Genomic DNA, 72,089 nt, shown 5'->3' on the forward strand with positions numbered 1-72,089 from the left:
CTCCGGTTAGGAACCTGCACGGCAAGCGGAGCTTGCTCTGAAATAGGCAGAATATACAACTGCATGGGTTGATATACACGCGAGTGTAAATAAACCTCCCGTTCATTGGTGCACCAGAAAGAACTTTCCTGTTTGATGCACCTGAGCTTTTTAGGTGCGAAGCTCCTTAAGGCGTGGGTTGTGCGTCCCCTGTATGTAGCCACCTCTCGTATAGTTCTTGCAGTGTTCACTAGATGGCAGTACCGTCCCCTGTATGTAGCCAGCCACTTCTCGTTTAGTTCTAGCAGTATTCACTAGATGGCGGTACTTGTAGCTGATGATGAAAAGATGCAAGATGGTATAAACTAGACGGCGGTACTTGTACTTGATGATTAAAGTTGCGAGATGTTATAAAATAGGAATGAAGTCACATATGGCGCGTGTCATTGGTGGAAGGCAATCGTTCGATTTAGTGCAGCGACGTACGCTAGGGGGAGCGTTGTAATAAAATCGAGTGGGCAAAATGTACGGAGGATTCATGGTTTACCAGGTTTACCTCCGGAGCTTCGCCCACTCATCATCATTCACTTCGTGGGTATGGCGACACTTTTTCAACAAACTGTTAGTCGACTACTAGGAGCTCATCGATGCTTCTTCTCCATATTTGTTGTTAAATTGATTGGGCCTCCTGGAGCTCTCCCCAACTCACTTTTCTTGGGAGACCTAAAAGCTTTTGCTCGGGAAACATCCACTTTATAAACGAGGCATAATGATCTCTGCTAATTTACAGCAAATGTGGACAGTGTGTTTTTGATGGTGCGCGCGGGCTGCGTATAAGAGAACGTACAGTCGCTGACAACCTAAGAATAAATTTAAGTTCCACACACGAAGCTGCATTGCCCTTATTTTCCATGCCTCCGCGCTACAAAAGAAGTAGTCTCCAAACTAGGGCAATAATTTTTTCACATACAACCGTTATCTTACCATTCTTCATTAACATTGAGATAAAGGAGCCAAAGCTCGATAAGAAAACTTGTTGGAGCACGAAGTTCAACTTCAGCTTGGGATCGGCCGCTAGGGGGCCACGGTGTGCGGACGCGCGTCGCATCGGCTCCGCAGATTTTCTATGGTTTTTCGGCGATTTCTGGTTGTTTGAAGTGCATCGGATTCGTGAAAGTACAGCGAACAGTGAACGTCGAATTTCAGCGGTGAGTGGCTGTTTTTCGGTTTTCTGCAAGCTGAAAACTTCGAGGCAGCGACCGTCGCGCCCGGCCAGACGCACCGCCGCATAGCGGCTTCTGCGTCGTGGTCGCGTCTCAAGCGTCGGCGGATGGACGCTCTTCAGGAAACACCGAGGTCTCCTCAGGAGCAGCCACTGATTCACACAGATGAGGAGTCTGCTACAGAAACCACTCAAATGGACGTTCAGACCTGGTCACCGCAGGGTTCGTCCGAAGAAGTCGACAATGTGTCTGCAGGGGAACGCCACGATGGTGCCGCATGGACGGAGGATGGCTGGCACACGGTTTTGACACGCCGGCAAAAGAAGAACCAGAAGAAAAACCAGAAAAACGCGTCAGAAGCTGTGGAGTGCAACGCCTCGTCAAGCAGCCCACCGAAGCAGGGAAGTCAGGTGAAGCGCCGACGTCGTACGAGAAGTCGCCGTCCGCTCCCGCCCCTGCCAAAGGACGACATAAAGATCATCCTTAGGCCTCACAAAGGCCTCGCCGTAAAAGACATACTCGGCTACGAACTTTCCACCGCTGTAATAGACGCTTGCCACCGACACTTCGACGGTGGTAGCTTCATGCTGCGCGTCCACCCGGGCTCGAATATTATCATCGTATCGACGCCCCACGAGCATGTAGCCAAAGAGCTGCGAGAGATCACGCATCTGAATATCAGGGGACGAGTGCACTCATTCAACTCGTATGTGGCGGATCCTGAGGACGTCCTACGAGGCATAGTCCATGGTATTCCGTCGGGGACTTCTCAAGCAGAACTCATGGCGAATCTCCGTGTGAGAACACAGGGGGTCAAGATTGAGCGGGCACGCATGCTCGGATCTACGAAGACCGCCATCATTACCTTCACGGGCAGCACACTGCCTAGGTGCGTCTATTTCATGGGAGCGGAAGCCATCTGTTATCCCCACAAGCCTACGAGGCAGGCTTGCAAGGTATGCCACTCCACAGGGCATCGAACTGACGTGTGCCCAACGCCCGACGCCAATGTATGCTCCACGTGTGGAACACGTGAACCCGCACAAGGACACGCGTGTACCCCTAAGTGCGTGATATGTGGTGAGGACCATATGACAGGTGACAAAATGTGCAAGAAGAAGCTTAAACACGTTCCGCCTAGGAGGTCCCGAGTGGATCAGCCAAAACGGAGGCACCATCCACGCTGGTTCAGCTCCGAGCGGGACTCGTCAGTGGAATCACGCTCACGTTCAAGATCCAAGTCACGGGCTTCCTCAAAGGGTCGAGCCCAGTCTGCGTCCAGAAAACGACTCAACAAACAGCCGCAGCACCAACAGCAGCAACAGCAGCAGCAACAACAACAGCAGCAGCAGCAGCAACAGCAGCAACAGCAACAGCAACAGCAGCAGCAGCAACAGCAGCAGCATCAGCAGCAGAAGAAGACAGCGCTGGTACAAATCTTGACGCCGCCCAAAGAGGGGACGGAGGCAGCCGCCTGCCAGCCAGCAAACACGGTGAGCTGGGCGAGGATTGTGTCTCCATCTGCTCCCTTAATTGAGAATCCCGAATATCAGAAAATGGTTGCCGAGAATAAGCAGCTTGCTTTAGAAAACGAGAAACTTCGATGCCAGATTAAGGAGGAACGCCGGGAGTTCCACAAAATCATATCATCTTTAGAAACCAAACTTGAAGCCAGGCTTAACGCCTTAGAGGCGAACAACAACGCCACTCATGCTATCTCCAGGGCAACCGTAGCCCACTCTTTGGAGGGAGGAACGGCGAAAGTAGACATACCTCAGAGGTTTAGCGAGGAGGCCCACGTTAGCCAGTTACAGATGGGGGAACAGTTGCAGAGCTTGCGGAACTTAATGCGAGAACTCCAATCACAACAGCAACGAGCAGCGTCTGAACTCCGAGAGCAGATGATGCAGCAAATGCATCAAATGTTTTCGGAGTACAGGAAAGAGTTTGCAGCAGAAACGGAACAACAAAGACGATACGTTAATGACTCAGTTGTAGGCATTCAGCGTGCCATCAACAAGCGGGTCAGTGTTACCTCCGCGAGCAGTCCACTACCGAAGGACCGTCGAATCACGGAGAAAGCAGACACCCCCCAATAAAGGCAGTAGTCACCATGGCGCGAACTAATTCCACGCAAAACTCCGACCACCTAGAAATCTGGCAGTGGAATTGTCGCACGTTCCACAAACGAGCGGCGGCATTGCAGAATTACATCCATTCGGCACTAATCCCACCTGATGTAATATGCCTGCAAGAAGTTGGGAACCGTCCCGTCAAATTGCAGGGATATTACACATTATACGATCCAAAATACCCCCGCGTTGCAGCGCTGGTGAGTAACTTCATGACAGTCGCGCTAGACCATTACGATCAGACTGACATTAATCACCAAATTATCGATGTCTTCCCACAAAAACGAGGAAAAGTACGAACGAAAATTTTAAACATATACAGTCCTCCCAAAAACCGGAAAGACGACTTCGGCCCACTCCTAAACGAGGCAGTTCGAGCCGTTGGCACCAGAGATCAATTAGTGGTGGTGGGCGACTTTAATGCTCCGAGCACCGCTTGGGGCTACGTCCGGGATTCACCCAAGGGAGTGTTATTAGAGAACACCACGTCTAAATTAGGTTTTACCCTTATCACTCTGCCAACAGCACCCACCAGGCTTGGTAATAGCATTAGCAGGGACACGTACCCTGATTTGACCTTCACCTTCAACATTAAAAATGCCACGTGGTCAAACCTCGATGAAAACCTTGGTAGTGACCATTATATTCTTAGCACCTCTATAGCATCACCAAAAGTTCGTCGTGTCGCTGGTGACGTTGTGATGACAGACTGGGTGACCTTTCGAAAGCGCCCTCTGCCGGAGCAAACGCCCTGTGATGTCAGTGGGTGGGTTGCTTTCATTCGAGAAACGCATGATGCCACCTCTAAGAAAATAGCGCGCACAGTTGAGGCGCCTGCGATAGACCGGCACCTATTGCACATGTGGGATAGTAGGCGACGCCTGATCAAGAGATGGAAAAAACAACGCCTCAACCGCTGCCTCTACAGGCGAATCGCTGCTCTGTCGGAGGAAGCGAATGAATACGCAACGAAACTTGCCACCGATGGTTGGGTGCAGTTTTGCGGTTCTCTCCGCGGTACACTAGGGACTAGCCAGACGTGGGCGATACTGAGGTCCATGCTGGAGCCGGACAAATCTAAGTCCTCCATGAACCGCATTCTTCAAAGAATAGTACACAGCTACCCCGGCACCGACGGAGAGTTGATCCAGGCGCTTAAAGACCGTTATATCGGTACTGATGTGGTTCCGCCATGTACATTAGAGTACATCGGCAGCGAGAATGCCACATTAGACGCCGCAATCACGAAAGAAGAGGTTTTCGCGGCAGCCCAGGCAGCCAATCGGAACTCTGCGCCGGGGTCGGATGGTATAACAAACGCTATGATAAGAAACCTCAGCACTGAGGTTCTCGAGCAGATAACGCAATTTCTTAACGACCACTGCTGGTCCCAAGGTCACGTTCCTCCGGAGTGGAAGGAAGCCAAAATAATAACTATACCAAAGCCCGGTAAAGCACCATCGCTCGGAGCCCTGCGGCCCATTTCGCTTACTTCGTGCATGGGCAAGCTCTACGAGCGAGTAGTACAGACACGGCTTCAAAATTACATTGAAAAAGAAAATCTGTTTCCCGCTACCATGATTGGTTTTCGCTCCGGACTCTCAACCCAGGATGCCTTCCTCCTTTTAAAAGAAGAGGTCATGAGTTGCGTACCCAGGGGAGGCGAACATTTGGTCTTGGCCCTCGACCTCAAAGGGGCCTTTGATAATGTTTCGCACGAGGCCATTCTCTCTGAACTCAACACAATCGGCTGCGGAAAGCGTACATTTAACTACATTAAATCCTTCCTCTCTGGGCGGACGGCAACTATTGGGATAGGCGACACGAGGTCGGTGCCGTTCTCGATGCCAAATAAAGGCACACCGCAAGGGGCAGTCATCTCCCCCTTGCTCTTTAACATAGCTATGCGCAGACTTGCTCACGAGCTCGAAGCAATCCCGCACCTTGGATATACATTGTATGCGGACGACATCACACTCTGGGCTACGAAGGGTTCACTGGCGCTGAAAGAGCAGACCCTCCAGGCTGCTGCGACAGCTGTGGCAGAGTTCGCAAGAAAAAGTGGGCTGAGCTGTGCGCCTGAAAAATCTGAACTCATAAGAATACACAGTAAGTATTACAAAAGTAACGGTGACATAAACTTACAGGTAGACGGCCATGCCATAGCCGAGGTTACTCAGGCCCGTATACTTGGCTTCTGGGTCCAAAGCAATGGCAAAGCCAGTCACACGATAACCACCTTAAAGACTACGGTTAAACAGATAGCTAGAATGATCCGTCGCATCACTTATCATAAAAAAGGCATGAAAGAAAAGGATACTCTCCGGCTTGTCCAGGCCTTAGTTTTGAGCAGAGTGACGTATGGCCTACCGTACCACTCACTCGACAGAAGTGAGGAGAGCCAGGTGGATGTGCTCATTAGAAGCGCTTTTAAGGCAGCACTTGGTCTACCCACCAGCACACCGACCGAGCGGCTCCTAGCTCTCGGTATACATAACACTTATGCTGAGCTCAGTGCCGCAGTCCTCATGTCTCAGAGGAATCGTCTAAGTGAAACTTCAGCAGGCAGGGCGATACTCACTAGAATAGGAATTTCGCCCCACCCACAGCACATTGATGAGGAGCTGGTCGACGTAGCCCAAGAGGTCCGCAGGCGAATCTCAATCGCACCGGTGCCCAAAAATATGCATCACGACTTTCACGCTGAGCGACGTACTGCGAGGGTAAACTGGCTTCGAAAGCAATTCGGCTCAGCTTCAAATGTCGCGTACGTCGATGCGGCCAGTTTCGATTGGCAGAGACACATAATTACTGTTGTCGACAACAACATGACGCTGCTAACGAGTGCCTCCGTACGCACGACCTCGGCTACAAAGGCGGAGACGATGGCCATAGCCTTAGCCTTAAGGTTTCAGGAGCGTAGAGGGGAGCCATCAGTTATTTTATCCGACTCCCAGGAAGCCTGCCGGCTCTTTTTAAGGGGCCGCCTTCCAGCAATGGGGCTGAGGCTGCTAGGATCCAAACTCACTCACCACCATCGCTTGATCTGGTGCCCGGGACACGCAGGTCTCGAAGGCAATGAAAGGGCGGACGCTCTAGCTCGTGCGTTTTGTAACCGAGCGGAGAATCCATCTCTTTCATTGACCATGCCAATTTTACCTAGGGAGATTCTAGCTCACCAGCGCTTCACGCGTCAAAAATGTGGAACACCTCACAGATCCCTTAATGGGGAAGAGGCCACTGACCTTAGAAAAATTCAAACGGATGTATTTCCGCACCTACTGAAGTTACACGCGATACATCCAACTCTTTACCCGGCTGTATGTCCGTGGTGCGGCGGAAGACCGACTCTCTACCACATATCGTGGGGGTGCGATCGTAAACCAAGCGACATAACCAATTTTCTCGGCGAACCTTTAACACCTAGTATGGAGCAGTGGGAGGCACACCTCGCTAGCTCGGACCCAGGAGTGCAGCTCGCACTACTGGATCAAGTCCGGCGGGCGGCTAAGGCCAGTGGAGCCCTGGACGTAGGGCCCCAACCATAAAGGCTCTAAAACGCCCCTCTCCCTTTCCCCTTCAATAAAGTTTTACTCTCTCTCTCCTGTCTTTCATTTCCTATTAGCAGCCATCGGCATGTACATTGAGCACTGTCTGACAGGAAAAGGTTGCTACGTTATACTCGCTGGGCGTAACCTCCTTGGTTTTTGGAAAGGTTTAGCGAGCGTTGGGCTGCAGTGTCATGAATACAGTGAACTAGTATGTACCATGAACTCGAGGTGGTCAAAGGTGGGAAGTAGACCCGAAGCGCAAGCCGCAAGAAAGTGTGTGTGTGCCACCTCTCGTTTAGTCCTTGGAATGTCCGCTGGATGGCGGTGCTTCTATATGTGGAATATATGATGAAAAGATGCGAGATGGTGGTACTTGGAGTGTTGAATAGATGGACGAACGAACACACAAAGAGATGCATGAATGGACGCATGAACGGACGAAGGGGTGGATGCACATGAACGGACGCACGAACAGACGCACACACGTACAAGCGGATGGAAACACAGACGGTCGCACAGACGCACGCATGGACGGACGGAAGCAAGAACGAATGGACGGCGATTGCTTCGCCCACTCTCCATCATTCACTCCGTGGATATGCTGCCATTTTTTTTGTTGTAGACCACTGTTGCTTTGAAGATATACGCCGTGCGCGTCATTTGTAGGAAGTACGCCGTTGCTGCGTTGGTCCATGGTTAACCTACAACTGCTTCTGCGCGTGGTTTCGAACGATGCGTGTTTGTCGAATTTTCCCAAGGAAATGAAAAGTCACCTGCATGGCGTGGGGAGAGGACGTGAGATGCGTGAGCGATGCGCTGCACGCAAATTGCGTAGTTGCAAGTACCACGTCGCAGTGAAGCAATTCTAAGTCCCACTCACTGGCAGATCCCAGCACAGAGGCGCACGTGCTTACAGGGGTAAGAAGATGCATATGGCGTGCCAGTCCACACCATATGCTGCAGCGGGTTAGAGACTGTTATGCCAGCGAGTCCTCGTCAAACGACCGTGCCTCTGAAAAAGGCAATCTGGGTCAAGGCCAGCCCGCCGTCTGCCCGACGCTAACATCTCAACGGCGTGAACATGCGCGGCGCCTCTCTCGCCCACGTGCATTGAGTCATCGGCGCACGTGACAGCGAGCCGGCGTTCTCGTGCCGGGTGGTCTGACGCATGGCGCGGCGACCCCCATTGGCGGAATCTGCCCGGACGACCCGCGGCGCTTCTGATTGGACACTTTGGTTGGACCCGGTGTAAATAAAAGAAGCCCTGCGGCGTGTCGCGATCGGCGGTCCTATGTGAGAGGCGTCCCCGTGTCGGAGTGCCGACATGTGTGTGAGTCAGCGGTTTTAGGCGAAAGGCTGACCGATGTGTTAGAGAGAGGAGCTCGGCTCTTCGAGTCTCTGCCGGCCCCAGTGCCGAAATTGTAACGCCTCTGTATATATGCTGTACATAAACCTTGTTTAACTCACCGTCGTCTCGTCCGCTCGTCTCCTCAGCTCTGCGCAGAAGCAGTCGCGAGCTGAGAAACATACGCTACCAAACGGCTGGTGACCTTCCCGGCGGGGTCGAAAGCAGTGGCGCCTCCGGGGCCGTGTTGGCGTCGCCGTCTTTCGCAACAGTGGTGGCTTCGGCGGGATCGGTCCGTCGTTCTCAACAGTGGAGGTCAGCGGCGGGATAGGCCCGGCGCTACGCAACAGTGGTGGCTTCGGCGGGATCGGTCCGTCGTTCGCAACAGTGGTTGGCAGCTGCGGGATCGGCCGGCGTCAGCGACATCGATGCGGTGAGTGCCTGATGTTTTCCCCTCAGTTCACCAGACTACTCTAGCTCAGGTTGTAGTAGTTTAGAGAAGGGCTGTGTGAAGCATTAGAGTGAGCTTTGATCGTTTCAAGCAAAGTCGAAGTGCTTTGAAACCAAAGTTAATGCGGAGGGGGTAAACAGGGGAGAGTGAAAAATTGCTTGCGCGTCTTGCTAGTTGACTTATAGTGGGTACGGCAAGTTAATTGTTAACAGGGGCAAACAGCAAGAGGCTAGTGTGAACGATGGAGAACCTTAAAGTGAAGGAACTCATCGAAATTTGTGAGGAACTCGGCATTACTTTGGGCCGTGCGAAACGAAAGCAAGCGATCCTTGAGATCATGAAGGATGAGGGAGTGTCGGCTGAGGAAGTCGATGAGGCCTGGGTGGATATTAAAGCACGCCGTGAGGAGGCTGAAAGGCGAGAAGTAGAAGCTCGCGAAGAGGCTGAAAGGCGCGAAGCTCGCGAACGTGAAGAAGCTGAAAGGCGCGAACGTCGCGAGGAGGCCGAGAGACAAGAGCGCCTAGAGTTGAAACGACTAGAATTGGCAATCCTACAGTGTTCGCAGGCGCCTAGCGTAGCTTCTCCGACGAGTCAGGTCAGCGGTCAGAGAATTTGTGGCCAACTGCCACCGTTCGTAGTAGGCGAGGACATGGCGAAGTATCTCGTCAAGTTTGAACACGTCTGTGAGCGAAACGCTTTGGAGCGGTCTCTTTGGGCGCAGAACCTGTTAGCTCTTCTTCCCGGCGAAGTGTCCGACGCATTAACTTGCTTGTCTAGGGAAGCGTTTGAGAGCTATGACGAGGTTAAGGAAGTGCTCTTGAGACGTTATAAGTTGTCACCCGAGGCTTTCAGGCAAAGGTTCCGGTATGCTAAAAAGGGGAATGAGTCACACGTTGACTTCGCGTTTCGTCTTAAAGCCGATTTGATTGAATGGCTCAAGGGCGAAGGTGTTTATGACGACCGCGATAAAGTGGTGGAATGCGTTGCACTGGAGCAATTCTACCGCTGCATCGAGGAGGATGTCAAACTTTGGCTGCAGGACAAACTTGGTGAAGTACAGCTAAACAAGGCAGCAGAGTTAGCTGAGGAGTATTATACTCGCCGAAAGTTGCACAGCAAGGCAGTGCGCATTGAAAAGTATGAGAGAAAAGAAGGCTTTTCAAAGAAACCTGATCAACGGAAACCCGTTCCGCACCGTAATTTCAAAAAGGACCCGTCTCTTACGAAGGACAGTGTAGGGGAAGGGCAAACAGAAGCGGAGAGATCGAGTGAGGTTTCTACCACACAGGCATTAGAACCGGAAAACAAACGGAAGCCGCTAATCTGCTACAACTGTAAAAAGGAAGGGCACATCGCGAGAAACTGTCAGGAAAAGTTTGCTTTCGCAACGATCCGAGAAACAGAAAAAAACATGCGGTTGTTGGAGCCGTATCTCCAAGAAATTAGGGTCAATGAGAAAACGTGCCGAGCACTTAGAGACTCAGCGGCAACCATGGACGTTGTCCATCCTTCATTGGTGTCTCCGGATGACTTCACAGGAGAATGCGCGTGGATCAGGCAAGTCGCCGAGGTGCAGAGTGTTCGCTTACCAATCGCCACCGTTGTCATTGAAGGCCCGTTCGGTAAGCTTTGCACCGAAGCGGCTGTGTCTGCCGCGCTGAATGGTCGTTTTTCTTATCTTTTCTCCAACAACTCGGAGCAGCTTCTCAAAGAGCAGGGCAAATCGTTCTTCCCCAACTTAGCGTGTATGGCTCTCACGCGATCGCAAGCGCGAAAGCTTGACTTGGTTCCATGCGGTGAACTCTCAAGTGACCTTGTCGGCGGGTCGACGGAACCCCAGAAAGGAAAATTTCCGCATGAGTCATGTGAGCAGTCACGCGAGCGGCCCGTCGCGGGAGCGGCCGGCGCGGTATGCGCTGGGGGAGACGACGTGGCGCCATTGAGTCAGAGCGAGAGGGTTGCAACGCTCTCGCCTGTAGCGGAAAGTTGGAGCGAGCTGCCGAGAGTTGATCGAGAGACGCTCATTCGAGGGCAGAGTGAGGATCTCTCGATTGAAGCGCTAGTGGAAAGCCAAATTGAAGCGCGAGTGGAAAGCCAGAAAAACGCGGCAAAAGTGCTGTCGAAGGAGCACTACGAGAAATCGGGGAAGAAGCGCGCTTTTGAAGTTGATAATCAGGTAATGCGGCTGCAGTCACCCAAAAGGAACAAGCTTGAGGTTGATTGGGAAGGGCCCGCCAAAGTATTATCGAAGCCTTGCGATACAAATTATGAGGTGCAAGTAGGAAGGCGGCAGCGCAAAATTTACAACTTGATGAAACCCAATGTTCAACATCAAGCGGTCATAAATCAGCTGTTGAAGGCTTCAGGGGAAGAGGAAGCAGAAAATTTGAGTTCTAGTGAGGTGATCGAAGGGAGATCGAAAGTAATTTGGGAGCAGATAAACCTAGAGCCTAGCTTAAGTGAAGGAGGACCTGAGAAAGAGGACCTGAGAAAGATTGGTTCCGAGTTTGAAGACGTGTTTTCGGACCGCCCCGGAAACATGAGGGTGATCGAACACGATATCGAGCTAAGCGGTGAGGAGTCAATCAGTAGCAAGCCGTATCGTTGTTCCCCTGTGCAACGTCGCAAGTGTGAGCCGCTCTTGGTGCCGCATAGGTATCGTCGCCTAAAAGTGGCCGGTTACTGAGGTGGAGCATGTTGCTCCACAGCGCAACTTTGACGTTCGCTAAAGAAAAAAAAAAGGGAAAGGCAAACGCTAATGCAGGTGCATTGAGCAGCGCGTTCCAGCTAGTAACTTCTCAACCTTTCGGTTTCTGGCTGGCGATTCGGGGCAAAATTTTGACCTCATCACGACCTGGGCTGAGCGCTCTCGTTCAGAGTGATCTCAAGGGGCCAACTTTGTGGTATTCTAATTCGTTACGTTGTTGTACGTGGAAAAAAAAATGGAGTTGTCATTTTAAGAGTCTTGTGTCCCACATGTGCCTCTTGATGTAGAGGGAACGAAATTCCGATAGACACGTAGATAGGTATTTGTTGTTCTATACTTTGTCTGGTGTTCTGTTGGGTGACCGAGGGCACTTGCGTGTGTCGTGTGTTGTCTGTTGTCGATCCGTTCTTGGCAAGTTGCAGAACCATCGACAAGTGCTGAAACCGAAGATGGTCAGAAGAGACGAGTGAAGCTGGTCAGCAAGTTGTGGCGACAAGCCAGTGGAGCTGGGATCCGTCGTCAAAAATGGGATGTGTTCCCGGAACAGTTTGGAGCTGTATTCTCCACATGGCCCTGGAGGCGAACCTGGAGGGACCTGGCGAACGAGCGCACCTGACATCCGAGCCCCGTGGAAGCAGCTCGTCTTTCCGGTGCATTGTCTGGCGGCGGGGGTGCTGTTATGCCAGCGAGTCCTCGTCAAACGACCGTGCCTCTGAAAAAGGCAATCTGGGTCAAGGCCAGCCCGCCGTCTGCCCGACGCTAATATCTCAACGGCGTGAACATGCGCGGCGCCTCTCTCGCCCACGTGCATTGAGTCATCGGCGCACGTGACAGCGAGCCGGCGTTCTCGTGCCGGGTGGTCTGACGCATGGCGCGGCGACCCCCATTGGCGGAATCTGCCCGGACGACCCGCGGCGCTTCTGATTGGACACTTTGGTTGGACCCGGTGTAAATAAAAGAAGCCCTGCGGCGTGTCGCGATCGGCGGTCCTATGTGAGAGGCGTCCCCGTGTCGGAGTGCCGACATGTGTGTGAGTCAGCGGTTTTAGGCGAAAGGCTGACCGATGTGTTAGAGAGAGGAGCTCGGCTCTTCGAGTCTCTGCCGGCCCCAGTGCCGAAATTGTAACGCCTCTGTATATATGCTGTACATAAACCTTGTTTAACTCACCGTCGTCTCGTCCGCTCGTCTCCTCAGCTCTGCGCAGAAGCAGTCGCGAGCTGAGAAACATACGCTACCAAACGGCTGGTGACCTTCCCGGCGGGGTCGAAAGCAGTGGCGCCTCCGGGGCCGTGTTGGCGTCGCCGTCTTTCGCAACAAGACCCAGTTTCGAAGTGCTCATCACCAGCACGCGCTCCCGAATGTTCGTACGAAAAAAAAACGCTATATTTCACCCCTTTGGTAAATTTAAAAACAAGCCATTCCATCAGTTTAATATGCCTCATTTTACGGGCTATCGCATTCATTTCTTTATTGCTAGTGATAGCACAAATCAGGGGGCGCAACGATGTATTAGATGGTTGATACGCACTTCCACTTAGTGCTTAGGGATGCCGTGCGGTCAGGTATGCGATAAGTAATGCGGCTTCACGATTCGAGAAAATGAGCAGTATTCTATTCACATATTCAAGTATTCGAAGAAGTACTATTTAATTAGTACGGGCATAATGAAGCTATATTACAACTATAGAGGAAAGATACGCGAAGAATATTGGTGATAGCGGCCTATTTGACGCACTTTTCAGCGTCTGCATACGCAGAGGAATCTGGTAAATAAGTATCTGAGCAGAACATATTTTGAGTGTTATATTTACGTTCATAAACTGTATAGCCGTAATAAATGCATGAGTGCTTTGCGAAATGTTTTTCTAAAAAAAATAGCGCCAGATTTGACCGACAGTATCATATACATTGTTTACAATGCTTATAATGCAAGCGTAAGCATTTCCTGATACATGATAGTGACAAAATACTCACCGTCTCCTTGTTTGGGACCACGTATAAGAAAACAACGTGGTGTTGCATGCAAAATAGCGTAATCACCTTGAATTAGATGCGTAAATTCATTATGACCTGCAACATGACGTTGAGAGTGTACCTTTAAAAGTACCGTATTGAAGGAAACACAAAAATGTTGCAGCTTATTCGCGACGGTGAAGTAGTGAATGCCATATAAACAAATTGGAATGTCACATGAAGGATGCCAGGTATACAAAATGTGTCAGTGCGCTGGTCAAGCCCAAAGGACGCACGAATAGAACACACACAGGATGAGAGCGAACTAGAAACTCTCACAGCTCGACACATTTATGGCACTGCTCAACCTAAAAAGACGTACGCACACGCAGAACACACGCGTAGACAAAACACCAGTGGGAACTATCAGCAGTAACAGTTGTAACTGTGGGTTAGAGGAGCGTGCTGCAAATGTCTACAATTCACAGCCGACCGACATCTGTAGTCGTTGCAGCTTGCGGCTCATTCCCTTACTAAACACGGCCATGCAGTAGGGCAAAGTACAGGTGGTAAAGGCCGGGAGCATGCACGCGTTTCAACTTCTGCGCAAAACTAGCTAGGTGATGACCTTTAAAGCGCGCCCTTACGACCATCTCGCGGTTGAGAAATAACACTCCCCTTAGAGCACATGCGAGTTCAATTGGTAAATAGTGCACACAAATCGCATACCGTTCGCATCGTAGAGCACCTACGCTGCGCCGCCGAGTCAATTGCGTGGTGCGCAGCGTACCTAGGCATCGTCGGCTCAAATTCCCGATTGTGTGGTTGGGAGTTTATTTTCTGTTAATAATTCTTCTTTTCGGGTTTACTATATACTGGTGGTCCTAATATTCATCTAGGCCAAATTTTAAAACGTAAATGCAATTGCGCTAAGCACACCTGGAACATATTTTTTCTGGTGCATTGAAAATTCATTATTATTTTGTGTTGTAAGTGATGTTTAATAAATTATTCATTGGTATATTTTTAAACCGACAAGTACTCACAGTGAAAGCTAAAAGAGCGGCCTTTCAAAGTCTTAACACTTCTCGACTAACTGCTACATACACACTTGCTCAGTGCCCACTACGCCACCAATAATCATGATTTTGTGTAGCATAGGCTGGCATTCACTATGCTATCCGTCATCATTCTTCGGAAAAGCGTGGTATCCGCTACACACTTGCTAAATATAGTGTGCAATAATTTTATGCAGTGGCTGACGACGATGAAGAATTATGCCTGAAGTGGGTATGCGCCACAAAAAATAGGTGAATCAGAACAAGTTTTATTAAGGGGTTGGATCACTGGAGGACCCACTGCTTACGCAATCCGTATTGTGTAACGCCTGGTTGTTCCTTTGATGTTCTAAAACGCTTTATTACTCATATCAGCACAATTCTTTTCCTGACATTAAGCCTGCCTAAGTACAGTTTTGAAGTTAGCTCCAAGTGCCAACGTGGCTCAGTGGTAAAATGCTAGACTGGCACGCAGCGGGTCCCGGTTCGAATCCCAACGTGTATACCTAAGTTGTTTTCTTGCTGAGTTTTCTTATTTTTGCGATATTGGTTACGGACCCCAACAGTGGTGGCGGCAGACGCGGACAACTACGGCGCCGCGCGTGATCTGCGTTCTAATCTCATAACAGCTTTTGCAGTAAAAATGGTGAGAAAAAAAAATAATTGCCCCATTTGCCACTGACCGGTAGTCGAAATGCATCACGTTGGTTTGACTGAGTCAAGTAGTATTCAAAGCAGTGGCGCAGCCACATAATAATGAGAACCGCTTGTCGTGACACAGGGATAAGGATAGTGGCATGAAATAGAGCGCCAAGAGCCGATAAAAAATTTCGGCGCACGTTGTTGGTGCCCAACTTGTACACTTGCTAAAGAACAGTACGCTGTCTCTGGCAGCGAAGAACTGACAATGAGGTTGCTTGCAGAATTATAAGTTCATTTGAGTCCACTGCTTCCTTTTGAAGATAGAAGCATAATAATGTTCTATTTTTCATATTTGGCGTGGTTTCTTTACAAAATTTGTTAGAATTTTTTGTGATACCTGATGGCTGGCATTCTGCAAGAATAGTTCCGATTCTCAAGTGTGGGCCTCCTTCAGAATTGGATAATTACAGACCAGTTTCTCTAACATCCACAGTTTGTAAATTGCTAGAACATAATTTTTTAAAGCGAATAGGACACATTTGGAGGATAATAATTTACTTCATACAAATCAATATGGCTTTAGGGCTGGATTATCCACTATAACACAGTAAGCTGAGATAACAGATGATTTTTATTTGTAGTTTAGAATGAGTTTTTAAGTGCATGGAGGGTTAAAGTTGATGTAGTATTCTTGAGGTTTTCGAAAGCGTTGCATGCTGTGCCACATGCTAATTTAGTAACCCAACTGCATTCTATGGACATTGAACTCAATATCATTCGTTGAATAGCTTGTTTTTTGTCTCGAGAAAACAAAGCGTTGTGGTTAATGATGGTGTTTTTAGATGCACTGTGTGTTGACTCGGGAGCGACGCGAGTCTCGGTACTCTGCTCTTGAATGTTCCTAGATTATATAAATTACATTTATTTACCTGCTCACTTGCTGTGAAGAACCGACTGTTTGCCGACGATTGTGTGGTATATGCTAATCTGACTAACCATTCCAACCAAGTTCGAATCAATAATACGTGCACTCATTTAGCGTATGATGTGAAACATGCGAATTGAAGCTTAATACTTCGAAGATGGCGTCTATTATACTTACCAACATAAAAACCTTATCATTTTTTATATCATACTTATACGTACATTAAAAAACAGTCAAGTAAGGTATTTAGGTGTTACAATTACAAGCAGTATAACTTGGAAAACACACCCAGAAAATGTTTGCAGCAACGCGCAAAAAATCTCGCATTTTTTAAATGAAACTTCCGTCGTACGTCATCGACCGAAATATTGACTGGATACAAAGCTCTCGTCAGACCAAAGCTGAAATATGCAGATCTGATTCTGAGCCTGCATCAAAATTTCCTAATTGGGACATTAGAAAGAGTGCAAAACCTGGCCTTGAGGTTTATATACACCACATACGCGCGTTTTGCACGCGTGTAAGTTCTTTGCAACAGAGCGAAATTGAAAAAAAAATAAACTGGCTCATCGCAGAAACGTATCTCTTATGAAATTTTGCAGCGAAAGCTGTTGTGAGATCAACATTTGGGTGACGCGCGGTGCCTTATTTGTCTGCCGCCGCTGCGTGTGTTCGTTACCAATATCGAACAAAAAAGTGAGATGTGTGCCTGCCCAGTATTATACCACTGAGCCACGCCAGTCCTTTGAATTTTGCTAATAAAAATGACACAATGACACAGAATTCAAGCCCAGGTCCGCTGCGTGCCAGCCCAGTATTCTACCACTGAGCCACGACACTAATCGGAGCTCGCTTCTAAAATGGTCTTAGGCAGGTCTTAAGATATAGCAGCATTCTCTTTTTCCACATGCAATATCAGTATGAAATAAACTACCCAAAGAAGTGGTTAATGCTAATACAAAGGAATTGTTTGTTTAGTTTTTAAATAACCTTTCATTTGACATGTAAAGTTCCGTCTATGTTGTACAGTTATGTTGGCAGTTCATTCCCGCGTTCTCTTAGTTTTTTTATGTATAGTGTGCAATTTGCTACATGTGTGGAATTGCTGTATTTGCATGTTTTATTACTGTTATAATGTTGTGTGCTTGGAAGTGCGAAGCATTTTTACTAATTTTCCTTTTTTATTGTAGTTTACATTAAATTTACCAGTACCTTGATGGCTGTTATAATTACTATTGTTGGTATTGTCCATGTTCAATGGTGTTCCCACTCCTTCTTGGGCCCATGTAGGGCCTGCGGTATTCATAAGTAAATATTAAAAATGACGGTTTAATACATTTCTGTTATATGCATGTATGGGTTTCGATCTCAAGCTCTTCAAATAATTTTAGAAAATACAAATAGCTAGCCTTGGACCATATTGACCATAGGATACTATTTCATTAAAAGTGCACACAGCTTCATAAGCATGGAATAGCCACAGCTTTATATTGCGTAATTACATTTGATTTGTGCTCATTATGACAGATGACTAAATAATTCTCACCTGTAGGGTCTACTTTGATTGTTGGGGTATCATCAACTTGTAGAAAGTTCAAAACAAAGTCGGCTTGACTGAAAAGAATCCCAGTTTCACCGCAATTGTAATTAATGTAATTAATGCTTTAGCAACAAATTGCAATGTAACAAGAAGGACTGGAAGCAGCTCGAAACTTCAGGCTTGTTGACAACGAAGGTGGAGCGACAAGGCGGGAAAGCGAACTTTTCGAAGTGGTGAGGTGATGATTGCGCGCGCTTTTTCCAAGCACCACTTCAGACCACACGTCTGCTTTGGCTGGCTGTGCGGCAGATGAGGTGCGGCATCTCGCGCTTTTGCGCACGTGGCGCCATCACGTGGCAATGCTTCTCTCAAAGATACATCAGCACCACCACAACGTCACCACTGCTTGGCGTTCAGATTGGCTGAACCAGATTGGTGACCTTCGGCAAGCAGCAAAAATCTGCCACTCGAGTGATCCGGCTATGTCTACCATGTAGTGAAACCAGCCAACATGCAGCTGCTGCGATGCGGCGGAGCTGAAGCGCCTGGCCGTGAAAACCAACATGGCTCTTGTTGTCATAGAAGCTGGGTCTGGCAACATTGTGTTTTTGCGGGCGGCGGCGAGTGGTGGATCAAAGGTTAAAACCACCCTAAAACACGGAGACGCGTGCACATGAAGGCTTCCTAGCTTTCCCGCTCCAGTCGTGCCTCCTTCGGTGTGAACCAGTCTTCACTTGAAACTGGTCAATCTCAAACGATGCACGATAATAACACACATGCAGAGGACGAGTGCCAACTAACAACTCTCGTAGACTCTCGCACTTCTCTGCACAAACAACACGAAAGACGCACCAAAATGACGCACTGGATACACAGCATGGGTGCATACTAATTACTGTCAAAGTCGCTACGTGTTTGTGTTTGGGCACATGCTGCTAGCGTAAACTATGTGCAACCAACTACTCCCTACTTTAGCTCTTACCGCTAGCAGATGAGCACAAGTGGTAAACGTGGCCGCTTCAGTGAGCGAAGTGAGCTTCGGGTGACCTATAACTTCAACGCAAACATTGCTGCTAAAGCGCAAGATGTGCAAATGTCCCCACACAAGAAAATAGCGCTGAAGGACGAGCGACGATGCCTTGTAGGGTGAAGGAAAATTTTGACGCGTGCATCCCAACTTCTGGGAAACGCGAACGGGCGATGGCTTTGCTTTATCGTTTTTCGAGCCATATTGCGGGAAAGAACGAACACGTGACTGCCTCTCTGAGCTCTGCATATCGCCAGCGTTAAGCAGCCTGTATAGACAAGTGACCTTTAGTACGTGGAAGGATGTATGGCGCGTGGCAGGATCGTCTAAAGCGGCGCGTTGCGGAGCGGGTGGTTGGCGGTACAAATGCCCTGTCTCGTTTCGAAATTATTTAGGGGCGAAGCTTCGTAAGCTGTGGGTCGTTCTCTCCTCCGTTTGTATGTACTGTGTAGCATGTAATATGCATGTAGTCACCTGTAGTTTATGAATTATGCACTAGATGGCGTTGTATGCATATATTTTTCGAAATATCTCCAGAGGGCGTTAGTAGTCTTCGTTTAGTTGATCACTAAAGAAGATAGATGGCACTGTCTAAACAAGAAATTCACAGCATATTCATGAATTTAATGATCATGAGCAAAACAAAACTTACGTCCGGTGTTCGATGCGTGCTCTAGTGTGATAGGAGCAAACAGTCAGATAGACGATGGACGCTGCGCCCCACTCATGATTTACTCCGTGGTATATGCTATGAATCTTTTTTGATTCATTTTTCGTGAGAACACACACACACACACACACACACACACACACACACACACACACATATATATATATATATATATATATATATATATATATATATATATATATATATATATTGTTACGTTTAGTAATGTATTTGTTACGCTGTACTGTTAGACTTCAACGGGTCGTGCACCGGCTCATACCCAAATCACATATGCAGTAACATTTCCCTCCGCGCAGACGAAGCCCACCGTGCGAGTTAAAGAGTCTCTCTGGGAATATAGCGCTTCAAACGTGCTATGTGGACTAGTTCAGTCTTTGCAGATTGTTGGCCATTTGAATGAAGACGTGCCGCGCAGTAAGTTACGTCGCTTAAGCGGTCTAGAACAACATAAGGTTCCGCATAGTGTGCCAGCAATTTTTCACACAACAGAGATCGGAGGTCGACGTAGCAGAAGAGTTCTGTGCCAACTTATCTGGTCAACTCGCAGATCCCAACATCTCCACGCTCTCACGCGGTGGCACGACATCACAAGATCACCCCATGGACCAATTTTTTTCTATTCATGAGCTTCAAGCAGCACTGGCTTTGTGTAGACGGACATCAGCACCCGGGCCTGATGGAATATCATACAGAGCACTGTGTCACCTTGGTGAGTGTGCGAGGAGTGCCCTCCTCGAGATATAAGACTCGTGGCGAGAGGGCACCCTCCCAGTTAACTGGAAGACCAGCCGTTTGGTTCCATTACTGAAGCCTGGCAAGTCACCTATGGTGCTCACATCATACCGCCCGATTGCACTGGCTAGTTGCTTGGGCAAAGTGATGGAGAGGATGGTACTTGGACGGCTAGAATGGTTCCTGGAGCATCACGACATCTACCCGGACGCTATGACGGGATTTCGCCGTGGCCGGTCATCAATTGATAGCGTCATAGACCTGGTCACCTACGTGCAACACGAAAAAGGCCGTAAGCGTCTCTGCGCTTCTTTATTTCTTGATGTTAAAGGGGCGTACGATAACGTCACACATGAAGCTGTCCTCACCGCTCTCAAGGAGGTAGGAGTGGGTCGTGGGATGTTTCAGTGGATACGCAGCTATCTCTCTGAGCGATCCTTTTTCGTGAAAACCGAGGATGGTGACACTTCGCTACACTACAGCCACCGTGGTGTTCCCCAGGGTGGCATACTTAGCCCTGTACTATTCAACCTGACGCTAATAGCTCTAAATGAGCATCTGCCAAGTACCGTCAGATTGTCAATGTACGCGGACGACATCTGCGTTTGGACGTCTGCAGTAACACCTCTACAGCTGCGAGCGCGAATTCAGAGAGCTGCCACTCAAGTTGCTATTTACCTCCGTCAACGAGGTCTGGAAATTTCCTCTGAGAAATGTGCACTAGTGGCATTTACGCGCAAACCAATGCATAACTACAGCGTTCTGATAAACAGCGAAAGAATACGTCACCTCAGATCATACAAGTTCCTAGGTGTTATAATTGGCAGAGACCTCTCATGGAGCTCACATGTATCATACATGAAAAGGTGATTGACAGGCATCTGTCATTTGTTCAAGTTCTTCGCTGGAAAGAACTGGGGAATGTCCACAACTGCTATGTTGCGACTATACAGGTTTCTTTTCCTTGGATTCCTTCGGTACAGCCTACCTGTGTTAACCAACGCAAGTAAAACAAGCATACAAATGCTTCAAAGTGTCCAGGCTCAAGCACTCCGGATATGTTTAGGCTTGCCCCAAAGTGCATCAACAGCGGCGACTATCGCCATCACAAGGGACAACCTCATCAAGACCCACATTAATGTGGAAGTGCTGAGGACACATATACGACACCTTGCTCGAACCCCTCGACATCACCTAGCCTCTCTACCAGTGGTCCGACCATGCACATCTTACTGCAAACCAGTGACCGCACATGGTGAGCCGATCCCAACTTCGTTCTCTCCTGCCGCTAGACCTGTGACTCCGCCATGGTGCCTCGCTCAACCAATAATTATGATTAACATACCTGGCGTCGAGAAAAAGGCCAATTTGTCGTCACCGGCTCTTAAACAGCTCACACTACTCCTCTTGTATGAGAAATATCTAGACTCCACACATATCTACACTGACGGATCGGTTCAGCCGGACAGCTCTACAGGAGCAGTAGTGATACCAAGGTTGGCCACGACATAAATTCAAGACATCTCACGCAACAACATCAACGGCAGCAGAATTGGCAGCACTTCGTGCCGCGTTGCAATTTGTAGTTGATCAGCCTACGCGCAAGTGGACTATTTTGCGACTCGAAGGCGGCACTGCAGTCTCTACTATCAGCCTTACGCTGTGGACCACACGAGCAGCTGGTACTAGAGATAGCAGAGATTATACAACACCTGACTGAGAAAGGGCACCAAATTACATTTCAGTGGTTGCCCAGTCACTGCGGAATCATCGGCAATGAACGGGCCGATCAAGCTGCCCGCTCAGCCCACACAGAAAATCATAAACTGCGACTACCACTTTCTAGGACGGATGCTGCACGAGAGCTCCGCAGACTTGCTTGCCGGCAAACCACATCGCAGTGGAATCAGCCGCACTTCAAGCATGCCCGACTGTACTCGCTTGACCCTACGCTAAGTCTTCAAGTCCCGTCGAGGCTTCGCCGAGCAGACCAGACCCTGTTATGTAGGCTGTGGTTGGGCGTTGCATTTACCAACGTCTACGCTTTCCGCATTGGGATGGCCGACACCGCAGCCTGGGGCCACTGTGGCAAGGAGGAAACCATTCAACATGTTCTTTGTGAGTGCCTAGCGTAAAGTAGGTGGCGACTATGCCTTCGCAGGGAACTCAACAAATTAGATGATCAGCCTCTGTCGGAGCAGGAAATTCTGCAGTATTGTCAGGATGCGACTTCACAGAAGAGGGCCCTGAAAGCGCTGCTGCACTTTTTGCGATTGACCGGCCTTGCTGAACGGTTGTAGCTGGGACGCCCTTCCAGTGTGTGTTTTCGTTTTTTTTATGAGTGCGCGTGCGTTTTTTTCCTCTCTCTAACCCCTCTTTCTTGCCCCTACTTCCCCACCCCCAGCGCTGGGTAGCAAACCAGATGCCAATATATGGTTAACCTCCCAGCCTTTCCTTTCTCACTCACTCTCTCTCTCTCTCACGCACAACCCATGTTTCCTATTTGGCATCCACAGCAACACGTGGTCTCCGCGATTATCCGTACGTGTCGACGTTGACCGTCAAAACGTGCCTTCGAGCGATCTTGCGAAGTGAGGGTGCGCAGGTAAACAAGATGTCGGGCTTCTTCTGCACGGCAGACGATCTCGGATATACCAGAATCATGGTGGTCGATAAACGGGAAGACGGTATCTAGGGTATGGCGAGGTGGCCGAGCATACAGAAGAAAAAAGGGACTGTAGCTGGTAGTCTCATGCTGTGCGGTGTTAAATGCGTAAGTGATGAAACGTAGCACGCCATCCCAGTTCTTGTGATATGCTGCGACATACATAGAAAGCATGTTCGTGAGAGTCCTGTGAGTTCGTTCTGTCAGGCCGTTTGTTTGAGGATGATATGGCGTAGAGGGCCGAAAGCTTGAAGCGAATAGACGAAGCATCTCTTCCATGACGTCTGCAGTGAATTGTCGCCCAAGATTACTGATAACAATTTTAGGTGGTCCATGTCGTAGAACCACAAAACGCAGCATGAATAAACACACGTCAGCTGCAGTTGCCGATATTTTAGCAGCTGTCTCGCAGTACCGTGTTAAGTGATCGGTACATACGACAATCCAGCGATTGCCATAAGAAGACCTCGGAAAGGGACCTAGAAGGTCAATCCAAACTTGCTCGAATGAAGTTCTAGGGGGTGGAAGAGGATGTAGTCGCCCTGGAAAAGCACTGGTAGGGCGCTTGCGGCGTTGACATTCGTTGCAACTAGAGACTTACTGTTCAGTCGTCTGGTGCAATTTCGGCCAGTAAAATCTTTCTTGAAGCCGGCAAAGAGTTTTCGCTGTGCCTAGATGACCGGACGTTGGGTCATCATGCATAGCCTGCAAGACAGAAATGCGAAGGCTCTTCGGAATCACGAGAAGATATCGTAAGCCGGTCGTAGCATAGTTCTATTTGTACACAAGTCCGTCGCGCATGCAGAAGCGAATCGCCGATGGTCTTGACTCGGTAGGAAGGAGCTCCTGTATGGTGTGGTCCCTTTGCTGCTTAATCTTAAAGGCGTTGGTATTGGGAAATGGCAGGTCCAATGGCGCGATGTAGGTGCCGAAGTTACCCACGTCGCAGTCCATCGATGGAAGCGGTAGTCGCGAAAGACAATCTGCATCACCGTGACGACGGCTGCTTTTATAGGAAACTGTAAAGTCGTATTCCTGCAGACGGAGTGCCCAGCGCGCTAGTTGACCAGATGGGTCACGCACATTGACCAGCCAGCAGAGTGAATGATGATCTGTCATGACGGTAAAAGGGCGTCCGTACAGGTAGGACTGGAAGCGCTGCACTGCGAAGACTACGGCGAGGCATTCTTGCTCTGTGACGGTATAGTTACGCTCGGACTTGCTCAGAGAGCGACTGGTATACGCAACGACATGTTCTCTGGTATCCAAGCGTTGAACCAACACGGCGCCTACACCGACACCGCTAGCGTCTATGTGAAGTTCTGTGGGAGCCAGAGGATCGAGGTGTCGAAGAATCGCATAGGATGTTAAAAGGAACTTCAACTCAGAAAAAGCGGACGTACATTCCGGAGTACAGTCAAATGACACGCCTTTCTCAAGCAGGCACGTGAGTTGGTGCGCGATATTGCCAAATCCAGGGATAAATCTACGGAAGTATGAGCGGAGGCTCAAAAAGCTGCGTAGTTCTTTCGCTGAGTGAGGTTGCTTGAACGCTTCCACTGCACCCGTTTTCGCGGGATCCTGCCGTATGCCTTCTTTGTTCACCAAGTGTCTAAGGACAAGTGTTTGGCGCTCTCCGAAACGACATTTCTTTGAGTTGAGCACCAAGTGTGCTTTGCTGAGGCAGTTCAGCACGAGGTCGAGTCGTGTGTTGTGCTCACAGAAAGTGCGCCCAAGAATCAAAACATCGTCTAGATAACACATGCATACTTCCCACTTTAAACCACGCAGAATGTTATCCATGAAGCGCTCGAAAGTTGCAGGCGCATTGCATAGTCTGAATGGCATCACATTGAATTCAAAATGTCCATCTGGTGTAACAAATGCCGTTTTGTCTTTATCTTTCTCGTGCATTGGAATTTGCCAATACCCTGACCTCAAATCAACAGACGAAAAGTAGGAGGCTGATGAAAGACAATCTATAGCATCGTCAATACGTGGTAGTGGGTACACGTCCTTCTTTGTAGACGAAAAGTAGGAGGCTGATGAAAGACAGTCTATAGCATCGTCAATACGTGGTAGTGGGTACACGTCCTTCTTTGTGATGGCGTTGAGACGGCGGTAGTCAACGCAAAATTGCCATGTTCCATCTTTCTTCTTGACTAATATTACAGGAGTGGCCCACGGACTGCATGATTCCTAAATCACATTCTTCTTTAGCATCTCGCCAACCTGTTCATTCATAACTGCGCGTTCCGAAGGCGATACCCGGTATGGCTTTTGTCGGAGAGGTCTATGGTATGTCATATCTATTCGGTGCTTTAAACGAGAAGCAGGGAATGACAGTGGAGCCTGTAGCTTTGCGAAATCGAAAATACCAGCATGTTTGCGCTAAATACTCGCCAGGTCATTACGCTCGTCGGTGCTAAGAGACTTGTCAATCATTGCCATTATCGAGGTGTCCCTGGCGTGCAAATGATTGCAATCGGGCTTACCTGGAGAATCACTGCTCTTTGCAAGGATGGCAAGGGAGAACACCTGATGTTGACGGAGCTTAGCAAGTTGTAGACCCTCTGGCAGTACCGAAGGTTCATTGGAGCCGTTGATCACTAACAAAGCAGTATGCCCTTGCACAGCCTACAACGTACAATAGGGTATTAGAACATTTTTCTTTATGCAGCTGAGGTGAATGGGCTCTATGGTGGCATCAAATGTCATCTCGGTTGCAGGGGAGCTGACGACAGGAACACACTTGGCAGACAAGGGTGGTACAGTTGTTTCCATGGACACGCAAAGAAAGGGTGCTTTCCATACAGGGCAAGCTTTCGATAAACGCTACTGGAACATTTGAATATACTGTAATCTCTCCTGTGCGGCAATCAACAGTGGCACCTCAAAGATTCAAAAAATCGAGTCCTAGAATTACATCATGCATTGAATGAAAGAGAACAGCAAAATCAGCGATAAAATTCTGGCCACCCAAACTAACAGTCACTGAGCAGACACGAACAGGTTGTAAGATATCTCCACTCACTCCACGAAATGTATCAGCACGGTCTCAACGGAACGTAACCTTTCGTCCAAGAAGGCGTTTGAATGCTAGAATCATCACTGATATGGTTGCACTTATTTCCACTAAGGCCATTGTTGAGACACGGTCGATTAGCATACGAACCTTATTTCGAAACATGCAAAATAAAGAAGGCATTTCTGTGGAAATCGAAGACTGTCCAGCGACCTCACCTCCAACGGTCACGCCGATTAGTTTTCCGGCGGCGGCGAAGGGTAGCGGCGGCGAAGGGTAGCGGCGCCTAGGAGACGGCGACCGTTTGGAGCGAGAGGCTGGCGGGGGTGTCAGACTGCGGTCAGAGGCCGGAGAACGGTGTCGCAGTGGCCTTGTTATCTCGTGGGAAGCGCTTCCAGGGGACGTTGGTGTTCGTGCAAAGCCAGAGAAGTGGGATCTCGGTGAGTGGTCGTACCTTGGCGGCTGCCGGTAGTTGCGGTACCTGGAAATGTGGCCTTTGACGCCACAGTTGTAGCAGACGGGCAGGGGTCGTTCGCCGAACCACTGCTGAGAGCGCTCCGCTGTGTAAGGTCGCTTACCCGAACGGAGTGGAGCAGCTTGCTGAACGGGAACAGCCCGCCTTTGTGGAGCGGGGCTGGTACGAAGGCGTCGGTCATACCGCTGGTCAGGCGCGAATGAGTCTCGGCGTGGCGAGGAATTTTCAGCTTCGCTAAAGTCCGTCGCACATACCGATGGTGGCAGAGGAGTGAACGGCGCCGGGTAGTAGAATGAACAGGTAGGCGGATGATGCATGGTGTCGTCGGTCAGTGTGTCTTGTCGCTGTAGTTCTTTGCGCACTTTTGCCCTGATAGTTGCGGCAAGGTCGGAAGCAGGCTTACGCCGACGCTGGCGACCGTTGTGACATTTGTCAGCCTACCGAACTTCGGGGCAATACGACGGGTCTTCAGCTTCTCGAAACTACGGCAGTGACGTTGGACGGTGGATACGGAAGTGAGGTCTTCCCTGCCTATCAAAAAATAGTAGACGTCCTCTGCTATACCCTTCAGAAGGTGTCCGACCATGTCCTCTTCAGACATATACGGGTCTATGATCTTGCAGAGCATCAGAACCTCCTTTATGTAGGTGGTACATGTTTCTCCAGGAGTCTGGGCTCTTTCAGCGAACGTGCGTTCCACGCTTTTCTTTTTCGAATCAGAGTCGCCGAAGCATTTCTTGAGTTCTTCGGCGAAATGATCCCACGTTGTTAAGGACTCGTCGTGGTTTTCGTACCACATCAAGGTGGTTTCCGTGAGAAATAGCGCGACATGTCCCAGTTGGTCGGTAGTATTCCAGCCGTTGTACCGGCTCATCCTTTTGTAATGGGTCAGCCACGCATCCACATCTTCCCCTGCTCTTACCGCGAGCGGGCGGAGTTCCATTTAGCGATACCGAGGTGCAGCCGGCACTGACCTTTGCGTGGTTGAGGAGCCGTGACCTTCGCTTTTGGTCATGATGGTTGTTGTCAGTGGCAGGCCAGCAAGACGACGGCTCCGGCGAAGTTCAAGCAGCTGTGGCTCCGTGGTTCGTCGACGTGCTGTACCCCGCACCTCCACCACTCTGTTACGTTTAGTAATGTATTTAGTATGTATTACGCTGTGGGGTACTGTTAGACTTTAACGGGTCCTGCACCGGAGGCCTATCTCGCTAACCGAACGTCCTCTTCTCTAATCTGCCTGATCACCGCTACCCACCGGCTCATACCCAAATCACATATGCAGTAATATATATATATATATATATATATATATATATATATATATATATATATATATATATATATATATATATATACTGACACTATTTGCTTCATCTTCTTCATATGATTGATTCATTGATATGTGGAGTTTACCTTCCCAGAGCCACCATAGGATTATGAGAGACTCCTTAGGAGGGCTCCGGAAATTTTTACCACCTTGTTGACCACCTTGGGTTCTTTAACGTGAACCCAAACCTGTGCGCACAGGCCTCTAGCATTTCTGCCTCCATCGGAAATGCAGCCGCAGCAGCCAGGATTCAATCCCGCAATCTGCGGGTCACCAGCCGAGTATCTTAGCCACTAGACCACCGCGGCGGGATATCATCTTCATCTGTATACCCAAAAATCATTGTAATGATCGTCATCGTCAGACTCGTGGGCTTCACTGCTTGTGCCTCTTGTGATTGTGTTGGAAAATACAGCGGTCGTTCCATTGTACCTGGCGTCGTCTGACAAGTGGTGGAGCGTGCTGTGATTCCAACGTCTTCTTGCTCTACTGTTCACACATGGAGCTTTGGTTTGGTAGACGGCTCTGCTTGCCAACAGTGATGGCGCAAAATGACCCAGCCCCTGCCGCCTTCTTTGCAACACCCCCTCAGCCTGCTGGGACTCACTACACCGTTAGTACACCACAACGAGGCCCTCCGGTATTTCATGGCCTTCACGGAGAAGATGTCGAAGAGTGGATTGATAATTACGACAGAACAAACGTTCGTAATGATTGGGACGAGGCTGACAAACTGCTATACGTCCCCGTTTTCCTCAAAGAGGTTGCTAAAACATGGTTCCACAACCATGAGTGACATTCCTGATTGGACTTTGTTCAAAGTGCAACTCCGGCGGATTTCTGGCACGCCTGCAGGATGCTCTGAAGCGGCCAAACAGAAACTCGCCACCCGCATTCAAGGGCCGAACGAATCCTACACATTATATATTGAAGGCGTGCTGGCTTTTACCACCGTATTTCAGAACGTCCCTTCCCTCAAAGCTTCACCTTCACTCGAAAAAGCTGATGGGAGCACCGTCTCTAGGCAGGGAAAGTCACTGCATGTCATCGATAATCTGCTGCGATTTCTGAGCAGCGTAGCGCCATTTTCAGCCGAGCAGTGGCGAAGTGCTCAACTCTGTCAAATGAAGGGAGAAAGTCGAGTCGAGGAGGGTTTGTGAATGCGGGAGTTAGTCGCCGAGCCCTGAGTGACATGACGAAGGCCGACCGCATTCGTCACCTACTGAAAGGCATCAATTCTGTCGTTTTCAATGCCTTCGTCATTCAGACCCTCAATATGGTTTAAGACATCATTACTACGTGCCAACGTCTAGACGCGCTTCATTTCGTGCGCCTTCCACTGGCCTCCTGTGACGTGCACTTTACCGGAGAGCCTGAATTACGTGCTCTTATCTGCATGATCGTCCGAGAGGAACCTCACGGTATTGTTGCTGCCAACCCCGCTGTTTTTTATGTCCGCCTTCCTGCTCCAAACCCGCGTGAAATTATCAGGGACGAACAGGCATCGATGAAAAGCGTCACACGAGCCGTGTCTCCTTTGCCCTTTCGAGCACCTTCGTACGCCGTAGTTGCATCATGGGCCCCGGCACATGTTTCATGTGTGCCTGCTGACGTTGCATGCGAACGTTTGGCTTCGATCGCAGCACAGGCGCCGGTGCAACCACACTACACGATCAGGCATCCTCCGCGCCCCGTCTGCTTTTACTGTGGCATACGGGGCCATATATCCCGCTTCGGCTGCCGCCATCAGCAGTATGATCGACGGGGATATTCAGCTTGTGAGCAAGACTTTGCCCCAAGATCCGATGCATACGTTCCCGTACCGTATCCAGCATCTTCACAGCGTTCGCCCTCACCTCCACAGTCCCGAGGCTTGGCCCGTTCTTCCCGCTCATCTCGCTACCGTTCCCCGTCACCATTTCGGCATACGTCGCCACCCTTAGGTCCTGCTGCAAGTTTTCTGCACAGCCAACCGGAAAACTAGAGGCTGCAGTTTCTAGAGGGGAAACAGCCCGTCATCGAAACACGATTCCTCCCTCTCGCCCAGCAAACTCACTGCCTGTTGGTGTTGAAGGTGTCTTTGTTGACACTCGTATAGACACTGGTGCTGTAATTTCGCTCATTCACCTCGAATTGTGTTTTTATTTACGAAAAGTGCAGACTTCTTATGTTGGTCCTATGTTATGTGGTGCTAATGACAATCTTATTTGCCCCACCGAACAGTGTACTGCTTGCATGCTCGTCGATTAAATCCGTTATCATATGACGGCTGTGCTTCCTTCGTGCGCTCATAAGATTATCTTAAGCTGGGATTTCCTATCAGCTGCGTCAGCTGTAATTTCGTGTGGTCAACCTCTTATTCGTCTTGCGGACACTGACCATTCTTCTCCTTCCAATTTTTCGTCGCCCTGCCTTGTTACAGCTGCGGATTTGCACCTGCCTTCTGGTGAAGAGCACGTAATTACGATCAGATCACGAGACTATAGACGGTGATAATGGTGATGGTGGCTATCCCTTGCCAGTGCTGCATTATCCGCGGAATTGCCATTTCCTCTTGCCTAGTGCGTTTCTCCAGTGGGTTATCAAGCATTACCGCCTACAACACGACACATGAACCACTACTGCTGCCAGGAGGAACCACTGTTGCCAGCATTTTGAGGAAGCACCGGTTGTCGTCACTGTTTCACCTGGCGCTTCCTTGCCACATAGTCCACCCGCAGGATGTTCATCTCGCGCTATCAAGGGCACTATGAGCACAGACCTTGATCTGACCGAGACTGATGCCTTGCTCACTATAATAATGAAGCAGAAAACTTGCTTCGAAGTTTTCTCTGATGGCCTTGGGCAAACAACCATGGCCCTTCATTGCATCGACACAGGCGGATCCCGCATCGTTCGCCACTGCCGTTACCGTGTATATCCCTCTGAACGCAAGGTTATGGCATAACATGTTAATGATATGCTCGCACGCAACGTTATCAGGTCTTCAGCAAGCCTATGGTGTTTTCCTGTTGTACTAGTGAAAAAGAAAGATGGCTCGGTGCGACTCGGCGTCTTCTACGAAGCGCTGAACGAGATTACCTACAAAAACGTTTATCCCATGTCTCGGATTGACGACTCTCTTGATACATTATAAAGTGCCGAGTACTTTTCAAATCTAGGCTTACGCTCTGTTTATTGGCAGATCCCCATGCATGAGTCCAGTAAAGAGAACACTGCCTTCGGCATATTTGATAGACTTTTCGAATTCATTGTAATGCCTTTAGGCCTATTCAATGCCCTTGCCACATTTGAATGCATGATAGATACGGTACTGTGGGGCTTAAATTGAAAGACCTGCCTTTGCTATCTGGAAGACATAATTATCTTTTCGCCCAGCTTCTCACAGCATTTGGAACGGCTAGATGAAGTTCTAACGTGTCTGAATAAGGTAAGTCTTCAGGTTAGCACTAAAAAGGGTCGGTTTGCCAGTCGCAGCATCAAGGTTTTTGGGGACGTTTTCAGTAAACATGGTATCGAGCACCATCCCGACAAGTTTGCTGTGGTACTTCACTTTCCTACACCAACGACATCCAAAGACTTTCGCAACTTCCTTGGCTTAGCGTCGTAATTTCGCCGCTTTCTGCATGATTTCGCCTTTATTTCCGCTCCTCCGCACAAACTTCTGACCGAGGGCTTGCCCTTTATTTGGTCGGATGCCTGCGAAACCGCTTTTCGCACTCCTAAGCGATGCCTCACATCACGGCCAGTGCTCCGACATTTAGACCCTGCAGCACCTACTGTTCTACACACTGACACCAGTGGACTTGGCATCGGTGCAGTCCTGCTTTAGGAAAACGACGCCTTTGAAGAACAAGTTGTGGCCTACGCTAGTGGTACTCTTTCTCCTACCGAGCGAAATTATAGCATCACCGAACAAGAATGCCTCGCCATCATGTGGTCCGTGCAAAACTTTCGCCCCAACCTATACGGTTGACACTTCACAGTCGTGAGTGACCATCATGCCCTGTGATGTTTACTGACTCTCAAGATTTTGTCGGGACGCCTTGGCCATTGGGTGCCACATATACACGAGGATTACTACATCGTCAGATATAGTTCAGGTCAGCAACACCAAGTTGCCGACAGTTTCTCGCGTTGCCCACTCTCGCGAAGTGCCCAACTTTCACCTTCAATCTGTTCCTCACTGACCAGCCAAATGACCAAGCTGATGGCTGTTGATCCGAAAGAGTTTGTTGCGTTGGCCGATCTTCTTTCATCTACAGATTTTGAATCACTGCAACATGCAGATCCACACTGCCGCACAATCATCGATCGGCTCACTGGCTCAAAACAGCTGCTTAAGACGACAGCTTGCACGCTTCAAACTTCAGGATGGAAGATAATGTCGGCAAATTTGCCATTTTTTTTCGGTACCCAATGGGTTCCGGTCGTTCCTCGCTCGCTTCGTCTCCAGTATTTACCAGCTTTGAACGATGACGTGCTAACTGGCCACTTAGGCTTTCACAAGGCTTACGACCACATCAAAACTCACTACTTCTCGCCTGGCCTTTCCACTTGTGTGGGCAAGAACGTCGGTTCGTGTGTGTCATGCCAGCACCGAAAACGTACACCATCTCTTCCAGCGGGGCCGTTGTAACCTCTGCCATGTCCATCCACACCCTTGGAATTCGTGGGCGTCGATTTATATGGATGACTCCCTTTTCTTCTCGCCGGTCACCGTTTGATTGTTACTGCCGTCAACCACCTTACTTGCTATGCGGAGATGGTAGCTCTTCCCTCTGGTGCTACCTCCGAAGTCACCAATTTCATTATGCGTGCTGTAGTTTTGTGCCACGGTACTCTACGTGTGCTCTTCAGTGATCGTGGCAGGACACTTCTTTCTCAAGTTCTTGATGAAGTCCTCCAGCCATCGAACGCCATTCACAAGACCACATCATCCTACCACCCACAAACGAATGGTCTGACAGACGTTTTCACCGAACTTTGTCCGACATGATCTCCATGTATAGTTAACAAGATCACAAACAAGCGCAACGCCAGTCAACACGTATGAACCTCCCCACCAGGAGATAAGGGGACGCGAGAGATCATTCACTCCCCTCCTCTCCGTGGGCCAAAGTACTCGTGAAAGATGAGAGCCGCCGCACGCTCAGTGCACCATCTTGGTGACAATATTGAAAACACAATCCCCCCCTCACCAGATGCCTGCCAACAGCGGTAAGCTGCAGGTATAAATAGCATGCTGTTTGAACGTTGAAGGAAGTACCCCTAGGCGGCTGAGTGGCTACCGCCTCGCATTCACGATGCGGAGGTCCCACGTTCGCTTCCGCGCGCCGGTGTCTCTTTTTGTGGCTTGTTTTCTTTCTTGCATTTTTATATATACAGATACATGTACATATACAGCGCCTGACGCAGACGCCAGAAGTGAAATCTAGTCGAGAGTGTCAATATAATTGCTATTGCAATGAAACTGCGACACTACACTTCCCTTCGTGACATTCACAAACAAAAAAGTCACAGTTTTGCCGCAAAGGCGAAGCAATGAACGCGATAGCAACAAACTGGAAGGTCACACACAGAACGGCCAGCAGATAGAAACGTGCCCCGTGTTTCGAGGTGGCCGCAGCAGCAGGCAATTTAGTTGGCGCAGTTCGGGCACTAGTCTCCATTCCCGTCGGCGTTCTGGACAGGCTGCGATTCCCGTCCATCATGTTTTGACGCAAGAGCCTCTGCGCTGCCATCTCTGGCTCCTGTTTTTTGTGGCCGCGAGGAATCAAGATGCTCCTTGATGGCTCTGTATCATGGCGTCCATACAAGGTAACGCCACCATAGGTGCACATCACGGTGCAGACACCAGGGGCGTGCGAAGGCGTCACCTGGCTGCTCTTTGCCAGCTGGTCGCCATCTGGCCGATCCATGTCTGGTTCGTCCTTGACGCAGACTGCCTTCTGGTGATCCGTGCGGCATTCAGATGATCTCGAAGTCATTGCATAGCCCGTAATCCCAAGTAGGGCTGTACACCGGGAGGCCAGAAGTGCTCTTGTTGACTTCACCTGCTTGCGGCGCATAGCTGCCGTCGGCCAATGCGCGGTGGGCGGATACAGACAAAATAGGCATACAGTCCATCAATCTTCGGCAGACATAGATTGATTGAGTGAAGCACTCGCACACTCGGCCAATGACTTCCGTGCAGTAGACGAATCCCCCACCGGCTGATCACGGAGTCTGCTCATCTCGCTAGTATCACTGGGAACTGTTGGTATCGTGGACTGGTAGAGTGTGTCATGTTGTGACCCATCCGGCAGGACAGGGGTGTACGACTCCACGTGCCCAGAAGGTGTCGGGTTGGAAGGCCGCAATGCTAATTGCTGAGGCTCGAGGGTGGTCTTTTTGCCTGTTGTCGGGCTGGAGGACTGCGATGAGACGTTGAACTGTCACCCCACTTGAGCTCGATATATGTGGTAGTGGGCACGTTGGCAAAAAGTCCAGCTACCCTGTGCCCCTTACTGTTTGCCGTTACTGTTTTCTGATGCTTTTATCGCTGCAAGTGTACCCTGATTCTCTTTTATTCCTCTATCGAGGGTGTAAAATAGGTGGATAAGGTATGACTCGTTGTTCACGTTCTTGGTTTGATTTAAATCTCGTCTCTAAGAGCGTTACTGATAGTTTGTCGAATGCATGGTCGGGAAGATTGAGATGTTTTGATAGGGGTAGATTTGGGGCTGATTTCGCATAGGCTCTGTGATTATTGAAGCGAATCCTAAATGGTGTTTCTGTTTGTCCGATGTACTGCATACTGCACACATTGCATTCGAGTAGGTATACCACATTAGAGGAATCGCATGTTAGGTTTCCTAGTAGGTTAATCAAAAGCTTGGATTGTGTGGTGGTAGATTTGTGTGTTTCTCGCATCGCTTTACATACGAGACATCGTGATTTTAAACAAGGACGGCATGAATTATTAGGGGTTGAGATATTGATTTCAGAGTGGACAAGTGTGTCTTTGAGGTTGCGTGGTCGTCGGTAAACAACGCCAGGAGCGAATGCACCACAACTTAGACAATGTTTTGGTGCATCCGCTTGTCTAAGTTGTGGTGCGTCAATATGCACCGCAACTTAGACAAGCACATTTTCGAATATGCGTCCGAGTCACCGATGGTGACAGAAGCAAAACCAAAGTGAAGTATGGGGGAGAGCAGGCGGCTAAGGCGCCTGCTGTTTCAAAAGATATAAGGGGGTTATGCCACCACCGTATAGTTCCGCAAGACGGATACCATGACTTAGAGCCGCGGTTTCGCGTAGAGAAGAAACTCCGAGCGACACAGTCTATACAAGGACACAATAATAGTAGGTACGTGCGTTGCTTTAAATGTACCATGCTTGGAATCAGCCAAGCCTTTTTAAATTACTGATGTATTGCTCATAAGGAGAGTTTGAGCTCTTAATGTTTGAAGTTTGAAAAACACCACTTTGACGACAGTGGGCTCTATTTCCGGAAAAAGACGTAATTATGTTATCATTCTATTCCACGAGAAATGCGTTTATTTCCAATCCCATTCTATTCCTCCAAATTTTGTCGCCATTCCATTCCAATTCTATTCCGGGGTCGCGAGAATGAAGACTTATTCCGGATTCATTCGAATTGCAGAATGGCAGCTCCGCAACACTAGTGGGTAGTGAAGTCAACGTGCTCTGAGTGGTGTCCGGCGAAAAAGAAAGGAAGCACGCCAAGAGCAAGCCCTATATATAGGCGCGGCCATGTAGCGGTCTCCTGCTGAACTGGAGCACGCGCCGAGAGGTGAGTGAGCGTCGCCTGAGCGGCGGTGCGCGTTTTCTAAACGGAAAAGCATAGCTGCACCTCTAGGGGGAGCAATAAGCACTAGCGTACACGCAACGACGAGACACAACGCCCCAGTAAAAGGAGCAAGCTCCTAAGAAGATGGCTACATGGACTTTTGTGTCAATTACCGCTCACTTAATAAGATCCTTCGCAAAGACGTGTACCCTGTGCCACGCACTGATGACGCCCTTTATTACCTGCAAGGCGCCGAATACTTTTCAGCCTTGATTTGCTTTCGGAATATTGGCAATTTCCCATGCACCATGACAATAAAGAAAAACATGGCATTTTCAACCCCCGATGGTCTATACGAATTCAATCGTGGTTTTTTTTTTGGTAATTTCTTCCTCTCTTCGCAACATTTTTTTAACATCTATCATTCCCCTCACCCCTTTCCCCAGCACAGGGTAGCCAGCCGGTCTAAGAACTGGCTAACCTCCCTGTCTTTCCGCTTAAACTTTCTTCCTCCTCCTCAATCGTGGTGTCTTTCGGCCCCTGCAATGCGCTCGTGACGTTTAGGCGCATGATCGACACCATTCTGCATGGTCTCAAATGAAAGACGTGTATCCGCTACATTGATGACAATATCATCCTTTTACCAACCTTTTCACATCATCTGCAATGCTTGAAAGAAGTCCTAACATGCCTGATTGGTGCGGGTCTGCAGCTCAACCCGAATAAATCTCGTTTCATCACCAAATCCATAAAGGTTCTTCATTTGGTCACACATGACTGCACAACCTACTTGCTTCTGATGTACCTATTGTGTGGTCCCGAAGAATGTCAGTAGGCGTTTGAGCTGTTTAAGGAAGCACTTATGTCAGAGCCTGTACTCAGTCATTTTGATAGGACCGCTCCGACATTTCTGCATACCGTCGCCAGCGACCGTGGTATAGGTGCTGTTCTCCTGCAACGCGATGGCTATGAAAGGAAGAGGTTTGGTGCTTTTCTGCAACGCGATGATTATGGACGGGAGAGGGTCGTCGCGTACGCTAGTCGAGTGCGTACCGCTACCGAGAATAAGTACACCGTCACTGAGGAGGAATTGATTTGGTCAGTACACAAGTTATGTTCTTATCTGTACAGCCGTTCATTCACGATTGTAACTGACCACCCCGCCTTACGCTGGCTTCCTACATTGTCTGAATGCTTGCATCTTTGGATACAGGAATATCAGTTTGACATTATTTATAAACCTATCAAAAACATCATGACGCCGACGCCCTTTCTCAATACCCACCACCTACTGCTCCGCTCGACACTTTCGCTGCTGTCTCCAACATCATCAGCTCAGACGTGACTTCTAGTTCGGTTGCCTTGCCCAATCTCACTGGATCAGCCACCCATCGACGACGACCAGCCTTCAGTTCTCGCCAACTGGCTGAGATGTACAGCCGGCACATGACTGAGCAGCTCTAAGGAGCTACGTGTCCACCCAACGCACGACTTTGTCCTCAACTCGAGCACATTTAAGCTGAAAGATGGTCTGCTGTATCATCACATTTATCATACTGACTGTCGATGCTGGGTACCTGCTCTGCCACGCTCTCATCGACATCATGTATTAAGGCTTTTCACGACAATTTGACTACTGGCTCATTTAATCATAATTAGTATTTGCATCCTAATTTAAATAATATGTAAAGATCCTACCAAAACCCATTTTTGCAAGACCCAGCGTCATTGCTTAGCTGGCAGACTCTTTATATATCAAGCTGTATGCCATGCAGAACAGAATAAGGAGTAGTGAGTGACGTCGTAAATAATAATCTGAGCGTAACAACCTAGTGAGTAAAAACATGTCATTTTTGGAAAGAATGTTTCGATTGTGGGGAGCCCGCTGCGTACGCACCTTCTTTGAAGTCGAACATCTTCACTGTTAGGCTGAAAAAAAAAGAAAAGAATGGTGAGAATACTTATTAACATGACGGTGAAAAGCAGAAATTCATCTTACACATTAAAGGAACAATTGATTAAGCGGGAAATTATGTCTTTTGGCGATACAAATATTCATTCGCTATGTTTATGTTATAAAACCTGCTAGTCCACTTCAGAATATTACCACGCACTTCCGTGTGGAGACGGAAAAGATTCGGCGGCCACGCTTCTAAATTCATCGTACGTTGTTCTGTGTTTCTGCACGTATAGCCCTCATTTTCCCGCTTTTTTCGTTATCTCCGGCGGAATAACGAAAGAAACAGAAGATAACCTTGTGTTATTATTGGCAGCTCACCTCAACATATTTTGCGCGGCTGGGGTTTCAGAACGGGCTACTACTTTGGTTTCTTACGCTAGGATTTTTCGCCGTGCTGAACTTCACGCCAGCAATGGCGCATCTGCCTGACCATGCGGCCTCCGCGTGTCAACATTAGGCATTACACCTTGGCAGCAGCAACATAAACATTGCGAATAATGAGCATGCTCCTGTCACGTCATTTCAGAATGAAAGCGTCTTATGGCGAGATCCCCGACGACCTCACTCATGTCATTTTCATCATGGTAATGATGTCTGCGGTAATGATGTCTGCAAGAACAAGTAACATAACATAAAGTTTCACTTACATATATGATGCGGCAGTCGAACACACTACCTTTCGAAACACGACGACTGGTGCCAGCCACTATACCCATAGGAATATAAACCATAAGGCTTCACAAATGTGGAAGGTTCTCACATATCTTCCTTTTCGGTGTGCTCCTGTTTGGTGGGGGTGGCGTCGCCATTGATGAGTAGCGAAGGGTTGTACTGTATCTTGACACTAACTAGAGTTGAGAAGGCCAGCCTTTGTGGTCTAGTGACTAAGGCCCTCGGCTGCTGACCCGCAGGTCGTGGGATCGAATCCCGGCCACAGTGGCCGCATTGTCGACGGAGGTGAAAGTGCTCGAGACCCATGTGTTTAGATTTAGGTTTATGCAAAGAACCCCAGGTGGTTAAAATTTCCGGAGCCCTCCGCTACGGCGCCTCCAATAATCATATTGTTGCGGATGTATTTACTACTTTACAGTAGAGAAAGAGTCCAGCAGTCTAGATGGCGGCTGTCGTATTTTTCGAGCACCAACACGTTGTCATCCTATTTTTCGCACAGCCCCGCATATAGATAGTCTTAACCTTGCAACATCGACCTCCGGTGGCAAACGTGCCGACCTGGTGCTTGTTAGCAGGTATTGGATGAAAGGCACTGCTTCAGGTGAGCCACGCGGACAATGTCTAGAGATGTGGAGGACACGGAAGGGTTTGGAAGGGCTGTATCATAGGTGTACATCTCTCACCTGCCGTAGCACATGGTAAGGCTGGAGTACTTAGGTAGAAGCTCTTCGGCCAGCCGAACATGCCGCGATGGAGTCCTCAAAAAGAACGAGGTCACCCGGATTAAAGCGGACGTTCCGGTTGTGGCTGTCATAAATTTCTGATGGAACTGCGAGTCAGAAAGGAATCAATGGACAATAAAAGGAGTCTTCTCGGCTGGGCTGATAGCTGGTGGGCATATGCCATGGACTGGTCGGCAGGGTTGGGTAGAATCATGTCGAATGGCAATGACAGTTTTGTTCGATACAACAGGTGAAAGGGAGAGTATCCAACAGAGTCGTGGCGCGAGCTATTGTAAGCAAAAGTAACAAAGGGTTGCGCAATGTCGCAGTCGCGATGATCATCTGAGACGTACAGTGCTCAACTCTCATGTCCATAACGATGAAGCATCGCATGCGGAACAGCACGAGCGACATCTGCAGTCGCAAATACGCCACATCTGAGCATGCGTGGCGCCAATGATGTGCCTGCCCTGCATTTTCCACCCTTCTTTATCTCCGCGGCCACGATGGTTGCTTTGGCGGTCGAAGCGCTGTCAACATTATAGAACCGAAAGAAAAGAAAGAAAAAGAAACCAGCAATTGCCCGGATAGGTGCCTTTTATACTATAAACTTATTGTCGCTTCATGATATCATATCACAGGGAAAACGGTTCGCTTCGTTGTTTAGTGTTTGCTTTTTTTGTTTTTCGCCAAATCACTCAGAGAGCTTTCGACAAGCATAGGGATTGTTTGCATCCGTGGTGATAAAGAGGTATCAGTATTGCAAAGGCCGGCACATCATTGGCGCCGCGCATGCTGAGATAGACGTATTTGCGACTGCAGATGTCTCTCGTGCTGTTCCGCGCGCGATGCTTCGTCATTATAGACATGTGAGTTGAGTACATGATGAACATGTCAGTGAGCGTATGATTCAAATGTTCTGTTAGGCTGTTCTATTGGGGATGATACGCCGTCGTAAGCTTATGCTTGGCTGCGCAAGAACGAAGTAGGTCGTCAATTACCGTATATACGCGCATAAATTCCGCCATTCCGCCCTTGCATAATTTGCGCGCACCTCTAACATTTTGCCAGTTTTACAGGAAAAAAAACTATTTACTCGCGTTTTTCGAGCCCTCCCCCCCCCCCGAGCCGCCCAAGCCACTTCGACATTTTGATGCTTTGTACAGAACTAGGGTCGCTAGGGTCGCTAGGGTCCCTAGAATTCCACACCCGAACACAAGCCTGTTGACCAGTCGCCGTAACTGCTCGAGCGTTTGGCTCCCCTATCTCCCAATCTCTGCCACCACGATAATGGCGAGAATGCATGCTCGCTTCACGGCACGAACGAATTTTTGCATCGGAGGCGTGCGAGGGCTTGTCGCGCCAACTGTTTCCCTCGTTGTCAGCGTCCGCGCTACAACACGCGCTTGGTCGATTTCGGAAGTTTAGGTTTCGCCATCCCGCCGACGCGTTTTGACGGCTCTCTTGCGATTGATGTGCTACAATATTTATATATACGACGAAATCAAAGTTAGTTGTTCTAAATTTCGTCGAAGAAAACGGCATGCGTGCCACCGCAGAGCACTTCTAGGGAACGTACTTAAACGTGACGACCGGCGCGATCGGTACGCGAGAAAGCAGAAGAGTGCGTGCTTGCTAATGTAAGTTTCCTGCCATTAAAGGATACCTTTTCAATTATGTGCGGACGCTTAGCTCTGCCGGCATCACCGTGTCGTGGGACCTAGTTTCTCCCAGCGTCGTGGAAATAGCTGGCAAGAAAATGGGGCATTCGAACGCTCTCGATGGAGCCGAGGGCGATGCGCTTCGGCAGGGCGATGGCCATGACGGTGATTCCCAAACGGATTTCGCTATATGTCATTCCCACTAGACCGCGCGTGACTGGATCGTTTTGGTTAAAGTACGTAATCGCGGTAAGTGTGAAAACTTGTAAGTTTCGCGAAAAGTTGATTTTTTAAAGCGCCACTAACTAGAAAGCACTAAGGCAAAAGTATTACCATCCACAGTAACAGTATCAATAATGTGCGCCGCTTAGGTGGAGTGGGTGGTGCCTACGGACGCTTTGTGAACTTTTTGCATATTAAAAAAATAAATAATTGTTAGTGGGCACTTCGCAGCTGTAGTTGCAGTAGACATTCAAAGATGGTTTTAAATAGTTAATGGTACGCGTGCGGATGTTTCCGGCATGGTTGAGGTGATCACAGAGACGCCATTGAGAAGACGACGCGAAGAACCCTTAATCATTCTACATTTGAAGGATAAGCTCACTCGTCTTGTGAAGTTTTTACATTCAGTACTTCTGTTTATTGAAGAAAATACTTGAATCTCAACGTCCGGAAAAGTCTATATTCTCTGCACTGTATGCGGTACCTTAGCGTTTAGAGAATATAATGTGGCTGTACTATGATTTAGTACTCACGTCTCCATTCCAGTTCCCCTCAATGGTAACCCTGATAGCGCCCTGGTATGCGTTGTCAGAGTAAGTACTTCTCCAGCAGTGGCGATGTTCTAGTTTTGCCGGAACCGGCTGACCCCATAGTAGAACAGCTGGTATCTTCTGACTGAGCAACTGAGAGAGAAATATATTCGTCATTTTTTATAACTGAAATGCAGAGTGCTGTTACAAGGGGTTCAACCGTTATACTACATGCCCTGAAAAGATATAATAGCAGTTTCCATCTTTTATGGAAAGAAAAAGAGAGTGTCCTCTCTCTGTGTAAGTCTCCAGGTAACTTTCTGTATGCCCTCATTCACTTCGTTTCACTAAAATTGGTTTTGAGAAACATATACACATAGACGACCATTATTTTGCTGGATACCAACTTAAAGATTTGTCATCTGCCTGGACAAGGAATTTGTTAAGAAATGCATCTTTCACGTCGCCTTGATGTCGCATGCACTAAACCCGGCTTGGGAAACTTTTTGGGGTGGAAGCCCAAGTTTGAATGAAACCGGCATAGTGGAGGAAGCATGGCAAATGGGGGGAAGGGAGGACTTGCAGGCTAGTACGGAAAAAAATATTCTGAATTCACAATATTGGGAACAAAACCGGGATGAAAATTGTGTTTATTTTTTGCACACATGCAACAATGTTGCAATTCCTAAGCACACTTTGTGAGCGAAAACCTTGTTTGAGGTAAAAACTGTTATTTCGGACTTTAGATAAGAAGTGACACGAGAGTGTGGGGGAGGATGGGGGTTCATATTGTGTTAGGGGCAGCTTAAAACTGCACCGTGGGGCACAAATGACATCTGGTCCATAGTTTGCTGACCTCTGCACTAATCCATGCCTCCGAACCTGCTACTACCTGATTATGATTTCCATCGGTCAACTATTACACGAGCTTGTCCCATAATTTATCAAACAGCTGCTTATATCTTCGGCAAAATACCCTCTATGGTGTTAGAACATAATAAAAAAACTAAAGCATGCTTGAACGCTGCTTTCACGATCGGAGCGTGACAGCGGAGTCAGGTGCCGCTTTCACCGTCTTCTAATTCGATTGTGTGCGTGTGTGCTTGTTTATTCAGTTCTTGCGTTAGATTCCAAACATATTGTGTCCATGTGTATATGTGAACTACTTCAGCTCCCACAAAGCTAAGCCATGGTCACTGACCTCGCTGCGGTGGTAGTGGCTAATGTACTCGGCTGATGACCCGCAGGTGGCGGGATCAAATGCATTCCATCTGCATTTTCGAAAATGATGTAGATCCGTAAACTCGGATTTGGGTGCATGGTAAAGAACCCCAGGTGGTCCAAATTCCCGGAGCCCTCCACTACGGCGTCTCTCATAATCACATGGTGGGTTTTAGGACGCTAAACCCCACATATAAATCAAGTCATGGTCTCTGCCGTTAGCCGTCGGGTTGGAAGTATTCAGCTATAGGTTTCAACGTTTACGTATCCACATAAACAGGGCTATATGTTTGTATATCTATGATGTATAGCAAGCAGCGATGGCGTAGTGGTTAGAGCATGCGCCTCGCATGCAAGAGGTCCGTGGTTCAAATCTCGGTACCGCGCAGTTCCCAACCGGATTAAAAAAAAATCCGCGTGTTGAAGGAACTGCATTAAGAGGCCTGGGGTGCGGCCTCACCGGCAAACACCGCCGAGAACGCACTCCCTCACCAGAGAAGGATTGGCCACCCTGGTGCAGTATCTGGCCACTACCTCCCACATGCATACGTCAAATAAATCATGGCCCTCAATCCCCAGCAGCTGCGAAGCAACTGACCATGGCGGCGGTCAGACCTGCAACGCAGCAGAGGGTGCTAAGAATCTCTGGACTACAGGCCGCCATTGGAACCTGAACTTGGCAACGTTTAACGCTAGAACCTTATCTAGTGAGGGAAGTCTAGCTGTACTATTCGAGTAGCTTGAAGGTGTTAAATGGGATATAATAGGGCTCAGTGAGGTTAGGAGGACAGATGAGGCCTATACTGTGCTACAGAATGGGTACGTCCTTTGCTATCGGGGCTTGGCAGACAGAAGAGAACTGGGAGTGGGGTTCCTAATTCACAGAAACATAGCTGGCAACATAGAGGAATACTAAAGCCTTAATGAAAGGGTCGTAGGTATTGCAATTAAACTGAATAAAAGATACAAGATGAAGGTAGTACAGGCTTACGCGCCTACATCCAGCCATGATGACGCTTCAGTTGGAAGCTTCTATGAAGACGTGGAATCGGCAATGAGTAAGGTAAAAACACAGTATACTATAGTGATGGGCGACATTATTGCAAAGGTAGGGAAGAAGCAGACTGGAGACCAGGCAGTAGGAGATTATGGCATCGGTACTAGAAACGCCAGAGGAGAGCTACTTGTAGAATTCGCAGAACGCAATAATTTACGGATTTTGAATACCTTCCATTGAAAACGAGAAAACCGCAAGTGGACATGGAGGAGCCCTAATGGCGAAAATAAAAACGAAATAGACTTTATAATGAGTGCACACCCTGGAATCGTGCAGTGACCATAGAATGGTACGGTCTCGAATTCGCCTAGACTTGAAGAAGGAACGACAGAAACTGATACGCAAGAAGCCAATCAATCAGCCAGCACTGAGAGGGACAATACAGGAATTCAGAGTGTCGCTGCAGAACAGGTACTTGGCTCTTAGTGAGGAAACCAACCTTAGCGTAGATACAATGAATGATAATCTGACCAGTATCATTACGGAGTGTGCAGTGGAAGTTGGAGGCAGGGTAGTTAGACAGGACACTGGCAAGCTTTCCCAGGAAACGAAGAACCTAATTAAGAAGCGCCGAATCATGAAAGTGTCCAGTACAACAGACAACATAGAACTGGCAGAACTTTCGAAGTTGATTAATAGACGTAAGGTATGCGATGTAAGAAGGTATAACATGGAGAGAATGGAACACGCTCTGAAAAACCGAGGAAGCGTCAAAGCATTGAAGAGGAAACTTGGGATAGGCAAAAGTCGGATGTATGCAATAAGGGACAAAAAAGGCAAAATAACTACCAATATAGATAGGATAGTTAAAATAGCGGAGGAGTTTTACAGAAATCTGTACAGTAGCCGAGACAACCACGACCTTAATACTATAAGAACTAGCAGTAACCCAGATTACACCCCACCAGTAATGATAGAAGTCAGAAAAGCTTTGGAGAGCGTGCAAAGGGGCAAAGCTGCTGGTGAGGGTCAGGTAACATCAGATCTGCTGAAAGATGGAGGACAGATTGTGTTAGAAAAACTAGCCACCCTGTTTACGAGGTGTCTCCTGACGGGAAGAGTACCAGAGTCTTGGAAGAACGCTAACATCATCTTAATACATAAGAAAGGAGGTGACAAGGACTTTAAGAATTACTGGCCGATCAGCTTGCTCTCTGTAGTATACAAGCTATTTACAAAGGTTTTGCTAAAAGAGTAAAGAAAACATTAGAACTCAATCAACCAAAGGATCAAGCGGGATTTCGAACAGGCTACTCAACAATTGACCACATTCATACTATCAATCAGGTAATAGAGAAAAGCTCAGAGAATAACCAACCACTATACATAGCCTTCATAGATTACGAGAAAGCGTTTGATTCAGTAGAAATATCAGCCGTCATTCAAACACTGCGGAATCAGGGCGTAAATGAAGTATATATAAACATCCTGGAAGAAATATACAGGGGATCAGCTGCTACCATAGTGCTTCATAAAGAAAGCAACAGAATACCAATCAAGAAGGGTGTAAGGCAGGGGGCCATAATCTCCCCAATGCTATTTACCGCGTGCTTACAGGAGGTTTTCAGAAGCCTAGAATGGGAACAGTTAGGGATAAGAGTCAATGGAGAATACCTTAGTAACCTGCGCTTCGCCGATGACATTGCATTGCTGAGTAACTCGGGGGACGAATTGCAACTCATGATTACGGAGTTAGACAAGGAGAGCAGAAAGGTGGGTCTTAAAATTAATCTGCAGAAAACGAAAGTAATGTACAACAACCTCGGCAAGGAGCAGCGTTCCGAGATAGGTAATAGTGCACTTGAAGTTGTAAAAGACTATGTCTACTTAGGGCAGGTAACAACCGCAGAGCCGAACCATGAGATTGAATAACTAGACGAATAAGAATGGGATGGAGCACAATCGGCAAGCACTCTCAAATTATGACAGGTAGATTGCCACTATCCCTCAAGAGGAAGGTATATAACAGCTGTATCTTGCCGGTACTTAGCTACGGAGCAGAAACCTGGAGACTTACAAAGAAGGTTCAGCTTAAATTGAGGATGACGCAGCCAGGAATGGAAAGAAAAATGGTAGGCGTAACCTTAAGAGACAAGAAGAGAGCAGAGTGGATTAGGGAACAAACGGGGGTTAAGGATATCATAGCTGAAATCAAGAAGAAGAAATGGACATAGGCCAGGCATGTAGCGCGTAGACAGGATAACCGCTGGTCGTTCAGGGTAACTATCTGGATTCCCAGAGAAGGCAAGCGGGTTAGGGGGAGACAGAAGGTTAGGTGGGCAGATGAGATTAAGAAGTTTGCGGGTATAAATTGGCAGCAGCAAGCACAGGACCGGGTTAACTGGCGGAACATGAGAGAGGTCTTTGTCCTGTAGTGGACGTAGTCAGGCTGATGATGATTATGATGATGATGATATGTATACTGCCAAACACGAATAGACATATGCAAGCTTTCATTCATCAATATTCAATAAACAATGGTTTCTCCTGTGAACACGTGGTTTGATTTCGTGCTGTACCGACTCCAATGTCGCAGAGAACAGTCATGTATTTTTTTCAACATTGTCTGAAATCATCGGAAAGTTGAACTTGTCGACAACACTGATACGAAAGGCAAAATCTCCGCCATAGAGACTTTTTGACGCTAGTGTATTAAGGCTATGGAGCAAAACTGTAGTATTTCCAAAGTGCTAGTATGTGGCAAAATGGGCGTTCCAGATCAGTACATTCTGCAACAGAAAAAAATCATACCATTCGCACAGGGTTTGAAAAGGTGCATACAGTGAAAAGAGGCTCAGTGTTAGATTCCTGGTGTTTTGTACATTACGTGAAGTCTCACATGAGAACTGCCTGTAGTTTGCCATTCTCTGTGCGCACGGCTTTCTTAAGTTTTTAAACTCCTTTTCTTCTTAGAAAAGCAAGGATGTTCGAACAGGTGTTTGAGTGTTAGTTACCGGTTTCGGTTTTTTTCACCATCAATTTCTGAAGCTCAAACAAATCCAATTATTGTATTCGATTCCAGTAGAAAAATTTTCGTTTGTTCAAGTTCTACTGGTGCAGTGATTATAACAAACGCTGTTTGCTGCGGCATTGTGGTTGTGTATTTTGTCGAGCAGGGAACTGATGCTTCATGTGTTTACAAAATATCCTCGTCTAGCCCTAAAAGTGTCATACATGTATTGTTTCTATGGGGTCAATAGTAAATATCTGCGACTATTCAGGAACTTTATATTACACTGAAAGAGGGTGCAAGATTGTTGAACAGGAAAATTTTTATTTTTAATCTCGATGTCTTTTGCTAGTTTTTCAAACTTTAAAGAGACTGCCACAGTGATTCAGTATTGCTTGTGACTTCAGACATTCCAATACGAATTCGTAGTTGTTATGACTTGTTAAACAGTCCTGGCATTCTTTCATGTTAAATTGTATTACAACTTAGATCAATCAGAAAAACTGTTCACGAAGGACTCAGTGACAGTGAACCGACCCGGGAAAGCGCTCAGGCTTTTACAAAGCGAGCACTGGTTAAATTAGAGAATGGTAATTGCTAATATAACCCGCTGAAATTAACCTCCAAAGTGACATAATTAGCATTATATGACATTTTTATTTTTCAGCCTGGATGTTACGAAATCATGCCACTTTTCACACATTATTCGCCACGCATACACGAGTTGTTATGGCAAAAGATTATACTTTTTTGTCCTCTGCCACACTTGTCAAAATTTAGCCGTGCCTTGGGGCAACCAAGTACCTACCTCATCTCGCAAGCTTCGTCCTGAAAGCAGAGTGGGCATAACTCCCAATATGTGGCGATAAAAAAAATGCACCCTCGCTCCCAACATTGCAGTGTTTCCCGTAGGCCGGGACTGTAGAGGCCGCCATACCCAACTACAGCCTTGAAATTGCGACGGTTATTCTGAGGCAGAATAAAATACATCTAGACGAGGCCAACCATGAGTAAGTATAGGATGACCTCATTCTGCTTCTTCTCACAACTCCTTTCCTTTGCTATGCGATTAGCAAAGTTATTAGTCTCTTGATGTTGCACAGAGTGGTGATATCTTGCCTTGTTTAGGGTGCTCAAACTGCATGAATGGAAAGGCAGGTGACGGAACTAACTATTTTGCATTTCATGAATAGCTCACTTCTTAGGACAGTAATATTACTTCAAGCTATGGCCCACAAGGTAATGTTAACGATCTGTGAGGTGTTATCCTTTTTCGACGGCACATAATGTTAGAATAGTACTAGAGACACAAGAAATTGTCAGAAAAAACCTGTGTAGCCGTCTACGCACTCGTTACATATGTCTTTGATTTATTAACGTATTACATAATTTCTTATAGTGACGTGACTGCGCAGTAACATGTGTTAGATGTAGTCACCCGATGCAAGGCTTCATGAAAACCTTCTAAGATTTTAGGAAACCTTATATAGTCGCTTGCTAAAATAAATAGGAGAAGAATGTGACATCGTCCTGACAAGGTAACAATTACTTACAGAAAAGGTATTCTATTGGCATCACGCATGTTCTTATCCTACACAGGAGATTATGACGAAATTTACATACATTTCTCACATATGTCAAGTATGAGGCTGAAAATATAGAAAGCAAGAGTGGATAATTATTTTTCGTTAAGTCATCACAGCCGTTTCAAAGTAGCACTTTTAACGACGGGAACCTTAAACAACAAATACCCAATGCAATCACTGAGGCAGCTTGCAAGTACTGCCGATGATTACGCTGTTTCGCTTGTAGTGTCGCCCGTGCTTAAAGGCACACTAAAGGGCGCTCACCGTAGTCACCTGAAAGGTGGCGCAAACGCAGCCCCATATAAAGAAAATATAGGGAGGGGGGCGCTGGGACTCGGGTGGGGGGGCGAAAAGTCTGCATTATACAAAAACCTAATAGGGGGAGGGCGCTGCGAGGAACCTTCGCCCACCGGAAAGAGAACCTTGCTCACGCCTTTATGGCTCGTACTTCCCATCGATCAACACGTGTATCTTTGAGGTGTGCGGCTTACTCTTCGGTAGTATGAACTTTCTTAGGGCGCCCCGTGACCTTCTGGACATGATCGGGCGCAGCCAGATTGCACTGTAGGGCAGATGTTTGTGGAATGCCTCCACCATCGGTGCACGTCGCTTAGCTACTGCGCATCCGCGATAATGACAGCTGGCGTGGTATGTGTTTGCAAGACGATACCTTGCTCGGTTCCTTCTCCTCTTGTATATTGCCTTCTTTCTATTTCTTTCTCTTTCGACGATGGCTTTTATGTCTCTCTTTCTTTTTTTCTGCACTTGTTTCTTTATATTTCTATTTTTCATCTTGTCTGTGCTACGCTATGTTCTCTTTCCTTCTCTTTTCTCTCCTCCTCACGAACAAGGAAACCTTAGAGATGATGCCTTCTGTTAGCTAATCCTCGTCTAACGGCTCCACCAATTATTACCCTTTTTTGACTCAGATGCTCGCCGAAGAAGTGCGCACAGATGCTAGCGCCCACAGTATCGGCGCAGCTTTAGCGTAAACTATGCGGACAATGTCATTGCGTACAGAAGTCATTGCCTGTGAAGGCATGGGCGCGACTACTCTATAACAAAACTGGAATGCCTTGCCCTTGTCCAGGTGGTATCCAAATTTCGTCCCTACTTGTACGACTGACCTTTCGCAACGAAAACTCTTATGATATCACAACTCGGATCACACGCGGCGCCGTAGGTGTCCGCAACCGCCAGTGTCCGTAACCACTATCGCACTAAATAAAAGTATAGTGCCAACGACAAAGTGGGGCTCGAACTCAGGTCCACTGCGTGCCAGCCCAGTATTCTACCAGTATTCTATGCTGGTACATGGGACTTATTTGCAAAGTTGTTCTAGGCAGGCTTGATATCGGGAAAGGACTCACATTAATGTCAGTATTAAAGCGTTTTAGAACGGCAGAAGAACAACCAGCCATCACAAAATGCAAATAGCATAACGAGTGGGTCGTCCAATGCTCCAACCCATCACAAAAGCTTGTTCTTGATCAGCTATTAACTGTGGCGCATACGCTATTCAGGCATATATTATATTCGTTGTCAGCCACTGCATTAACAATTGACACAAGATTCCTTGCAAGTGTTTAGAAGATACCACGCTTCTCAGAAAAATGACAGAAGATAGCACAGCGAAAGCCGGCGCACCTCCCAGAAATTATGATTAATAATGCCGTAGTGCGTACCTAGCAAGTGTCCTTGCATCAGTTACGTTATGAGCATTTAGAAAAGGCTCTAAAAGGCCACTCTTTTAGCTTCCGCTGTGACTGTGCTGCGCCTTCAACGCAAGCCTGGCGTCACAGATCTTCACGCACTTTCACAGCTTTCTTTTGTGGAGGATCATAATCCGTGGCTTAATTGTTCGGCAGTTTGCCTTCAGGAGCACCTTAATTCAGTTTCCTACAAGTCTGAACGCCTTCATCTGGATGCCGAGGACTTGTGCTGCTACTTTGGTGACATACCAGAGAATTAGTCATCAAGCCTGGCCTCAGCATCATGTTAACGTGACAATTTCTCCTGATTTGGGACAAACATTGTGGTACTTGTGAGGAAGCACGTGCCCCGATGGTTCTTTTCTCTTTTATGCAAGCGCGACAGCCTAGTTGTGAGCAAGGAAAATTAAAAAAAGTCCTTGGAGTGAAAATGATTGCGCAGAAGTGAAGTCGTTTCTCTGGCAAGATGGCGGATGTGGCGGCCATCTTACTAGGGGCATGATAAAGTATCGTCGTTCAGCGATTAAAAACGAAGCGTTTCCCTCGCACGCCCAACGAGTTTAATGTGTCAATTTCGTCGGGTCACATAGTGCTCCAAGTGCGCCTTACAGTTACTACTTTTCCTTAGTGAGCCTCTAATCGGAGGCAAAGTTTTTTGAAGATTCAGTCACCCATACTCGTTTATGTGTATTGTTTCGCTGGGAACAACTTTCTTTTAATACAGAACTAACGGAGCATTTGCATAACATATCAAAGCCACTTGATGTTGAGATGTTTAAGTGGGCACTATCTGAAAAGAGCGTGTTTCGGCCATCTTGGCAGTGGCCAAAGCTGGCTTCACTTCTGCTGGCAAGGCATTGCGGGAGCTTCCACTCCAGCAATTTTTCTTTAATCCTCTTTGGTTGTGAGGACATGTCTGTCCCTTCGAGAAACGAGACTATCGAGCTTATTCCGAAAGAACCAGTTACCCCACGGCAGGTGCACACTATTCCCCTTTTCGCCTCATGAAACAGGTTACCCTCCCTCAGCGAGCAAACCTACCAAAAATTGGCACATAATCACACAAAATCGAGCGAGCGAGTCTGACTCATGTGTTATCTTCTTAGAGCGGACAGTCCCTCGACCCGACGTTTGCGCGTTATGGCCATCGTAGCAATAAAGTGTTGCTTTGTTGACCTAGGCTGTTGCCCTATTAACCCTAACCCATGTAGCTGCGATTACACGAGATACAGAAAGGGGCTGTTAATCTTGCACGGTACGACTGCGTGTTACTGAAACATTAGCAGGGCTTCTTCGGCAGCCGTACATCGGGTGGATTCCTTCATGCTTCCTCGGGATCCCTAATTAACCGTCTCAAACATGCTCCTACGAATGCGTCATTAGGTATGTTTGGCGTTTTGAATGACACGCTGCACTATCGCAACGTCTAGCCTCATGACAATAATTTAGTTCTTTTCTTGTCTGAATATCTGCGTTCAACAGTGCTACAGCAGCTTCCCGGAGTACCAATTGCTGGTCACTTTGGCCTATCTAGTACGTACGAACGTGTTGTTGTGAATGGGGGTCTACCCGGTCTTTTGTGGTAGCGTGGTGTGACCGGGTGGAGGAAACGAACGCTGACAAGAGGAGGATACGAAAACAAACAGGTTTATGACACTACTTACACTTATTTACAGCAAAGAAAGGTTAGTGGTTTCACAAACCACAAGCGTAGTGGTTGAACCATACATGGTTCAGAGCGACGTCCAGCACTCCGCGGAGTCGTTATAAGCCCTGTTGGGCTCCTCCTCTTTGAGTGGAACACCAATCACATACACACATAAGGTGAGGGGGACTAGCATGCACGGTCCATGTGAACGTCCAATATTGAGTCGTGACCACTGCACTGCAAGGTGGCACCAGCGAGGCTCTTCCTAATCGTGTGTGTGCCACTAGTCGAGAGGTCCCAAGCTCCTGACAGCATACATCAAAGGGTCCGCCGATCTGTTCGCTCAATGAGTGGGGTGATTTGCGGCCGCCGCCACGGTCTCTTCCAAGGAAGATGCTGTCTTTGTTGTCCTCTTTCGAACAGTTTACGGCGTCGTGGCGACACGACGTCTCATCCTCCGGCTAGCAGGGACAATGACTGACGGGTATAGGCAGCCGGCCGGTCGGCTACTTGATTGAGGATTAAAAGAGCACCACTTCCCCGTCAGCTCTGGTGCCGGTCACAACAGTTTCCCCCTCGCCAAATGAGTTGCCGAGGTCCTCAGGTGCCGCTGCTGCTCGAAGGGACGACGAAAGGGTCCGCATTTGAAAGTCAAGAACTCGCCTTTGCTTGCCGCATGGTCTGGGTAATTGCCGAACTCTTCGACAGCGTCTGGCAGACTGCGTGCCGAAGGGGCTGAGAGCCTTCCGGTAGACCGGGTTATGCACAATGGCTTCTGCCCAGATGAATCGCCGGGCTAAACGTAATAGCTACTCCGCCACCCGGAAAATCTCGGCTGGCCAGCGCTCCCAACCGCTGGGAACGAAGAGAATGGCTGGTGACGAGGACGATGGCCTGGTTTTGACCCTCCAGCTGCGAACTCGTAACCAACTCCAAAACCAGCTCACAATGATCGATAACAGCAAGGCTAACCACACAACATGATACCATGCTGCAGTCAAGCACATTGGACCCGCTTAAAACCCTCCAGTCTTCTCAAGAAACATAAACAAAAGAAAAACCTGTACGCTAAAATGTTGGGAGAATTTGGTGCCGCCAAAGTTAAAACAATCATGGACGTGGAGATGCTTACCAGAGATGGAACAAATTGCCGTGCGACAAAAGCAAACAAAGGCAAATACGATATGGCCCCCTATAACCATAATCACATTCTTACAAAACTAGCTTTCTCCTAGCATCCGCACTACTGAGTTGTAACTAACATCGGCTAATTTATCATTAACCTAATGAAACACCACTATCTACAATGGTTTCACAGGAATGCAGCCTGTACCTACACAAAGTAACTGTGCGCATTCTCTATTCTCTCATCACAAATTCAAAACGTAGTCGTGAGTGCCTACTTAGAGGACACCCTGACGCCAATGAAAACTCTCGCAACAGAATGAAATGCGTTTCACAAGTCAGAGAAAAGTATCTCTAGCCTCAAAGTTCGGTGAACGCAACGCTCTCAGCTCAAGTGATCATATACTCCTTATAAGCAATCACTAAACAACAAAATGAAGTAAACCTTGTGTGCTAACACGCTCATTTGCTGGATGTAGCTTCATGTCAGCCCGTGTTTTTAAAGAACGCACATGAATTTCCTGTGCGCCCTAGCAAGACATCATACTATCATCCAAACAGCGCTAGCATATCAACACACACCTAACTTTAAGTCATATCGCTATAACCTACAGCCACCACTCTTTCAAATTTAGCGGGCGTACCAAATCTTCAACCACGACTAACGTGCTCTTACATTAAAGAAAAACTCAGTTCACGCAGTCGGTTGACTGGTGCGGGTCACTGCATCCGCATAATTTTGAACAACTCAACTAAAAGCTGTTACAACACGTAAAAAACAGATCTAGAAGGAAAAAACTGTAAACACACTAGCCATGGAGATGACAAAGGAATATTACTTCAAAATCAAAAAATAAGCAAACAAACATGCTTCCCCATAAATTCCTGTGTCACTTTCTCCAGCTTACAGCTGTCCCTCACTTCAATGGCACCCGCAGCGGTCGAGGTCTTGGTGGATGTCGAGAACGCCCGAGGCCGCGACGCGTATATGCTACCAGCTGAACGGCGCAGTCACGCATCAATCGCAATTTCGGCGGGCTTCTGTTAGTTCGACGGAGGGGATTCGAGCAACTCGTGGGAAAGAGTGGCGATGTCCTCTTTGGGCTCACTCCCGTGCGGCGTTTAGCTACTGTGGCTTTTCTTCTAGGATCACGTCGACACTCTTGTCCACGAAAATCCCTAAATCTCCCCCGCGCATTCCGTTGCGAGGACTTGCGCCATGGCCTACAGTTTCGCCATCTGTGCCTTACAGTACGCCGCAAAAGACCTTTCTTTGAACTGGCTGGAAACCTTCGATTCCGTCGTACGCCCGGCTGATTGCTACCTCTTTCATCCCTTCACTTTGTCGCTCACGTACGCTTCCCTCGTTTCCGGCGACGTCTGCGACCGACCTGTCCAGCACCGCTTGAAAATTCGTCGCAGGTTGAGTCATCAATGGTTTTACAGTTCAGGGGCGCACCCTGAAACTTGCTGTGGACGAAATCGCAAGACTGGCGCTTTACTCGAGATACCATTTGTGAATCCGCTTTCTTTTTACTCTTCGTCTGGCGGCTCGGACGCATGCAACGCAGTTTTGGCGCTGCTGCAAAGCTCTCATTTGCTACGCTGACAGGTTTTGCGCCTTCTTTTACACGCGTAGTACTGTTCGTCTTTCTCGCGGCTTTGCGACGTCTCTTTCGTCTGCGCCGCTTTTTGCGGCTCGTTGCTGAGCCTTCCGATTTCCTCGAAAGCTCGTCAGCTCTCACACAGTATTCTTCCGCTGTCAAGCCCGCGCCGTCTAAATGATTTTTGAAAAAATCACCTATTTTACACTCTAGATCGGCGGACAGCTTGATGCTCTTAGGAACAGTGCAGCTGCTTTCCTTCAAAAATCCCCCTCGTCTTGCTGGGAGCTGCCTACAACCGCACTGTTTTCATCCTCTACCTTCGCTGCTTTTCCTGAGCTTTTTCCGGCGTTCTTGACTTCTTTGACCTCGTTAGCCAGTTACACCGTAGCGACAACCACAGCTAAGGTCTGCCCAGCCCTTCTACAGCTATCCTAGCTGTTTCGCTAGCATTAAACTGGCACAGCACCTCGTCGCGTTCGCTCTGGCCTTTGTCGGCCTCTCTACGCAGCGCAGCATCTTTAGCAGCACTCAAATTTGGTTCATCATCGAACCTGCTGCTGTCCTTAAACCCCTATTACCCTAACCCTATTAACCCTAACCCATGTAGCTGCGATTACAGGAGATACAGAAAGGGGCTGTTAATCTTGCACGGTACGACTGCGTGTTACTGAAACATTAGCAGGGCTTCTTCGGCAGCCGTACATCGGGTGGATTCCTTCATGCTTCCTCGGGATCCCTAATTAACCGTCTCAAACATGCTCCTACGAATGCGTCATTAGGTATGTTTGGCGTTTTGAATGACACGCTGCACTATCGCAACGTCTAGCCCCATGACCCTAATTTAGTTCTTATCTTGTCTGAATATCTGCGTTCAACAGTGCTACAGCAGCTTCCCGGAGTGCCAATTGCTGGTCACTTTGGCCTATCTAGTACGTACGAACGTGTTGTTGTGAATGGGGGTCTACCCGGTCTTTTGTGGTAGCGTGGTGTGCCCGGGTGGAGGAAACGAACGCTGACAAGAGGAGGATACGAAAACAAACAGGTTTATGACACTACTTACACTTATTTACAGCAAAGAAAGGTTAGTGGTTTCACAAACCACGAGCGTAGTGGTTGAACCGTTATATGGTTCAGAGCGACGTCCAGCACTCTGCGGAGTCGTTTTAAGCCCTGTCGGGCTCCTCCTCTTTGAGTGAAGCACCAATCAGATACTCACATAAGGTGAGGGGGACGAGCATGCACGGTCCACGTGAACGTCCAATATTGAGTCGTGACCACTGCACTGCGAGGTGGCACCAGCGGGGCTCCTTCTAATCGTGTGTGTGCCGCTAGTCTAGAGGTCCCAAGCTCCTTACACCATACATAAAAGGGTCCGCCGATCTGTTCGCTCAATGAGTGGGGCGATTTGCGGCGGCCGCCACGGTGTCTTCCAAGGAAGATGCTGTCTTTGTTGTCCTCTCTCGAACGGTTTACGGCGTCGTGGTGACACGACGTCTGATCCTCCGGCTTGCAGGGACAATGCCTGACGGGGATAGGCAGCCGGCCGGTCGGCTACTTGATTGAGGATTTGAAAGAGCACCGCTTCCCCGTCAGCTCTGGTGCCAGTCACAACAGTTTCTCCCTCGCCAGATGAGTCGCCGAGGTCCTCAGGCACCGCTGCGGCTGAGAAGGGACGACGAAAGGGTCCGCATTTGAAAGTCAGAAACTCGCCTTTGCTTGCCGCATGGTCTGGGTAATTGCCGAAATCTTCGACAGCGTCTGGCAGACTAGGGTGCCGAAGGGGCTGAGAGCCTCCCCAGTAGACCGGCTTATGCACAATGGCGTCTGCCCAGACAAATCGCCGGGCCAAACGTAACAGTGTCAAGAGCCACTTCGTTTGGTGCGCTGTCATCCATTCGACGTTACGTGGCATTCTACAATAAATGAACGCCAACATTGGATGCAACCTCTCGCATACCCTGCTGGAAACCTCCAACCACTATCTATCCATACCGAATATTTTGCGGTTTTGGTTTAGACCTTCTCGGTTTTCTTCCAAAGGCAAACTCTAGCAACAAATAGATCGCCACTGCTACAAAATATTTATCAGTTATGCTATGAATCATTGCTCTTCAGCTGTGCTTAAATTGCCGTTTTTTTCGCTCTACATTGTGATGGCACACAAAGGCTCTCTAGCGAATTTCTCATGAATTCTGGCGGTGCAGTTCGAACCCAGTAAGCGATGATCTTTCACGTTCTTCCTCAATGCAGTACGAGTTGACGACCACTTATCGACCCCGAAAATAGGATGCCACCAAGCCCCTACATTGCATTCTCAAGTACATGCTCTCAATGCATCTCACCTGACCACCGGGTGTTGTACATGTTACCACATCTCGTTACCTTCACCTGTACATTTTGAATGCGTGGTACAGCAAAAAAATATAGCACAGAAAGATGTATAGATGATGACCACTAAACTTCAGCTGATAATTTACTATCGACACGTGATATATAAAGTGAAAGAAAATATTACTGGATTTTATCATCATCATTATGCGACCAAATCAAGCTACACGGGCCAAGTCACGTGTCACTTGCGCATGTTTTAAAGAACCCGATCTCTTTCATTTCTAAAGACAATTGAGGATAAATTTATGCAGTTGTCTGCACTTCTACACGTGTAGCGTCATTCTATGACAGAATGGCGACGATTAGGCAGTTCAGATTTTTAAAAATGATACTCTTTCTTGGAATGCCCGAACGCAAAAATTTTGGTCTATCTTTCTGCCTTCCCGTCTATCAAATGATTTACCAGAAAAACTATGCACCATCTCCCCGAAGAGAACCCGGATGGCATGCGAAGCAGGATCGGTGCGCATGGCATTGAACCGATTGAAACGGATGTCGATGCGGGTGCTGGAAGAACGCTTCTAAGCAAAACTCGGTGTAGCATTTGCTCGAGTAAATCTTTGTTACAAATGCCAAGACATGGGAGGGGAGTTGGGTTTCGAATATGTTTCATCGCAGATAAACGAGCTGAAAGAGTGTTTTCACGCGACGTGTCCGTGAGCGTTGCGGATGGTAGAGAGAAAGAAGCGAGAGAGAAGTGCGTGGCGAGAGAGCGGAGAGCCGGCAGCTGTGGGTGCTGTGGCAAGCCAACACCTCCTAAAAAGCTGCAGGTGTTGGGCAAGCGCGCTGAGGGTGAGAAAGAGAGAGAGTGATGTCAGCGCGCACCTGCAAAGGAAGCTTGTGAGGGGAGTGTGACGGGAACGCTCAGTTGCGGCGCGACCACCTGCAGCGAGCGAAACACGTTGCGGCTCGTTCGTATAAGGCCGCAAGTACATATGGCATCGCTCTCGTGAGTCAAAGAACTGCTTTGCATCTAAAATTACACCACTTTCTGCTAAAGGGAACTATGTGTAGACACGAAGCAGCAGGCGCAAACGCTTACGGCGGCGGCGTTGACGCTGACGTTCATCGGGGTGTTGCGGAGGAGAGAAACTCGGGGAGGCGCAAAGCACGCAGTTATGAACCGGTGTTTTGTACTCGCACATGCCAATCTCCGCTAATGGGCAGTGTGAGACAGAAGACTCCGATTGCACACAGTGACTAACAGTCCGCTTTTAGTTAATGCGAACGCTGGAAATTTTTATTGTTCAACAACAGACAGGACAAATCTCCCACCGGCCCTACCTTGGAGGTCGTGATCCAGTGCCTGATATACGGGGTGACCAGTGAATGGCACAGCGCAAGAAAGCAGCTGGTTTTTAATCGCGAAGCATTTGGTTTTTGGTGAACTTCGGCGACTAAGTTAGCCAACTTACAACCTTCGGAGAATAAATACGATACCTTTAAGCATAACCTCTGGTTAATACCACGATCATGCACAAAATATGGTGACCAAATGGTAAGCAATACTATTCCCAGGATGTTGAATTATTTAAGAAGCATTGCTTTAAATGTAGAAAACATAACCGCAAAAAATGCCATGCATCATTGTTCCTATATATTGTATCATAATGTTTACGCTTTTGTTTCAGTTTGATCTTTTATGCATTTTGTAACACATAGTCTTCTAAGCTTCTGATGTTTTGTTTTTCTCTTCGTGGGAACTATTCTGTCCTGTTTACGCTTAGTATATGTAATTGATTCACATCATCACATTTCTGTATAGTATGCTTTTGTTATCTTATTTGATTGCCGATGCTTTTGACCCAATCATTCTAGGTAGCGGAAGCTAGTCAGACTGTTTCAGTGCAGCGTTTACTCCAGCTATCCTTCATGCAGTAGGAAACATGAATATAAAGATTCAATTCAATTCAATCTATTTCTCCCCTTCGACTTTTAGCTCTCTCGGCTGTTTCAATAATGGTATCAATACCAAAATTGGTGTGGCCTAAGATGACAGTATTACGAGCATAAATGACTAGTCATAACATGAAAATCATAACATGTATGTCATGATTTACATTTCATGGTCTTGCTGCTTTTGCGGCGGTATCGTTCACATGACATATTGAAAAACTGGTATATTATGAGATGACTGCATGGAGAACATAACTGACAGACCCTAAAGTGTAGATAATGGCATGCATGTCATGTAAGTCAGGAATACACGTCACGCTGATGGTGCATTCATTTCGCTAGCGTCATCATCAACATCATCATCATCATCATCATCATCAGCCTGACAACGTACACTTCAGGACAAAGGCTTCTCCTTTGTTTTGCCACTTAACTCGGTCCTGTGCTAGCTGCTGCCAGTTTATACCGCAAACTTCTTAATCTCATCTGCCCACCTAACCTTCTGTTTCCCCCTAACTTCCTTGCCTTCTCTGCGAATCCAGTCAGTTACCCTTAATGACCAGCGGTTATCATGTCTACGCACTACATGCCCGGCTCATGTCCATTTCCTCTTCTTGATTTTAACTATGATATCCTTAACACCCGTTTGGTCGCTAATACACTCTGCTCTCTTGTCTCTTAAGTTTACACCTAGCATTTTTCTTTCCAATGCTCTCTACATCGGCCTCGATTGAAGCGGAAGCCTCTTTGTAAGTCTCCAGGTTTCTGCTCCGTAGCCAAGTACCGGCTAGATACAGCTGTTATATAATTTCCTCTTGAGAAAAAGTGGCAATCTATTTGTCATAGTTCGAGAGTTCTTGCCAAATGTGCTCCAACCCGTTCTTATCTTTCTAGTTACTTCAATCTCGTGGTTCAGTACCACGGTTTATTACCTGCCATAAGTAGACATAGTCTTTTACAACTTGAAGTGCACTATTACCTATCTCAAGGTGCTGCTCTCTTCCTGGGTTGTTGTACATTACTTTCGTTTTCTGCAAATTAAATTTAGGACCCACCTTTCTGCTCTCCTTGTCTAACTTTGTAATGACGAGTTGCAATTCGTCCCCTGAGTTACTCAGGAATGCACTGCCATCGGCGAAGCACAAGTTACTTACGTACTCTCCTTGAACTTTTATTCCTAACTGTTCCCATTCTAGGCCTCCGAAAACCTTCTGTAAGCACGCGGTAAATAGCATTGGGCAGATTGTATCCCCCTGCCTTACACCCTTCTTGATCGGTATTGTGTTGCTTTCATTATGAAGCGCTATGGTAGCAGTTGATGCTCAGTAGATTTGTTCCATGATGTTTATATATGCTTCATAAAAGCCCTGATTCCGCGGTGTCTGCATGACGGCTGATATTTCTACTGAATCAAATGCCTTCTCGTAATCTATGAAGGCTATGCATAGTGATTGGCTATATTCTGAGCATTTCTCTATTACCTGATTGATAGTATGAATGTGGTCGATTGTGGAGTAGCCTGTTCAAAATCCTGCTTGTTCCTTTGGTTGATTGAATTCTAAGGTTTTCTTTACTCTGTTAGCAATTACCTTTGTAAATAGCTTGTATACTAATGAGAGCAAGCTGATAGGCCGTTAAATCTTCAAGTCCTTGTCATCTCAATTCCTATACATTAAGATGATGTTAGCATTCTTCTAAGACTCCGGCACTCTTCCCGTCAGGAGACACCTTGTAAACAGGGTGGCTAGTTTTTCTAACACAACCTGCCCTTCATCTTTCAGCAGATCTGATGTTACCTAATCCTCACCAGCAGCTTTGCCTCTTTACATGCTCTGCAAGGCTTTTCTGACTTCTACTGGTGGGGTGTAATCTGGGTTACTGCTAGTTGTTATAGTATTGAGGTCGTGGTTTTCCCAGCTACTGTACAGATCTGTGTAAAACTCCTGCGCTATTTTAGCTATGTTACCCATATTGGTAATTATTTTGCCTTCTATCTCCTTTAATGCATACATACGACTTTTGCCTATCATAAGTTTCCTCTTCACTGCTTTGACACTTCCTTCATTTTTCAGAGCGTGTTCAATTCTCTCCATGTTATACCTTCTTACATCGGATAACTTACGCTTATTAATCAACATCGAAAGCTCTGCCAGTTCTATTTTGTTTGTTGTATTTGAGACTTTTTATGCTTTGATGCTTCATAATGAGATTCTTTGTTTCCTGGGAAAGCTCGCAAGTGTCCATTCTAACTACCGTGGCTCCAACTTACACTGCACAATACGTAATGATACTCGTCAGATCATCATTCATTGTACCTACGCCAAGATTGGGTTCCTCAATAAGAGTCGAGTACTTGTTCTGAAGCGAGACTCTCGATTCCTGTACTTTCCCTCTCAGTGCTGGCCCCACCGCGGTGGTCTAGTGGCTAAGGTACTCGGCTGCTGACTCGCAGGGCGCGGGTTCGAACCCCGGCTGCGGCGGCTGCTTTTCCGATGGAGGCGGAAATGTTGTAGGCCCGTGTGCTCAGATTTGGGTGCACGTTAAAGAACCCCAGGTGGTCTAAATTTCCGCAGCCCTCCACTACGGCGTCCCTCATAATCATATAGTGGTTTTGAGACGTTAAACCCCACATATCAATCAATCCCTCTCAGTGCTAGCTCATTGATTGGCTTTTTGCGTATCAGTTTCTGTCGTTCGCTCTTCAAGTCTAGGTGAATTATATGGTCACCGCATCGTACCTTGTCAACCACTTCCACATCCTGCACGATGCCTGGGTGTGCACTCATTTTTAAGTATATTTCATTCTTATTTTTGCGATTAGGGCTCCACCATGTCGTCTTACGGTTACCTCGTTTTCGAAAGAAGGTATTCAAAATCCATAAATTATTGAGTTCTGCAAATTCTACAAGTAGCTCTCCTCTGGAACTTCTAGTGCCGATGCCATAATCTCCAACTGTCTGGTCTCCAGCCTGCTTTCTCCCTACCTTTGCATTAAAGTCTCACATCAGTATAGTATACTGTGTTTTATCTTACTACCAATTCCACGTCTTCATAGAGGCTTTTAACTGAAGCGTCATCATGGCTAGATGGGGGCACGTAAGCCTGACCACATCCATCTGGTATCTTTTATTGAGTTCAATTACGACACCTACAATCCTTTCATTAGGTTAAAGTATTCCTCTACGTTGCCAGCTATGTTTCTGTGAATTGGGAGGTCCACTTACAGTTCACTTCTGTCAGCCAAGCCCCAATAGCAAAGAACGTGCCCATTCTGTAGCACCGTATAGGCCTCATCCGCCTTCCTAACCTCACTGATTTCTGTTATATCCCATTTAACACCCTCTAGCTCCTCGAATAGTACAGCTAGACTTGCCACACTAATTAAGGTTCTAGCGTTAATTGCTGCCAAGTTCAAGTTCCAATGGCGGTCTGCGCAGATGCAGAGATTCTTAGCACCTTCTGCTGCGTTGCAGATCTGACCACCGCCATGGTCAGTTGCTTAGCAGCTGCTGGGGACTGAGGGCTGTGAGTAAATTAACGATTGAATGTGGGAGGTAGTGGTCAGATTCTGCACCAGTGTGGCCAATGCTTCTCTGGTGAGGGAGTGCGTTACCGGCGGTGGTCACCGGTGAGGCCGCACCCCAGGCCTGTTAGTGCTGTCCCATCGACACGCGGCTTTCTTTATCCGGTGGGGAACTTCGCGGCTCCGGGATTCGAACCATGGACCTCTTGCATGTGAGGTGGGTGCTCTAACGTTTACGCCATCACCGCCATCACCGCCGAGAAGTAAATTTAGTTAATTCACTGTCATGGTGCTTGCATTATTACGAGAACCCTGCATAAAAAGCTTGGGTACTTGTGCTTAAATGAAAAGTATAAAAAGAAGGAACTTCGCTCGTTCATATCAGTTCGCCCAAGTTCGCCAAAGGGTGCGAAATGCTACTTATTTTTTGACGTGCAGTTTTTTAACGTGACTGTATGCAGGAAAACTTTAAGAAGAAACTTGCATTCTTCTCTGTGTAAGCAATGGCTTTGTGCCTTAACTTGCGGTAATGCCGGCCTAGCTTCACATATACCAATTTTTTTGTTACGGGATGAGAATGAATGACAAAGGTTTATGCCTGGTGCAGACGCGATAATGATGTGATGCGTGTCGTGGAAGAGCACGACTACATGCCACGGTCATGGTGCCCTCGCGGCCGTTTCCCTATAGCGTCGCATATACAAAAATAGGCATTTAATACGGGACGTGAATGAATGACGAAGGTATGTGACTAGTGTCAACATGATAACCATGTGAAGTGTGTCATGCAAAAACACGACTACATGCTGCGCTCATGATGCGTTCGCGGCTGTTTCGCTAGCTTCTAATATACGAAATTTGGTAATACATGACGTGAATGGATGTCGAAGGTAAATGACACGCCCAAACGTCATAATCATGACATGCGTCTTATATAAGAACATGGCTTCATGCGAAGCTCATGATGCGCTCGCGGTCGTTTTGCAGCTCCACATATACAAAATTTGGTATCACGTGACGTGCATTGACGACGAAGATAAATGACATGTGCAAACGTGGTAATCATGATATGAGTGTCATGTCAAATATGACTACATGTTACGCTCATAGCCCACTCGTGACCGTTTCGCTAGCTCCACATATACAAAGTTTGGCGTTACGGAACGTGAATAGATGATGAAGGTATACGACTTGTTGGAACATGATAATCATGAGATGTTTATCATGTAAGAAGACTACAATATACCATGCTCATGTCGCGCTTGTGGCCGTTTCTATAGCTTCACATACACAAAATTTTGTATTACGGGACGTGAATTGATGTAGAAGGCAAATGACACGTCCAAACGTGATAATCATGACATGCATGTTATGTAAGAGCATTGTGGCGAAGCCTTCGAACAGTGGGTCGTCCTCTCCAGCGCCTTCTAGTGGGTCGCCCTTTTAGCAAAAAGAAGAGGAGCTAGTGCAGAGAGTCGGTACTTGCATTGTACCTAATAGTTACAGAACTCTTCCCAGTAGATATCTAGATGCCATTTTGAACGACCACCTGGCAAGATTAGACACAAAGATTGTAATAGCAACGGATGCTTCAGTTCGCGAAGAGAAGGCAGGAGTCAGAATTGCATCTTCAGTGTTGCATTGGTCTTTTTCGAATCACTTACCCAATTTTACACCTATTTATCAAGCGGAATTACTGGCAATTCTCTTAGCGTTACGAAAATTACCTCAAGCAATAACAAATGCTAATATTCTTTCAAACTGCTTGTCTGTGTGTAGTTATTAGCTGCGCCTAATATGTCCAATGCTTTAAAAGTATTTTACGACCGTGTCCCAATACATTTACGACTTATTCGCTTAGTGCGGATACCAGGACATAAAGGTTGGACCTTCAATGAATATGTAGATGCACTCGCAGTGGCCTCACATAATTATCCCATAATTTCTATATTACCGAGCTAGCATTTATCGCCATGACACGCTTTGAAAATTTGTCATGTCAGATCAGTTTGGAAATTCTCGATTGGCAACATCAGATTTTTCCCATCTTAAGTACCCTTGGAAAAATCGATGGTGCTCCTCTTGAACAGCGGAGATATCAATTACGAGACTAACATGCCGTGCCCCCCCCCATGAACTTTTATCTACACAGGTCTGGTCTGGCACAGTCTCCCCTATGCCTCCACTGCAACGAGAGTGAATCACTTCACCATTTCCTCTTAACATGCAGGTTATACACAAACCAACGGATGAGACTGTTAGAAGAACCTCTCCGTAGGTTGGCTCTAAATTTATCCCTTCCGGTGGTCCTCTCTTTTGGAGCGACTGAAAAGAGATTTAGCCACACGAATGTTTGCGAGGCCGTATGCGACTTTTTAAAGGCAAAAAAACGACTAGAATGTTAAGCTGAGGCATAAAGTATTTCAAATTATATTAGCCTGTTAGCTCTTTTTATTACCCCTATTTTATTTCTATTCTGCCGTTTTCCAATTGGTTCTTTGTTTAAACATCGTTATCTAAATAATGAGGCACCGTTCGTTTCATGGCCGATCCCCCGTGGTGGGTTGTGCCAGGACTCTGAGGACCGACCGACCGACCGACCGACCGACCGACCGACCGACCGACCGACCGACCGACCGACCGACCGACCGACCGACCGACCGACCGACCGACCGACCGACCGACCGACCGACCGACCGACCGACCGACCGACCGACCGACCGACCGACCGACCGACCGACCGACCAACCGACCGACCAACCAACCAACCAACCAACCAACCAACCAATCCACATTGACTGTCGCTGTCAAGCATCATCGACACGTGTCCGCCAATAAACGTCTCAACAGTTTGTTGGAGAGTGTTGTGCCCTTCTAACACCTTCGGTTAGCATTCGATGCCCTTGGAGCTTTGATCCCGTACCGTGCCTTCTACCATGCACCAAGACGCCGCGCAGCAAACGCTTCCTCCAGCGCCGACGCCATGTTCTGGTGTCCCCCGCATCCGCGACCCTCCTATCTTCACCGGCGCGGATGGCACCGACGTCGAGGACTGGCTCGCTATGTACGAACGCGTCAGCGTCCCCAATCATTGGGACAAGGCAGGTAAACTCGGCAACCTTGTTTTCTTGCGGGTGTGGCCGGCATGTGGTACAACAACCACGCATGCGATTTGCCCACTTGGGTCGCTTTTAAAACCGCCGTCATCGACGTGTTCGGCCGTCCTGCCGTTCGTAAGCTGCAAGCCGAACAGCGGTTACCTGAACGAGCCCAGCAGACCAGTGAGTCCTTCACAAGTTACACAGAGGACATCCTTGACTTGTGCGAGAAAGTGTACGCGAGAGAGTCATAGGCTCACAGAATTACCCATGTTCTAAAAGGCATCGCCGACCATGCCTTCACCATGCTCCAGGCCAAGAACCCTCGCACTGTGGCATAGATCATTACACTATGCCAAAGTTACGAGGAGCTGCGGTGGCAGCGCTCGATGACCTGTCGACCACCTTCACGTGACGCTGATCTTTCGGCCTTGTCAACACTTCCTGACCACACCACCTTGCTCGCTGAAATCAAGTCATTCGTGCGTGAGGAAGTTGCCCACCAGGTCTCTTTACTGGCTTTTGCTTCCCCGCAACCTGCTCAACAGCCGTCAAGCACACTTCTGCCTCCCCTCCACCGAGCCATTCAGCAGAAAACCGCTGAGGTCGTTTCTGAATATCACCAGCCACCTCCAGTATCTACACCACTCAGTTACGCCAAAGTTGTCGCCAGGCCACCCACACCGATTCCTGTGACTGGCCCCCTTGGTTACACAGAAACCACCGCCAGTCCCCAAGCCTTCGGAGAAACTGTGCCGCCTACATATGCCGACGTCATGTCATCCACGTGCCCTGTGTGCCGCCCACTATGCAGTTATATCAGCAGCCGGCTCATCCATCGTGTTCTGCGAAATGAATGGGACCCGCGAACCGATGGTGCACTGCTGACAATCGCCCCATCTGCTTTGCTTGTGGTTGCGTCGGTCACGTAGCACGCTATTGCAATCATGTGCAGCAACCGCAAGTCGCCTCCAATTTTCCCAGCCAATCGAGCCGCTTTTATAACCAACCGCTGCCTACGCCACCGTCGTCCCACCCCGCTCTATCTACCCGCCGTTCACATTCTCCGCGACGTCGCTCACTGTCGCCGATGTGGCCACGTCCACTAGAGGGTGACCAGGAAAACTAGTCGTCTCAGTCCACGAGGCAAAGGCTGCGATGCTGTTGAACTGCGGAAGCCCTCAGAAAAGCCCGTCGAACGTGATAGACGTGCTGGTGGATGGTGTTCCTGCATCTGCCCTTGTAGCTACTGAAGCCGCTATATCCTTCATGGACGCAAAACTTAGCCGATTACTGCGCAAAGTGACCATGCCATTTTCCAGGTTCTCTCTCCGTACAGCCAGCGCCCAAAGCATTCACCCTAAAGCGATGTGTACAGCCCGCCTCATTATTCAGGACGTGATGTTTGCCGTCGATTTCATCATAATTCCTTCATGCTCTCCCGACGTCATCCTAGGATGGGATTTCCTCTCCCGCCACGACGCCATTATTCATTGCGCCCCAGTATAAATAGAGCTCACACAATTCTCTTCATTGACGCCGGCCGACAGTCCATCTGCTGCAAGCAAGTTACTCGTCAGGGACGACACGCAAGTGCCTGCAAACTCGTCCGCAGCGGTGTCGGTCTACTGCGCAAGTCTTTCCGACACCGCTGCACTCCTCTCGCCATCTCATCGTGTTTTTACCAGAAAAGACCTGCTGGTGCCTTTCGCGACCGTGCAAGTCACTCACGGCAGCACCACTATTTTTGTTTTGAACTCATCTCCGTAAAGAGTTACGTTGGTGCCAGGGGAATGTCTCGGCAGCGTGGCACCCATCGAAGACGCCCGAGTCATGGATCAACCTGATGACACGCACTGCCGAAGTTCCAATACGCTTAGTGTTGTTTCTTCATCTGTTTCATCATCCGCTGATGTATTCGGTCCTTCCATTGCCGACAACCTTACGCTGGTCTAGCGCTCCCAGCTTCGGGCCCTGTTGGAAGAATTCCGCTATTCTTTCGATGTCGCTCAACCTTCTCTCGGCCGCACATCCACTGTTACGCATCGCTTCGACACAGGCGCACAACCATCACTACGGCAACGTCCATATCGCGTATCTCCCACAGAACACCGTGTAAGCAACGAGCAAGTAGACGACATGCTTCGCCGCGATGTTTTTTGACTCTTTAACCGCCCCTGGGCGTCTCCTGTCGTTTTTGTCGCGAAGAAGGACGGTTCTGTGCGGTTCTGTGTGGACTACCGACGCCTCAACAAGATCACTCGTAAGGACGTGTACCAACTACCACGTGTAGATCACGCGATTGACAGCCTAGAAGGAGCCGAATTCTTTTCATCTCTCGATTTGCGCTCAGGGTACTGGCAAGTACCCATGGCTTAGGACGCTCGACCAAAGACCGCTGTTGTCACTCCCGGCGGCTTGTACGAATTCAATATCCTGCCGTTTGGGCTGTGCAATACGCCCGCCACCTTTTAGCGCATGATGGACACTGTTCTGCGTGGCCTGAAATGGCACACGTGCCTGTGCTACCTCGACGACGTCGTCGTTTTCGCTCCGGACTTTTCCACGCATCTTCAACACCTGCGGCATGTTTTAACGCGTCTGAGTGACGCCAGTCTGCAACTGAACCTAAAGAAGTGCCGATTTGCAGCTCGGCAGTTGACAATAATCGGCTATGCCGTGTCCAAGGACGGAATTGTCCCCGATCCAGCCAAGCTTCTGGCCGTGACCGAGTTCCCCAAGCCGACATTCGTCAATAAACTGCACAGTTTCGTAGGACTGTGTTCCTATTTTCGGCGCTTCAACCGAAACTTCGCGTCTATCGTATTGCCGCTGACGAAGCTCCTCGGAAGTAATGGGCCTCTTCATTCATGGTCATCACAGTGTGACGACGCATTTACAACGCTCCGTCATTGGTTGACGTCGCCTCCCATACTCCGCCACTACGACCCTATGGCCCCTACAGAGGTACACACGGACGCCAGTGGTGTCGGTCTCGGCGCTGTCCTTTCGCAGCGCAAACCAGGGTTCCCGGAATATGTCGTGGTGTATGCAAGCCATACGCTTACAAAAGCTGAGACTAATTATACCGTCACAGAGAAAGAATGTCTGGCAATCGTCTGGGCCCTTATCAAGTTCCGACCTTATTTGTATGGTCGCCCATTTGATGTAGTTACCGACCATCACGCACTATGCTGGTTGTCTCATTGAAAGATTCCCCAGGCCGTCTCACCCGGTGGGCACTTCGCCTGCAAGACTACGACATCCACGTGCTGTACCGCAACGGAAGGCAACATGCTGACGCCGACGCCCTGTCGCGCTCTCCCTTGCCTGACGACAATGCCCACGACTCAGCGTCTCACCTTGCCGCTTCTTCCATTAGCATTCATGCCGTTGCTACTGAACAGCGCAATGATCAATGGATTGCCTCACTTATAGACTTGCTGACTTATCCATCCACTCCATCCACTCTTGCGTTGCGTCGTCAAGCCCACCATTTCGCCGTTCGCGATGACCTCCTCCACCGACGCAATTACAACGGTGACGGCCGCCAGTGTCTACTAGTCATACCCCGCAGTCTGCGCTCTGACAAATGCGAATTCTTTCATTCTGATCCGCAATGTGCGCACTCCGGGGTACCGAAGACTTACCACCGCATTCGCCAACGGTACTTTTGGCGCGGCATGTACCGCTACGTGCAGAAATTTGTTCGCTCCTGCATAGAATGTCAGCGCCGCAAAACTTCAACGCATCTGTCGCCGGTAGGTCTGCAGCCTCCACCTTGCCCAGACAGGCCGTTTGGGCGCGTTGGCATTGATTTGTATGGGCCACTTCCACTAACGTCGGCTGGTAACCGCTGGGCTATTGTTGCTGTGAACCACCTCACGCGATACGCCGAAGCTGCTGCTCTCCCCACGGCTACAGCGAGCGATGTGGCCTCATTCCTGCTCCAACGATTCATGCTGCGACACGGTCCACCTCCGAAGCTGCTCAGCGATCGAGGCCGCGTCTTCCTGTCTGAAGTGTCGAAGCCATTCTCAAAGAGTGCAACGTTGTTACCCCAAAACTGCTGCTTACTACCCGCAGACGAATGACCTCACTGAACGCTTCAACTGTACGCTCGGCGACATGCTCTCCAAGTACGTCGCCGCCGATCACACAAATTGGGATGCCATTGTACCCTTCGTCACCTACGCATATAACACCGCCCCTCAGAGCACTATTGGCTTTTCACCTTTCTTTTTATTCTATGGAAGGCACCAGTCGCACACCATCGACACTATACTTCCGTACAAGCCAGATCCGTCCGAGTGGGCGCCTATTTCTGCTACAGCCAAGCTTGCTGAAGAGTGTCGAGAGCTTGCAAGGACCTTTACAGCGCATGATCAAGAACGGAGAAAGGGCATTCGCGCTGACACCAGCACCACTGCGCCCACGTTCCTCCCTGGAGCGCTCGTCTGGCTCTCGATCCCTACCACTTCAACTGGCATATCTTCGAAACTATTGCAGAAATACGAAGGCCCCTACCGTGTCGTCGAACGCACTTCCCCTGTAAATTACTTGACCGAACCCATCGAACCATCTTCGTACACGTGCCGTCGAGGGCGCGACATTGTCAACGTGGAGTGCCTCAAAGCCTACCACGACCCGCTCATAGTACCCAGCTTTTAGGTCACCAGACGGTTCCCTCTTTCTACCCGTGATAGTTGTGGCGAAGCCTTCGAACAGTGGGTCGTCCTCTCCAGCGCCTTCTAGTGGGTCGCCCTTTTAGCGAAAAGAAGAGCAGCTCGTGCAGAGAGTCGGTACCCGCATTGACTGTCGCTGTGAAGCATCGTCGACAAGTGTCCGCCAATAAACGTCTCAACAACATGACTACAGGCCACACTCATGATGCGCTCACGGCCATTTCGCTAGCTCCAAATATACGAAATTTCATATCACGTGATGTGCAAGGACGACGAAGATAAATGGCACGTCTTAACGTGCTAATCATGATATGAGTGTCATGTAAAACTTGACGATATGCTAAGCTCATAGCGTGCTCACGGCCGTTTCGCTAGTTCCACATATATGAAATTTGGTATCACGTGGCGTGAATAGACGACGAAGGTAAATGACACGTCCAAACGGGATAGTAATGACATATGTGTCATATAAAACATGACTACATGCTACGCTCATAGAGTGGTTGCGGCCGTTTCACTAGCTCCACATTGTAAGGGGGTATCAAGACTGCTCGGCCCAAACTCCCACAGGAAAGACGCGGAGCCAGACCAGGAACCTTCTTTATCGACTGGAATCCGGGCCTCAACTGCTCGCTGTTAGCGGCTGCCGCGTGCCCCGAGCGCACCCACGATCGTCGTGCTCCTCTTTCACCTTCGATTGGAGCGCTCGTAGTCACCGCCTTCATACTGCCCCTTCCCATCGGCGAAAGTGCCGAGAAGGACGTGATGCGGTAGCAGCTAGCCCTGGCCATGACGAACCGCACGTGGCACAAAAGCCCGCATGTCGGTGCAGTCAGTCCACAACTCCATGTGGGACCTTAGGAGCTACAAGCCTCTCGTGCTGTCCTTGTAGGTTCCTTCGCCTTTACGGCTGGCCTGCTGCTTGGTGCGCAAGGTGGAAGCGTGAGAGTGCACACACTTGCAATCACTCTTTTTTTTTGGCTCCAGCACCATTCCTGTCTGGCTTTGCTTCGACCTTCACTTGGTGCTTCTTACTCTTGAAGTGCCTTTCAAGCTCGTCACCGTGAATGAGCACTGACGTTTTGCAGATGCCATTTTCAGTGGTCACCACGTTGCATTCATTATCAGTGCCGTCAGCCTGGGCACCATCTACCGCGCTGTAGTTCTGCGTATCACGCACCGTCTCGTTATGCCTTGCGAGGTTGTTCGTGACGTGATGCTCCTCTCTACCACCTTCAGCACAGTCTTGGCACATGCCATCAGCATTGTCCACGTCATGAATGACCTCTGCATCAGCAGCGTCTAGGCCTTTCATACCCTCGTCCCACAGGGCGTCTCACGGCATGCCGTCGCGCTCCTTGTAATACTTGACTTCACCATCAGCAGCTGCTTCCTAGTTTACAGCGGCTTCTCTCTCCACGCAGTCTTCTCAGGTATCTTTCAGGTCCTGCGACTTTTTGATAGCTTTATTATCGAGCTCACCAACCTAATCATCGTAATTATGAGACTCTTTGGCCTCTCCTTCGCCTTCCTGAGACTCTTCGGCCTCTTCCTCAACGATCTCCTCCTTTACCTCCATGAACGCCTTAGCGTTCACGTTTTCCGCACATTCGTCGGCTCACCCTTCTTCATCCCATGGAGCCGCCTCATCGTCCATCTTCTCCACGTCCACAGCACCGTCTAAGTTGCCTTCAGCAACTTTCACTGTCTCGGCAGCCATGGAGTCGTCCTCCTCGGCAGCGCTGTTGGGGTACTCATGTGCCGGCACCCCATCAATGCGCCGCACGTAATGATCTTTTCTATTCCTTTTCTTCCTCTTTTTTTCAACATCACCATTAGCGCTATTGGCTGCTTTTGCTCTGGCCGCAGCGCCGGCTCACCTCACATGGCCCTCTGATGTAACGTTAGATGCCTAGCCTACTGCGGTGGCATTCTTCTCGCTAGTCGGACCCTCACCGGTCTCTTTAAGACCTCCCTAGAACTCGCCTTCCTCCTCGGCGACAATCGCCACGGCCAGAGAAAACGGTTAAGTACCCAGGAACTCGACAGTTTGCTCGGACCATGCTCGTACCAGCTTGTACTAAGGGTCGCTCGCTCGTTGTCGCGAGACTCAGACAGATGGTGAGGCACAAGGGGACCCAAAAGCAATGTGAGGAGGTGGTGGCTGGGGCTGCCGAAGGACGGCCTCCTAAACTTTTCGAGTAAAACAGGCAAGCGCCTCGAGGGAAGGAAAGGAGTGGCCCAACAGGTACAGCTGAAAACGGGGGCGGCATCGCTGCATTACGTGCGAGACCTTAACGACCTCAGGTGCAGTGGGGTCCGCCCGATGGAAGAGCTTCTGCATGGCCCAAACATGACCTCGCAGATTCTCCTCTGGGTGCTGCGTTCGGGTGTTGAGCACACGCCTGATGCGGTATTCGTAGGTAACCGGTAGGAAGTCTTCCCGGAATGCCACGATGAACTGGTTCCAGGACTGAAAAGGTGGTTGAATCCGCCGCCATAGTACTGAGGTACCTCGCAGAACAACGTGCCAAACTCAGAGCTAAACTCAGAGCCAAACTCAGAGCCAAACGTGCT

General features: G+C 48.4%; 1 long non-coding RNA gene across 1 annotated transcript; it reads right to left on the reverse strand.

Moving 5' to 3' along the window:
• Positions 1–13,363: 13,363 nt before the first annotated feature.
• Positions 13,364–41,142, reverse strand: LOC142769028 (uncharacterized). Its single transcript, XR_012885612.1, has 4 exons — positions 41,017–41,142; positions 37,144–37,175; positions 17,513–17,580; positions 13,364–13,458 (listed from the first exon to the last, which is right to left on the reverse strand). It is a non-coding gene; the product is annotated as an uncharacterized LOC142769028 (long non-coding RNA).
• Between the last annotated feature and the right edge of the window lie 30,947 nt (positions 41,143–72,089).

The sequence above is a fragment of the Rhipicephalus microplus genome, chromosome 8 (genome assembly GCF_043290135.1).
Source record: "Rhipicephalus microplus isolate Deutch F79 chromosome 8, USDA_Rmic, whole genome shotgun sequence".
In the NCBI taxonomy this organism is placed as follows: Eukaryota; Metazoa; Arthropoda; class Arachnida; order Ixodida; family Ixodidae; genus Rhipicephalus; species Rhipicephalus microplus.